This window comes from Durio zibethinus, chromosome 19 (genome assembly GCF_047325235.1).
Source record: "Durio zibethinus cultivar Kanyao isolate XHJ-2024 chromosome 19, ASM4732523v1, whole genome shotgun sequence".
NCBI classification, from domain to species: domain Eukaryota; kingdom Viridiplantae; phylum Streptophyta; class Magnoliopsida; order Malvales; family Malvaceae; genus Durio; species Durio zibethinus.
Window position 1 is genome coordinate 7,879,867 of NC_143180.1, and position 59,278 is coordinate 7,939,144.

At 34.0% G+C, this 59,278-nt stretch overlaps 1 protein-coding gene and 1 pseudogene across 9 annotated transcripts; both read left to right on the forward strand.

Annotated features, from left to right (window-relative positions):
* The first annotated feature begins 1,322 nt into the window (after positions 1 to 1,322).
* LOC111310374 (vacuolar protein sorting-associated protein, putative (DUF1162)) lies at positions 1,323 to 43,182 on the forward strand. Of its 8 annotated transcripts, none has more exons than XR_016330369.1 (46): positions 1,323 to 1,560; positions 2,131 to 2,491; positions 2,580 to 2,673; positions 2,791 to 2,834; positions 3,036 to 3,104; positions 3,856 to 3,917; positions 4,266 to 4,458; positions 7,680 to 7,745; positions 7,850 to 7,929; positions 12,708 to 12,857; positions 14,034 to 14,097; positions 17,048 to 17,149; positions 17,359 to 17,535; positions 17,611 to 17,738; positions 20,516 to 20,660; positions 21,658 to 21,750; positions 21,886 to 21,987; positions 23,164 to 23,222; positions 23,339 to 23,441; positions 23,556 to 23,738; positions 23,820 to 23,936; positions 24,923 to 25,203; positions 25,459 to 27,029; positions 27,150 to 28,354; positions 29,054 to 29,182; positions 29,272 to 29,427; positions 30,276 to 30,854; positions 30,931 to 31,002; positions 31,095 to 31,559; positions 31,668 to 31,851; positions 31,940 to 32,696; positions 32,810 to 32,926; positions 34,611 to 34,884; positions 35,522 to 35,635; positions 35,723 to 35,806; positions 37,307 to 37,357; positions 37,435 to 37,611; positions 37,697 to 38,019; positions 38,173 to 38,449; positions 38,557 to 38,620; positions 39,831 to 39,977; positions 41,395 to 41,499; positions 41,578 to 41,688; positions 41,812 to 41,916; positions 42,172 to 42,241; positions 42,352 to 43,182. XR_016330369.1 is itself a non-coding variant. In XM_022909776.2 (46 exons), the coding sequence occupies exons 2-46, from the start codon at positions 2,204 to 2,206 to the stop codon at positions 43,038 to 43,040; spliced, it is 10,491 nt and encodes a 3,496-aa protein (XP_022765511.2). In that variant the 5' UTR covers positions 1,323 to 1,560; positions 2,131 to 2,203; the 3' UTR covers positions 43,041 to 43,182. The 8 variants fall into 8 exon arrangements, 6 of the variants coding, with proteins under 6 accessions (XP_022765511.2, XP_089604652.1, XP_089604653.1 ...); XR_016330370.1 differs by having other exon boundaries at positions 38,185 to 38,449; XM_022909776.2 differs by having other exon boundaries at positions 38,108 to 38,449.
* Positions 43,183 to 45,994: 2,812 nt separating this feature from the next.
* On the forward strand, positions 45,995 to 47,438 carry LOC111309878 (UDP-glucose 4-epimerase 2 pseudogene; annotated as a pseudogene). Its single transcript, XR_016330371.1, has one exon. The product of XR_016330371.1 is annotated as a UDP-glucose 4-epimerase 2 pseudogene (transcript).
* Positions 47,439 to 59,278: the final 11,840 nt, after the last annotated feature.

Below are 59,278 nucleotides of genomic sequence, written 5' to 3' on the forward strand. Positions count from 1 at the left end.
TAATATATTAAATAAATATTTTTTAAAATCTTAATCAACTTTATTTAATATAATGTTTTGTTATTTTAAAATAAGTATCAATTCAAAGTTAACAATTCAACTAAAAGAAATATAGTTAATATTAAAATCATAATGTTACGTTAACCTTTATAATTTTAAAAAATATTTATTATAATATTTATATAGTGTAATATTATCGCACGTCTAATGAATATTTAATTTTTTATAGTTTTATATTTAAGTTGGATCTTTTAACTTATTGTCAATTGATTTTAAGTGGATGCTTAAAATAAAATCAAAACTATGATTTCTTTTTATATCTAACTCTTTCATCTCATGATGAGGGCTAGTCAGTGTGATGTTTTGGCCTTTTTCAAATTTTTTACGTGGTATGCTTCTTTTATTTCTTCCTACATGTGATGAGAGCTTGTCAGTGTGGTGTCTTAGCCTTTTTCAAATTTGTCATGCCGTAAGCTTCTTTCATCTCCTTCTACATATGATGGGATCTGTTAGTGCAATGTCTTGACCTCTTCATTTACTGCAATATGGTTTTAAGTTGAATACTTAATAATATAATCCCATTTGTTAAAAATAATTTTTATTTTTGCTAAATAAAAATTTAAAAAATAAATTATTTTTTAGAAGAATTTTTTTCTATTTTAGTAAAAAATTTTAAAATATTGTATTCAAACGAAAAAAATAGTTTGTGTTGGCATAATGGTATCGATTATTAACAATAATTTAATTTCATAATCAATTTTCTGCTTTATAACTTAATTTCTGGATTAATAATTTTTTTAAAATTTTTTTACCAATTAAAACTTTATCTATTTAATTTTAAAATAAATTATTTGTGATTATAAATTTCAATAAAATATCTTAGTTAATTCCTCTTACCCTCTTAGTAATTTTGATAAACAACATAAACTATGTTCCACACTACTTCATTGGTATTTTGTAATTATTAATTTCATATATTGATATGTAATAATATAAAATAATTTAAAATTTTTTTAAAGAAATTTATCAATAAGATATTTTGGTGAGAGCTAACTTAAAAAATTATGTTAGAAGTGAGCACTAATCGATTATAACTAATTAAATTAATTGAACCGAATTAATTTAGTGAATTTGATTCCACTAATTAAATTTTGATATTAATCAGTTAGATTTTTTTTTTTGTTTATACTCTTAATTTAATCAAATTTCATTGTCAGAAATATGTGTAACCGTGGAATAAACCAATCCAATGAATAAATATATTTTTAAATTGTTATCTAAATATACAATATAATAAATATCTTTACGGTAATGGCAAATACGAAAATTTCCACTCAAAAACCCTGACCCTAATACGCGAAAAAGGCCGTACCCAAAATTCGTTTTTTCTTACATCTCTGTTTACTGCCCAGTTATTTCTTCTCTTCTTTTCACGACAGCCACCACCCTGAGCTCACCATCAACATCCGGCAGCGTAGCCGTTGCATTGCACTCACCACCTTTCCACCTCTCCGACTGCCTCACCAACCACCGGTGGCGACACTGCCCTTTTATTCTCTTGTCAGTTGCCTCTCATCTATCCTTCTTTTTCACCTCCGTCTCATGATTCCGTGAACTTCTTTTTTACTCTTCCACCAACCACCACTAAGAGATGATTATTTATCTTGAATTTATCTTAGATTTCAAAGTGGATATGTTTATTTATATTGTATTTGTCTTTTTCTTGAAAAATGTTAAGTTTATTGATTGAGTTGGAGTTGTTGAAAAATATTGCTGAAAATTATTGAATGAATTTGAGTTTTATTCGCTGGAAATTATTGAAAATTATTGCTGAAAATTGATCGAAAGAAAGATGAAAAATAGATAAAACTACAGAACCGACCGATTTAAGTCGGTTCGGTTATTTAGTGTGGTTCGGTCGGTTTATGTTATTTTAGGTGAGCGTGGCCTCCTTGTGTGGGAGCAAGGCAACTTTTTCTGAATTTGCCTTGTTCTAAATTTTTGGTTTGATGGTATTGTGTGTTGGGTCATGTAATTGTTTGTAGGTAAAGCAAAACGGACCGAAATTTCCAAGTGTGATTGTCCTAGTATTTTTCTTGCAAATGATGGATAGTAGTTGGGCTTTGGCAGAGTTGGTTCGTAATAGGATTGGAGCAATGGTCGAAAAACTTAAATTTTAATTTGAAAGGAAAAGGGAAGGAAAATGCTGGAAGGAGTGCTTCATCAGGTGTTACTGGGATATCTTGGGCGATACGTGAAGGATTTCTCAAGGGACCAAGTGAAGGTTACTCTTTGGAACATTGAGGTTGAATTGAAGGACATAGACCTCATTCTGGAAGCATTTGATTATCTGCAGTTGCCTTTTGCACTTAAGCAAGGTCGAGTTGGGAGACTCAGCATTAAGGTTCCTTGGAATTTGATTGGAGGTGAACCCATTCTTATTGCTTTGGAGAATGTTTGCTTTTCTGTATCCCCCCGGGATGACCGTGAGGTATTTGTTTATTCATCTTCCTCCAGTCCTTTGAATTAAAAAGGAAAAATAAAACTTTAATGTAATGAATTCATGAATGTTGTGGCAGTGGAGAATGGATGCCGTTGAAACAAGAGAGCTTGCCGGCAAGAAGGCTAAGCTTGCTGCAGCTGAGCTTGCTAAACTATCAAGACGTGTTTGTGGTTAGTTGGTTGTCTGTCTCTATATATTTTGGAATTTTCACTCGGGCAAATATTAATATGTTGTGACGTTTTAATTTTAATGGTTATGAATTAATCTGTTTTTGTAAACTTATGCAGATAATAAAGGAGGGTGGTCATTCATTCCCTTCGTTACTGCAAAAGTAATCTGCTTATTGAATACCTTCTTTCTTCCCTCTTTATTCAATATTTTTGCTTATAAATGTAGTTTTCAAATTGGATGGTTTTTGTGGATTAGTTGTTACCTCTCTTGTCTCTGATTTTGTTTCTGTTATGTTGCAAATGCACTGCTCTGACTTTTGAATGACTTCTACTTGCCTGACAAATCATTTGTTTCCTTCTAGGTTCTTGAGAATATCCAAGTGTCCGTTAGAAATTTCCATGTCTTGTACAGTGATATGCAATCCAATTCAGTAAGCTTACCTCCTCCTGCCTTATACTTCTTCTTCCATACTTACCCTTGTTATTTTCTATATTTTCATTTATTATAGCTAATCTGCTGCTTTGCTTAACTGCTACCGTTTATGTTGCTCACATTTGTTTAACTTGTTTGCATGCATTTTGAGTGCATATACTATTTAAGATTATTTTTATATATTTTGGTATTGTTTTTATATGTTGTTTTCTTTTTTTTCCCCCTTTTATACTTTATTGTCCTTTTTTGGTGATGCTAACACTAGAACTTCACCACTTCTTATAGGAAATAGAAATTCACGAAGATGGAATGTTTAATTGCATGCTAATCATTATCTATTCTTGGGAAACAAGTTCACTTTCGCCTAATAAGCTGGGCGATCATTATAGTTTTTCCTTGTGAACTACTTACCTGATCATTTATATAGTGATGCAAAAAGAACGATTGTCATTATTTTGCATCTTATTGCTATAAATGGCAGTTAAAGATGAAGCTATGTAGGTGGAAATCTTCAATAAACTAAGCATGGGATGTTTATGTGTATATGCATAGGTTAAGTAGAGGCTTAGTAACAAATGGATGCTTTGAGGAATCCCTGTTTTGAATCTTAGAATTATATGTAAATTCTTAAAGAATTGGCATTAAATTGTTTTTAGGTTTTTATTTCAACATTTCTCTTTTCATTAGTTTATTTTGCAACTTATTTGATCTAAAGTTGTAAAAATTTATTTGCTTAAATTTTTTTGCAGGAACAGGTCATGTTTGGTTTAAGATTTTCTAGCTTGACAATGTTAAAGCAAAATCCACTTGGGTAATTTCTTAGGTCTACTCTGATGTTCTCGAGTGTTCATTTTAATTTTCACTCTTTATCTCTCCCACTTGGGCTGTCTTAATGACTTCTAGAAGTCAGTTATTTAAACTTTGTCAACTTAAATGGCAATGATAGTTGTGGCTTGGCTTGTGTATGAAATGTACCTTATTCTGCATTAATTTGTAAGGCACCAGTAACTAATGGCAAATTAAATTTGCATTTTGTTTTCTTCTTTTACTTTTCATCACTTTTGCAATAAATAAGTACAAATATTTATTGTTCTTATCTTCTTCATATGTAATTAGCATTACTTTCAAATGCATTTTGACTTTTTTCCTCCTAATGCAGGCTCAGAACAGGTCAGGTGAGCAAAATCGTGGAGGTTGAAGGTTTAGAAATTTATTGTAGCAAATCCAAGGAAGCTGCCAATATTTTGAGCCTGAACAATGTCGAGGATTCTGAACCCTGGTTCAATTCACACTTTGTTGGTGATAAGTCTGAACATATGTTAGAGCCATTCAATGTATCACTGTCTCTGTTGGTATGCAAATTTTATCATAGCTTTTTAGTTGTTTTGCTCAAGATTTATTTTCTTTCGAATTTAAGATAAGGAAAACTTGACTAAGATACTAAACCCTAATATAAATGTAAAATACCAAATATAACCCTTGATCTATAACATATTATAACTAGGCACATAAACTCAACAAGAGTAACAAAATAAAATCTTAAGTAAGCTCCCTCAAATAGCTTATTTATGTTCTGCATAATACTTAAGACTCTTAATAGAAGACTAATAAACTTGACCTACAAAACCTAATAGGACAAAAAAAACTAAACTAGGATACTAAACCCTAATATAAATGTAAATACCAAATATAACCCTTGATCTGTAAGGTATTATAGTTAGCCACATAAACTCAACAAGAGTAACAAAATAAAATCTTAATTAAGCCCCGTCAAATAGCTTATTTATTTTCTGCATCATTCTACTCTTGTTGGAGAAAACTTGACCTTGAGTTTTAAAGTGTTGTGGAAGAAATCTGCTGTAAAACCCATGAATGGCACTGCCAAGAAAGAATTTATTTTGTAGCACAAACATTTTCAACAAATTACTTTTATCTTAGTCTTGAACGCACTAGAAGTAATGAAGTCAATGGAAAACTTTTCAAAAATAGCCATGACTTAAATTCCAGATTTGGAAGAATAAAATAAATGGGATCTTCAATAGGCAACTCCTCAATAAACTGCTTCTTTGCTTGGATCATAAGATTGTCAGTTTTCAAAATTTCAAGTCCAACTTGTATAATGTGAACTTTTTCAGTTTCAAAATCTGGTTTTAACTTCAGTTCTACAAGTGGATGATTATGTTTCACCTTCTCCTCAACACTTGATTCTACAATGGCATCCTCCTTTTCTTCCTCAAGGTTGTAAACAATTGCTGAAAGCATTTCTTCAGTTCCTTGACCCTCTTGAATTTCCTCTACGATACACTTATAATCGCTGATTTTTATCTTTTTGGTCATCTTCAGTTTGCAACCTGCTTTTATCTTCACAGTCATCTTTAGTTTGCTTCATCTTTGCCAATATAATTCTTCAAGCATCCGACATGTCATACCAATAGAAGTACCCCTCGATAGAGTTGAGCCAGTCAGAAGATATTGTAGAGTCAACTTTTCCTTCAAAATCTGGAACTTCTATCTTGATTTTCTTAGGTATATCTCTAGCGATATCTTGTGCTTTTATCCTTCCCTTCAACCACTTGTTGTCTTAGGACAACTCCATTGTTTTGGCTTTGAGGAAGGGTTTCAGAACTTGGTGCCTCAGCAAGTTGTTTGCCTCGGGTGGATAATTTTTAGAACATATCTTCCACCTTGGACGATAATCTTTGCATCTATCTTTTTTTGTTGGAAAGCCTTGAACTTTGCATTAAGTTTGGTATTTGTCACAATTGTTACCCAGAATCACAACAACTTTAGGATCTTTAAGCTTTGATACCAACTAATGCAGGACAGCTTAGGGGCTAGGTTTTACAATGATGATAATTTGAAATTCTTAAGAAAATAGGGAGAATTGAATAAAGAAAAGAAAAACAGAAAAAAAAAAAGTTAACCTAAGCTTTGCATCTAGGGTTCCTTGATTGCATCACACAGCCAAGAAGAAAGAGTACCTATGCATCATGCCTAGTGTTGATTGCATCACGCCTTGGGTTGATTGCGTCACACAATCTGAATAGCAATAATGCTAAAATTCTCTTAATATTAATCTTTCTTTTAAAAGAAAGAGTACATTGTTACTACCAACTCTAATCCTAAAAGAACTAGAACTTCTATTCTAAATAGGACTTTAAAGAAAATACTTAAGACTCTTAGTAAAGGACTTATAAACTTGACTTAAGAAACCCAATAGGATAAAGAAAACTACACTAAGATACTAAATCGTCATATAAATGTAAAATACAAAATATAACCCTAGATCTCTAAGATATTACAATTAGCCTCATAAATGCAACAAGAGTAAAAAAATAAAATCTTAAGTCAGCTAATCCCACAATTAGTTTGTGTTCTGCATCACCTAACCTTTATCTTTTGACTCTATGCTGCTGCTGCATTTAAAATCCAAAACAATCAATGAACCTGATTCACTGGTTTTGAGAGTTTACTATTGAAACAAATAACTGTAACCACCAAAAATTTCATGCAAAATAAGTGCAAGTATATCAAGTTTAGGCTTGGCTTAACTGTGTCAACTTTTTTCCTAACCTTATTCTTTGATTCTATGCTGCTGCATTCAAATCCAAAACAGGCAATGAAATTACTGCATGAGTTTTGAGAGGATATTGTAAGAAACCAACATCTGTAACCTCCAGAAATTTTATGCAAATTTATTGAAACTGCATGTAAAAACAATCAAAGAGGGGGATATCTTACACAAAAAATCAACAAGGATATTCTTAAAGTTAAAAAAAGTTTCATTGTACAAACTATCATTTTATAGAAAGAGAAATATGATTGTCAGATGTTAGTGGACAGAAGATTGACAAATTAATGTAAATTATTCTGGGTTTTACCATGTTTTCTGGTTTTGATGTTATGAAACATGACTGTGTGTTATTTGATGCGCATCTTTGAATCTTAAAGTTTCATTTTAGGAACGTTATGAAATGTAGATAAAGAACAGATAAAGAGGGATCGTGGACATTTCCTGTTTCTTTCTCAAATTTACATATAAATAATCATTTAGTGTTTATAGGTATATGTGCTAAATTTTACCTAAAGGAAAAAGAAAGTGGATGCCTGTTTGCCAAACATTTATTGTTTTTAGGTATAGATGTGGGGACCTTGCATAGATAACTTTTGATGGTTCAGGGGTGAGGGATCTCACTTAGATATTTCTTCAGAGGAGTTGTATGGCACTGGCTACACTTGTGTAGGGTGATAGGAAAGTCAAGGATTTATGTACTCAAGTTGTTTGTCTGCTTTCCCCACATATTGCTATTCTTAAGCTGGTGATTTTTTATGCCTTCTTAGTAACACTTATTTGTTCGTTAAGGATACATTATCTGATAATAAATATCCTTGTTTCTTTGCCCTTTGCAAGGAAATTTGAGGAAAAGTATTGTTCTTGAACTTGAGGAAATTTGTCCATTATTTTATGTATGTGCGTGTATTTATGTGTCTAGATATACATATTACTTTCAAGTTTTCATTGAATAATATTGTTGATTTTAAAATTTTTCAGTCATACTTTTTTGTTATGCAGGTAAACAGATCAGGAAAACTTGATGATTTGCCACAATATTCTATCAGTGCTAAAATAACCTGTTTGGTTGGTTTTCCTTTTCTACAGTGATAATTAGTACTTTATAATTTCATTGGTTCTTTAGTTTGAATGATATTTGATTTGTAATTTGTGCTCTTAAATTCTTTAAGGTTGTGTCTTTGAATGAGATTCAGTTGCAGCAAATCTTGATCCTTTCAGATTATTTAAGCACAAGCCAGTTAAGAGAGAAGTAAGTTTGATTTTTCATCACCATTATTTCTGTACAAAGTTAATTTATTGAAAGTTCTCTTTTCCCAGTTTCCCTTAATTGCAGTGATTTCACATAGTTTTGACTATTACTTAGGGTTGCTTCTTTTGAAGAAGAATTTTAATTGTTTTAATATTTATAATTTTAGTGATTTCACATAGTTTTAACTATGACTTGGTGCAACCATGGAAAATTTTTTTTATTGCTTTCATATTTATAATTCCACCATTTAGCATTTTACTTAGTAATTTTTGAATTTTACAGGAGCAGAATTGTAATTTTTATTCCCCAGTTGCTGAGTTTTAGATTATTGTAGGAGTTAGTTATATTCGCTTGGAGTTCAAGTTGGTTCTTACTTGCTGACTAGTTAGTTTTCTATTAGCCTATTGCTAGAAGGATTGGTAGTAGTCTAGGAATTGATGTAGATATTGGTATACTTTGATCAATAAAATTATGAGTATATTGGTTTATGCAGACATGGATGCCTATAAATATTGCATCTTCTCTCTCTCTCTTCCCTTCTTGGTCTCCTCCTCCTTTCTTGCTGTAGTGTTCTATAGGGACCATTCAAAAAAAGAAACCTCTTCATTCAAACTGTACTTTGCAACGTAAATCAAATTCCTTTCTTGTCTTGCAGAACGAATTCTTGCCTTATTTTCATTAGTTCCACCAGCTGAACTTTACTGTTCATCCATTAACCCTAATATTCCTGCTGTCCAAAATATTTAGCTGCCTTTTCTAAAGTTTCAGCCCTCATTTGAGATAAAATCTAAATTGATTCAATACTAATTCATTTCTAACTCCTTCCATTACCATAAATGCTAAAGTTCCCAAATTTCCAGCACTAACTATCCACAAATCCTAGGTAGGCAGGCGTCTCAAATATGTCCAACATTGCATTGAATCAATTTCTGTTCAGTTTACATGTTCTGTTTTCATCACTCTCTCTGTTTGTCCTCTCTCTGGACTAATACTTGTCATTACTCCTAGTTTTCTTTTACATACATGTTACTGGACTTCTTTTATGTTTCATTAGACACTTCTCGACAATTTTCAACTTGCTTACATATGCTTGTTGTATCTGTTTGTGTGAATAGCTTTTTGGTGAGATAATAATTATCAAGAGAAAGGAGTCAATACTTGTTTTGGTAATATCCATTTGAGAAATATGTTATATTTTTGAGTTTTGACCATTTGATGTTCATATCAGTATTAAAACATGGGTTTATATTTGATGCACTGCTAGTGTATAGATTTTATATACTGTTAGTGAATCGGATGATGCTACATTATTAATAAGGTGAATCAGATGAGGTCACCTCATTAATGAATGAGTTTTATAAAAAATATTAAATTTTTGTATATTTATTTTAAGGGCTAATATTTACTCATTAATAAGGTGGCATCATCTGATTCACTGATAATTTATGTATTGACAATGCATCAAATATAAACTCTAAAAACATAGACATGAAAACTAACCAAATGTTTCATGATCTACTTTCTTTGTGTAGAATTAAGGGGCTGTTTAGTGCATTCCTTTATCTTGGTTCCAAGGGAATATAATTGCTGGCTAGAGGTGTTCATTCAGTCTTTGGTTAATTTCAAACTGAATTAACTGAATTATGTTATTTTATTTTTGTTAATCGAACCGAATTTTTTAATTTTGAAAATTAACTGATCGAAATTAATTTAGTCAGTTTGATTAATTTTTTCGGTTAATTGAATAATAAAATACATTAAGTTAAATTATATTTTAAATTCTTAATCTTTTATATTTAAAACAAATTAAATAAAACCATCCAACAAAAATATTCAAATTCCACAATATTAAGTTAAAACCTTTAATATAATAACTTGAAATGGAATGGGTAATTTCGTATATTTTTAGTTTTTTATGTAGGTTTTATTATTCGGTTAAAATTTTGGTTAATTCGATTTTCGAACCGAATTAACTGAAACCTAAAATTTCTCTAAAGTTATTTTTGATAACCGACCAAAATTAATTCGGTGACCGACCGATTAACTGAATTAAATCAGTTTGGTCTGTTAATTTGGTTAAAATTGAATTATGAACACCCTTATTGTGTCCGCTAGGTATTAAATTATTGGGAAGATAACATTCCTATGTATCATTGGCATGGAAAAGTTTTGATTAAGATTCTGGGAAAGCCACATTGACATGTTTGGTTGATTTGGTACTTTCCTAGGAAAGTTTTAAGAAATTTCAAAACTACCCATACCAATTAAAATGAGAATAACTACACATCCTAATTTTTAAGCATCCTCTTAGTAAAACATATAAACTTCAAGATCAATTGTTAATGATAATTTCTTTTAGAAAAAAAACTTCACAGTAAGTAAAAATTATTCTTAACAAAATAGACATTAAGAATGTCCTGCACTAAAAAATATTAGTTTCCCTAATTTTCACATAATTTAGCTCTTTTTTAAATTTAAAAAATATAAATTAATTGGACTGAGAAGAATAAAAGAGAAAAAAAGAAAAAATCTTAAAAAAATCATATTTTCACTCTCTTTTTGTTGGGCAAACCTCTCTTTCTTTGTCAATTTTTCTGGGCAAAAACCAGTTTCTAGTCACGACAATTCTGGCCAAACAAGAAGAGGTACCACCACTGCCTATGCTGCCTGGCAATGCTGACCAAGCAAGCGTCCACCATTCTCTAATCCTTGAAGCTACACAAAACCCTATAAAATTCAATGAAAAGCTCTAAAACCTATAGTCCATATGCAAGGCAGGCCGGAATTTCAGGATTTTAGAAAGAGAATTAAGATTTATTTGGCCCTGACACAAGTTTTTGACATAGGTGTGCACTTTTTGATAGAAAAGCAAGTGCAGATGGTGAGTATGGCTATGGTTGCAGGTGAGAATAAAAACATGAAGAAAATAGGTGGTGGCTAGGTTGAAGGGCAGAGGGAGCCCGAATGGCAATTTTATCTTAAGAAACTGGCAAACAGCCTTCACTTTCCCTCAACATGGGAAATTAACTTTACCAACTTTCTCCAAGGGAATCATATTCCATTAGAGTTGGCAATTGGGCGGGTATTGAATCATTTCGGGTTTAATAGAATTTTGGTTGTTTCAGGTTTGTGTCATTTTGGCTTTTATACTCGGGTTATTTGGGTTTGGGTCATTTCATGTCCAAGCTGTTGAGTTTTGAAGGCAAATTAATTTAATTTCAGGTTAGTCTTTCGGGTTGTTCAGGTTTGGTTTAGTTTGGATTCAGGTTAATGTGGGTTTTGGTCGTTTTAGGTTCGGGTTGCTTACATTTTTTGTCAAATCGGGTTGGGTTGTGTTCGGGTTAGGGCTGGTTGGACGGGTTTTTCATGCTCTGATCAACTTTTCCAGCTATGCATTCCATTATTTGATGGGCAGAGATGATCACGTTGAAGTTATTTTCCTAGAATGTTTCATACCAAACATAGCAATCTCCTTACCTCCAGTTTAATTCCCAAGAAAGTGCCCAGCTTTCCACATACCAAGTGCCAGCTAAGATTCTAGAATCTTTGAGGCATTCTTAAGGCTTTTTAATAAACCTTTTATTAGATTTAGGTTTAATAAACATTTAAGTTTGGTGGCCTACAATATGGGCTACTTTTGATCTAAAGTTGAGGATCTTAGTTTTTTGGAATTTTATGGCTGCATTTGGGCTTGTATCTGTTAATAACTCTAAGTTATTGATTCTTTTGCATTTTATTCTCGTATGGAAGGGTTTCTTTCTCTCACTATTTTAACAGTTAATTCAACATTAGTTATTGTTCTAAAAGATCATCTGGAATGAGGTCAATGCACATAATAATTGGGCTTAACTTCTAGTAATTGATTATTTAGACCAGTTTAATCCTTGTGTCAAAATTACAGCTAGCCTTAGTTCCAAACTGTTTGGCTTGCCTTCATGAATGTACTTTTTTTGCTTGACGTGGTTAAATGCTTTATACTCTGAAAGAGCCAAAGCAGCCATACTTTTTATGACTTAAATGAAGTAATTTATGGTTTACCTCAATGAATACTCTATTTAGAAATGGATGCTACTCATACTTTTCTGATTTCTTGATTAGTGAATATGTTGATTAGCTTTTTCTTTTATTCTGATGGGTTGCTTCTGCATTTAATATGTGTTTTCCCATTTTTCATAATTGAATAGTGAAAATGAATATGCGAGTAAGCATGACTTAGCAATGTAGAACAAGAAAATAGAGATCAAAGCAATTTAAGAAGACGAGTGGATGAAATTGTCAGGGTGGAGGGATAGAAGAAACTGGGAAAATCAAGGAAGAGGCAAACTCATGAATTCAATATGACAATTTCATTAACTCTTGAACCATAGCTATAAAAATGAAGTAACCACTACAAGCTAAACCCTACACCCTAATAAATGCAAAGTTCCAGATATACTCTAAATAATATAAAATAGAATAAAATCCATAAAATAAAACCAAGTCATTGAATAAACTCCTAAATAAATTTGAATGCCTCAATCAGCTTCTCAATTGCCTTGCATTACCCCTTTTCACCCTTTTAATCATTTTCTCCTTTTTGTTTTGATGGGGTTATGTGGCACGTGTTATGTTCGTAGACCTGGCTAATCATTAAGATGTCTCTCTTGTGGAAGATTCAATCATGACTTGTTCTCTTATTCATAGCATCCAGAGCTCAAATACTAATCAGTTTGATCTTTTATTTTTATTACTTCTATTATTATAATAGAAAGTTTCATTGTTGTTATTGAATGACATAGGTATGGACGTTACCGTCCCTGGTCTTGTCCTTTGTCGAGAAAAGAAGATGGTTGGCAAAGATTGTGGTGGCACTATGCCCAAGAATCTATTCTATCAGATGTCCGTAAGAAATTGAAGAAGAATTCTTGGAGATACCTTGGACAGCGATTGTAAGTTTGTTTCAGCCAAAATGCAACCTTGTTGCTGACTTCATCCTATATGTGGAAGTAGGAATTAAATAGACATTTCTTATCTTGCCCCTCATTTCCTTGTGTGATTTATATAGTATAGCAGTTATCATGCTCTAACATTGAGTGCAACCATGTGGACACAGTTCATTTTCCTTTAAAATTATGTAACTTCTTGTTCTCAGATCAAATACAATTCTTTAGACATAAATAGTTGGAAAGTTTTCCTTTTTTTCCCTGTTAAAATGTTCAATATTTACATTATGTATAAAACAAAATGTTAAATTGATTGAGCTTGTTCTAAAGTAATTTTCATTTTTCCTTTTCGCTTGTTATGATTCTAACAAAATTAGGAAAAATTACACAAATTACCCTTGAAATTTGGCCACCGTAACTAAAATGTCCATATGATTTTGATTGCAAGACTGAAGTAACCATATTATAAGTATATAACAATCAAGCCCTTGTGTCCTAGTTTTGTTATAGGGAATGTTAAAGTTTTCATGTTACGTGCAATGCCTGTGCCATGTGCTATGTTGCTAGTCTACCGATGGAAGTTGGGGTGGAGCATGAAGTCACTATTCTGGATTGTTGCTTGTTGTTTAACAAAGATTGAAGCAATACAATTGTGTTTTTCGTTATCTTCCTTTTCAAATTACATATTGTTTTCATTTGTTTAATCTGAGGTTGTGTATAAAATGAAGTACTGCAGCAAAGTATAATCTAACATTGTGAAGGTTGGTTGGTGGAAATCATACAAAAAGGTTACTGCTTTTATTTATTTTGAGTTTTGGTTTTTATTTTGCTTTTTTGTGATTTAAACTTTATTCAATTCACACATGGTTGTGACCTGCTGTCCAGGTGGCCGTTACTAATTTAATTCTCGAGAAGAACTAACAGAAGGATTTGGTTGTTATGTGTAATCAAGCTTACTTTATTGTCAAATCTGAGTTATGAAGAGATTGTAGTTATCGTAAATTTCAAGGATGTGTAATTTTCCCAAAATTGTTTATGACATCTACAGACATGGACACCAAATATGAGCAAAACTATAGATTTGTCTAATCTTTTGGTGAAAGGAAAAAGTGTGGCACTTGTTTCTTATTTCTTACTTGTTTTGACATGTTAAATGAATAAGAAAATTTTTCTTGATCACAGGAGTAATCGTCGGAAGTATGTTAATTTATACAAGACTAAATTAGAGTTTCTTCGACAAGACCAGGTAAACTACTCTCTTAATCTCAATTGGCAAATCCCTGCACAAATACATAGGAAGGCCGTAGCCCTCACATGACCTTTTTTTTTAGTTTTGCTTGTTGAATTATTCAATTGTCGATATCAGATTTGGGAAGATGGGTTTTGGCCCTGGTAATAGATTATGCTTTATTATTTCTTGGCCCTTTTTTTCCTTTTTTCAAAAATGTTGTTTGGGTCATATTAGGTTGAATTTGAAGTTTATGTATGTATGTATGTGTGTATGTATGTTGTATGTATGTTACGGTTCATTTGTGTTTAAAGTACTCTAGCTGTCCTTTTACAGATTGTTCAAAATAGTCCTTTTACTAGCACTATGTTTGGATTGAGGGGAGGGAGGGTAAAGGAAAGGAAAGCTGGGGAAAGTGGCAAACCCTTCACAAGTTTGGCTACAATTTCAATTCAAATAAAGGAATGAGAAGGGTACTGAGCACCCCTCAATTTCCCATCAAATGCCTTTTTTCCTAATCCCCAAATTGGGGGAAAAAGAGGGAAAAGGAATTGATTTTGTTTGAAATGACTATCATGCCCTCATTAATTATCTTCTTTAATTATCAAACAAAACCATTTGAAATCTCCAATTTCAAAAGTCTTGAACTCTACATCTACTTTTGATTTTGGCTTTCTTGTAACTTCTCATGAACTCCTAATTTGGCCTCTCCTAAGCATTTCATCACACCAACAGCTTTTTCATTTTGACCTTTCAACAGAAAGCTCATTGTTTGAATCATGGTTAGGATTCAATATAGTGTGCCATCTGTTTCTTTTATTATCCTTTGGGACTGTTAGGAATTTGGGAATGTGCTTTCTTACTTGCTTAGCTGAGCATTTTAGTTGTTTTTAACACTAGGATTGATTTCTTTTAATTGCCCATGTGTTGTTTGGTATTTTAATAAATTGTTACAAAAAAGGAACTTTTTGATACAAAAAGCAGTAGTTTATTTTAGTTTAAGAAAAATGACAAGATTGTTATTAATAGTTAAATTTTAATAATTAATTCCAACACTAGTCAACATGATTCATGGAAAAGTATATTGAAAAGGATCTAAATGGAACGATATGTTATAATGTATCGTTTCCCTTTCTTTCCCTTTCCTTTTCTCATTTTTAACTATCCAAATAAGGGAATGATTTATCCTTCAAAAACCCTCATTTTCCTTTCTTTCCATTCTTACCCTTCCCTTACTAAGTTGAATCCAAGCATATTGTAAGATTGGACGAAACTGAACCTTTATACTTTAATTTTTGGTGTAATCGAGGAAAATTATTAACAACTTTATTTTGAATTGTTAACCATGTTGATGTAGCATTGATGTGGAATCTATGTGGTCATTTCATTGGACAGAACAGTGATATGGCTTATAAAAGTATAATGTGAATAAAAAGAACAATGAACAGAAAATATATATTTTTTGACCTGGGGATGTTGTGTTTAAAAGAAATTGTACTCTTTGCTTATGTGGCATTACCTCATGGAAAATGAAAATTTTAAAGAATAAAAAAAAGATACATGCCTTTAAAACATGAATAAAATTGAATGCAAGTAAAGATCTTTAAAAAGAAATTAAACAACCATTGCTAGCTTGTTCCAAAGAGCCACATAAAGTTTTTTCTCAAAAATGTTATTTAATTCTATGTTATGCAACATCATGAAAAATATATTTTTTTTAGTGCTACATCATTTCCATGTGAGCAAAATTGTTTGAGTGTGATCTTTAAAATTAAATTGTTAAAATAATGATTTGAACATTGTCTCATCAATTGGCCAATAGAAAGGACCACATGATGCCATATTTTATTTTGTTAATTGTTATATTTCATCATATTAGTTGTAATTTTTATATGGATTTAGATATTTAAAATTTGTTGACTTATTTAAAGATTAATTAAGCTATTTTATATTAATTGGTGTTTTACTTATTATTCCGATTATTAAGGCATTGGGGTTAAGGGTTGACCTTGTAAGTACCTGTATTCGTTCAATTCCTAGTAGTTTTAGATAATTTATTGTTGAAGATTTTTGCTCTTCTTCAAGCTCCTGTCTACTTTTTCTCTATTGTTCTCTCTCTCTTTCTCCCCTAATTTCTTCTATTTTTGCCTAATGTTTTCTCTGATATCTATTTCTTGTTTTCCCTCTTTGTTCTGCATGAAAGGAGAGATTGAGAGATTAAACTACTTAAGATTCTAGGTTGTTACCATTTTATATTTTATTGGCTTAATTGTAATTTTGATATATATTCAGGACGTTTTAAATTGTTTAGGCTATTTTATTAACTGACATTTTGCTTTTGTTTTTTTTCCAATCATTAAGGCATTAGGGTTATATTTAGTATTTTGCATTTGTTTGAGGGTTTAGGGTTTGTGTATAAATACCTATGTTATTTCTGGTTATGGTAGCTTTGGATTTTGAATTATAGAGATTTGAGAATATTGATTATTGGGATCCTCCCTCTGCCTCTTAGTTCTATAGGTTTTTCTCCTCTATCATTCTCTCTCAGTTTCTTCTATTTCTCCTTAATTTTTCCTCTGATCTCTATGTTCAGTTTATTTCTCTTCCTTGTTCTATATCAATTACTTTGGGTTCCATAGTGTTATAAACATCAATGCTAATCATCTTGCAAGTTATTTGTGATTTAGGCATCAAAATGGTAGGTACTTAAACATGTCTTCTAGAGCCCAATGGTTATCTCATTGTTTGTTGTGGAAATTGTGACAGAACTATATCCTGTGTGCTTTCTTTCCCATTTAGCTATTTGTGATTCATTTTATTTTTGGTTCATCTTTCAACTCAAAGATTTTAGTGGTTTGTTTTATTTTTTGTTCTGTCACTTGGACTTCCTTTTATCTTCATGCAATGTAAATGTTGCTCACTTGCTTACCTATTCCTGGCATAAATATGTTTTCCAATTTGTTATCAGCCAATTGATGAATCTATAATTCGGGACTTGGAGCAAATGGAGAAAGAATCTGATATTGATGATATTTTAAGTTGTAGGTCTGCTGCAGAGCGTGAGCTGCAGGTATGCATATTTCTGATGCGTGGCTCAAAATTGCATCAGAATACTTGCTATATTATGTTACCAGTTAGATCTCATGGTTATTGGTTTTGGGTTATATTTCTACTCTGTTTAATATGTTGATTATGACTTGACAGGGTTCTATGGTTTGTTTTGGGCCAAGGCACTGACAGTTTTTCCCCAATTTGTCAATATATATATTTGGTGTGCAGGAAGTTTTATCAAAGTCTTCAATAGTCAATATCTCTGTTGAGAAGTCAAGACAAGATGGTCAGTCATCTGGCAAGTCTCGTGGATGGTTGAACTGGTTGTCCCGTGGCATGCTTGGTGCTGGAGGAACAGATGATTCTAGTCAGTTCTCTGGTATTGTTTCTGATGAAGATGTGCAGGTACTTCATCTCCAAGTTGTAGTTTGTTGAAAATGCTTAACATCGGAAAACTTATAGATTTCTCCATTTTAACAGGATATATATGAGGCAACTAAGTTCTATCCTTCTGTTTTGTCTGGAGTGGATGCCGATACAAATGATAAGATCCATACACGGGTAATCGAGTTCAGCATAGATGAAATTTCTGCAACAATATGGAGCATGTATGTTGGCTTACCTTTGAGCCTTTTTTGAGTTAAAAATAATTTTTTGATTTCACTTTAGGATAAAGACTTATTAATATTAATTTGTTGCATATATTAGAGCAAATATTAAAATCATAAGATTTTGATGTTAATTCCTTTTTCCTTATTAGAATTTGTAGATATGGATGGCACTCTAATAAGCTTCATATTATTGTTTAATAATTCATGCTTTTTGAGATCCAGGCTGATGTGTTAGACTGAAGTTCTTGCTTTTTAATATCTCAAGGTAGGATTGGGCAAGGGATGTGTTGCAAGCAAATTCTGAATTCTCTATAATTAATGATATGATTTATAATTTGTCCATTGTAGCCATACTGAAGTTGAATATTGCTAAAATCATTGTTAAAAGTTAAAATATAAAGTTGCTATTTAAGTTGTATTTGCCAAGAATGGCAGTGGTATGTATGATATATAACATAAGGCGCTTTCTTTGAGAGGACATGATATCCTATCCTACACAATCCATTTGATTTGCGGTTTTCTTTTTGTTCATATGGGGCATTTCTCAGTAAATATTGCACTGATTTAAAGACAGAAAGGGTGGTGGTAATGCCCTGCCCTTAATTAGGTTGAAGTATTGTTTGCCTTGGTCACCTGGAGAATACTTGGCTCTTGAGGGAATCAACTAATATAACAATTATCCCTTTTGAGTTGGAGGTTTGGCCTGGCAAATCTGCTGTAGACCATTGTGCTTCCTATTTATACACTTAGAAGATTCAGTAATTGTTCCATGGACTTAAAGAAACATATAACAAGGTTCTATTTGTAAAAGGTAGGTAGAAGAATTTGTGGCCAAAAAAGAAAAAAGTAGGTAGAAGAATTAGATTGTTGTCATAGATTATATTACTTGAGCTACATCTGATAGGAAAGGAGATCCCATGTCATTCTTTTATTACAAAGAAGCATGTTGGCATTAGCCATATTTTTGGTATCAGTTATTTTTGTTCTGTTTGTAACTCGTTTATGCTTTTCATAGATATCATCTTCATTTTCTGGGAATAAATTTAACCTTTGATATTACATTTGATTTATGCAAATTGTATGGTTGTTTGTTTCTTTCTTTCTTTTGTTCTATGTTTATCTTGCAATCCCTCGCTTTTTATGATCTCTTTTCAATTTTCTAGGAATAAAAATACTGTATACAACACAGGTTACTTGCACTGTTGTTTATTTTTTCTTTATTTTATTATTATTTTTTTATTTCGGAAGATCTTGCTTTTGAGAAATAGCATCTTTATTTGCTTGGAATATTTTCAGTGTTGTATGCAGCACAGGTGATTTACTAGATTTTTCCTCATAGAGATTGCAAATTCTTTGGCATAAAAAATTGGAAAGCCTGTTATTTTCCTTATACATTGTCTGATCTTCTTTCATTTTATGGATATCAATCTATTTAAGGGCTTTGGGAATGGAAACAGACGTATAAACAAATTGATTGGCAAATTTCACATAAAACATGTAAAAACCAAGGTAACGCATGGTGAAGTAATTTTAGAAGGGATTTCATTTTGTGGAAGGATTTTAAATTCTAAAAATTCAACTATCTTATATGCCTACAAAGTATAAGAATTTTAAAAATAGTCTAGAAAGTTAACCATGTATTTAGTGACCCCATGTATTTAGTAACCCCATTTGAAACAGTTTCTTGATTTTATGGTACTTTTTGTCTGATATGCTTTTTCCTCTCCCAAAAATGATGGAATAAGGATCACTAGACCATCTTAACCAAAAATAGAGGTCAATCTTCCAGAACTGAGATCATCCCCTCAAAATTCTCAATAGCCCATATCGTTACTGTCATCATCTGTATTTGTCATTTTGTTTTTCTCATTTCTACTTTCTCATCTTTTGGTAAATTTTTACCGTTAATTATTGGGGGAACATTCTACAACTGTTTTACTGATCATTTACTCACTTACTGTAGTGATGAGTAATTTGTATGGCTTGTTATTTGTGATTATGAAATTTCTATCTATAATTAGGGGCATTTTTGTAATTTTATTGGCCAACTGCTAATTTCTCTTGTGAAATCCCATTGTTTTATTCGAACATTGTATTTTCAGAACCAACATTTCAAATTGCATCATTTGTTATTTGATATACTGCTTCTAAAATTGAGTTTAATTTTGAAATTCTTCATCTAAACAAAGCCCATGCCACATAGGGACTGGAAAAGAAAAGAAGCAAATGTTAGTGCGACAATCATAGAGAATAAGCTTGGCAAATGCTATTACAAGCTTATGCCGCAGCATTAACGAACAAGAAACTCATACAAGACCTATGAAACTTAAGAAAACTTATGAAGAAGATTTAATGAATTATGTGGTAGTGAAATTAATATTACAAAGTAAAAGACTGCAATTTCAAATTCTTGAGTGTTGAAAGAAGCAACACTATAAAAAAAAAACTCGCATTGCCTGGGTAGAACCATTAGCATGTATTACCCTTTTCTGCCTACTGTGTTTTGGTGCTTTTTTCCTTAAAAGGAAACATGCTTTAATATCTAAATTACCCACAGGAACACCTCACTAGAATTGTAGGAAACACAGCACTATTTTTGGCCATCAAAGTTCCCATACCCCTGCCATTTTTTGATTTCTCATTAAATGTAGTTTACATCATCCATTAATCACTGAATCATGTAGTGGTTTTCTGCATGTTTGTTATTAATATTATTATTACTTGTTCTGGTCCATGCATAGTTAAATGGTCATTATTTTATTTTGCTTTTGTAGGAATTTCTGTCAAGAAATTGCGAAGTTGAATCTCCATGATGCAGTCATCAAGTGCAACCTACAGGAAGAATTGGTGACTGTGATTGCTTTTGTTAAGTCAGGAGAGATGGTTAATGCAAGCAATGAGCAAGTGATTCGATTAATGGTAGGGTTTTCTATTGTTGCATGCGTTGATGACATAGACCATGCTTGATAGTATGCAATATGGTTGTCATCTAAAGTTTAGGCCCTTTTCTCCGAAGCTGGCCTTGCACACCAGTTCAGCTCCTCTAATAGTATGCTGGATTGAAATGGTGCGTGTATTTAGGTAAAAGGAAGTCCTTAGGTGTCCGGATCTGGGTTAAGGTATCATATAAATGGTAATGCGATTAGTGAATCCGCTAAATGGTTTTTTTTTTTTTATCATAGTAATTGTGCAAATTGTTAGCAAAGCTTCATTAAGTCTGCTGACACATGCTAAGGGTATATGTAGTTTTGAATTGGCTGCTTTCTATGAGATATGATGAACTGATACTAGGATTTTATATGGCAGAATCTGTAATCTAGACATTGGTTGAAGTATGATTATGGTCATTCTATTATCTCAATTCGACAGTTTTAGCCCTTCTATTCCAATTTTAATGAATTTAATCCCAGCACTTTTATTAACACTGGTGAAGGCAAAATGTTAACAATGTTATAAATTGATTTTTAATAAGAGTGCAGGGATTAAACTCATTAAAATTAAGGTAGAGGGACTAAAACAGCCAAGTTGAGATAGTAAAAGGTCCAAATTGGGACTTCCACCTTACACATCTGCATGACATTCTGATCCAAAAACTATCCCTTTTATATCCCCCTCCCCCCTTTCAAAAAAAGAAAAAGAACCAAAACTTTCTGATCTCAAATTTATTCCCTCCATTAAAAATTTTCCATGTCCCAAAAGTACTTGTTAAGAGAAGCATATTTGAAATGATATTTTTACTGAGGTGCATCAGAGCAACCTCATCTAAGTTATAGGATAGCATGAATGGAACACAATTTCTTGGGATTTTGTTTTTCAGATGCTGAAAGGGTAATTCTGTTCAATGATGACAATGTTGTAGAGGTTCTTCTGCGTCTATCTAACATTCATACTTAATTCTTCATTTGTATTTTTTCAGTCCTCTATGGAGAAAAGTGGTGGGGAGGATCTGCCTTTATACAGAGTTCAAGTAGACTTGTCTCCGAAGCAAGATGTTGAATTGTCAGTGAATGTAATTTTACACCCTTTTTTTGGTGCCACATCGAAAGCCTTTTCTACTTGATATTATAAACCTTGTTTAACTAATTTTTCTTAATGCTATTGTTTTATTTACAAGTGTTGTTTTTTTTATGACTTCTATACTCAGGTCATGCTTCAGTCACTTGAAGTTGCCTATGAAACAACATTTTTTCAGGATTTCATAGAATTTTTCACTGTTATCAAATCCTTTGAATTTCAGCATGAAAGGGTAAGAAGTAATTATATTTATCATGCCTCTTCCTATTCTGTCAGTCTCAGTTCTTGTGTTAGCATATTAAGTTTGTATCATTCCTATTCAAATGCTCTTAATTCCTGTATATGTCTAGTGTAATTATTACTGTTTTTGTCATTATGTTTCCAGCTGTATTAGTTTGGTTTAATTAAGGTATGATGCCTTAGGTACTTCTAGGTTTTCTAGACTTCTAATTGCTTAAGCTTTGTTCTCATGTGAAAGGGTGCATTTAAGACTTTGATATTATTGAAGTAATTTAACGTGTCTAATAAAAGTGGTATTGCTGTAAATTATAATGCATTTTAAATTCTCTTGCTTTTGGATTGTATTCCAATTTTTTAGATTTACAATAAGTTGAATATAAATTAAGAAATACTTTTAATTTTATAACAAATCAAAATAATATATCTGCGGGCTTCCTTTATGGCATTTTGGTGTATATTAGCAATTTATTGTGGTTCTAGTCCTTCCATATGTTAGAAGTAGGCTAAATTTTTCTGTATATACGGAGCAATATATCTATCTATTTCGATAGTCTGTAAAAAATTACACTTGTAAGGCAGCTATTACTTGCACTGCTGCCACTACTGCTTGCTAGTGACTGTACAAAAGAATGAGCTTAATTGAGGAATGAAGGATCTGGGAAGATTTTTGTAGGTACCATCTTCGATCTAATAGGAATAGTAGGAAAAAAAGGTAAATTGGTATCTTTCAAAATCTAAAAGAAAACAGTTGGATTTAATAAAGCTTTATGGAGTACTGCGACTCATTACAACAAACCAATGAAGACTAACCCATTGTGCCATAAAATAATTAAATTGTGTATCCTGTCCCCAAGCCAGAACCATGCTCCTGGTAACTACTGTTTAGTTTAATGATCTAATAAAAGGAGATTGAATTTGCACCTAGGAATGTTACTGCATTAGTGATAGATCCTTAAATATTGTTTATCCAGCAAATTTTCAACATTGAGGAGTCTAATGCATGAACTTGCTGTTTAGGTTGTCTTTTGTCAATTTACAGGTGACAACATTCCTTCAGTTGTTCTTCAACTATAGAATGATAAAAATAACGTCTTTCTTTGTCTTTCTATTTGAAAGTTGTGAGGATACGGGTTGATATAAGTAATGCAAAGTATTTAACCTAATGCAGGTTTTGTCATCACTTAATGGGATTGAAGATGTTAAGTCTCGATTGCTAGCAAAAGCTGAGTAAGTCCTTTTGGTACTGGGTATACTGGTTAATGTCAATGAAAATTTTTTATGTATTCAAATATTACATATCGTAGATGCAAACAATTTTACTTGTTTATTTATATTTTTTGCAGATACATCCTATCAAGTCATAAGAAGATGGCATGGGATGTTAGTATCACCAACATTACAATAAATGTTCCCTTGCGAAATGCAGTTTCAGAAGAGTTTAACATGGTAATTGCACTGTTTAATGCGTTTATTTGGACATGCACATTGTTGCTATTGCATTTTGAAGTTCAATTTCTGTTATATTTACTTATATCTCTCTATAACATTTGTATTGGCCAGGTTTTTGACCTGGGATCTCTTCTTTTTGCATCTAAAACTGAGCTAGACTCTCTCCGTTCAAGTATTAATGGACAATCATTTATCCAGAACTCAGTTGATTCTGCATCCTCATCTGATTATTTAACATGTTTCCAACTTCAAGATCTTTATAATCACTTTGAGACCAAACTAGTTGATTTTGAGGTCAGGTATCTTGTTTTTGTTAGATATTTTGTTCTTTATTTTCATTATTCTATTTCTGATAATAGCAACTTATGTGACCAGGTGAAGCTGGTGAAGCCTAATTATCCCTACACAATCTCAATTGTGAAAAAGTTTTGTGCCTGTATTTCTTTTGCATCTTGTATTATTCCTGATGAATCAAGACTGAAACAATTGGAGGTAATTAGATTTTATCTTCTAGATCTATATTTATCTGGTGCTAAAACAATGTACATTATTTTGACTGATTAGAAATACTGAAAGGTATGCTTGTTTTCTAATGTTTCATTTTTTTGTTTTTTCCCTTGCTGCACTTCTGCTTATTCTGAAAGTGAACCTTCTTTGTTTAAAGTCCTTCATGGTGCCTCTTTTTTCCCTATATATTACTCTCATGTGATGGCCTTAAAAGAAAGGAAAATGGAAAGAATATTCCACGCTCCCTTTGGGTTTCAATTTTAAAAACATCATAGGAATACATATAAACTCGCATAGAAAAATTCATAACATTTTTTGTTCTTGGTGTTTGAAGTCCTTGTTTTTCAATGCAGATGAAACTTTTTATTATCATTTGAATTAAGTCCTTGTCTCTTTATAGTTGTATCATGTAGTGAAATCAAAAGAAAAGCGTAGGGAAAAAATGTTCTGTTAGAATTTGTGTTATTATTAAGTTTATTCTGCATAATACTTGAATATATGTGTTTTTGGATAAGGTGCTTCCTTCATCTTAAAGGATGTGTAAAGCAATAAGTGCTCATATGCCATGACGTGCAACCATGTTTCTCATGAAGATCTCTGAAACCCTAACCTCCGTGTATTCCTTAAAAATTTCTATTGTTTTCCCCCAATTGCCGATAACTTATTGAACAGTTCCTTAGTAGCTACATTTGTGGGGACTTCTTTGAATAATTTGTACTGGAGATGCAAAGGACCATGTGACTTGGATATGAACAGATTTTATGGGTTTTATACGTTCTTTTTGGTTTTTTCTCCCTTCTCTCTTTCTTTTTGCAATTGTGCAATTTTCAGTTACTTGAGGATTTAAGCATTGTATAGCAAAAATTCTATTCTTGGAAGCATTTAAGTTTCTGGTTTTGTTAGATGGATTTGCATGTGTAAATAAGATGTACTTATAGGGATTTCCTTCTGAGCAGCTCTTTTAATTGCAGGTTTATGTTGCCGTATCATTGCTTGATGCAAACTTTTCCCTATCAATATATGAGTCAGTTGTTGCACTGATAGTGCTTCTTAATGTACAAAGTTCAAGATCTGAACCTGTCATGCTGGAAAACCCAAATTCAATTCATACTGCATCAAATTACCCAGGGGCTACTCTTTTTGGTTTCACTCTAACTGCAAACATCAAATCAGCCAATTTTCTTGTTGATCTTGGAAATGATGGAGAAAATAGCTCTTCCATCACGCTTGCTCTAAAAAATCTAGATGTGTGGTATGCTGCTGGCTGTTAATTTTCTTCGTAAACATGCAATGTACTTTTCTCTTACCTGCTTGTGGATATAATTAGTAGTCTCTAAAATTAAGCCATAGGTGGTTAGCAAATTGAACACGTGTGTGATATCAAATTCTTTCTACGATGTCTATCAATATATCAATTAGCTATGAATTTTACTTACAAATTTTTTTTACTGAATGCTAGGTAGGTGCATACACTTTTCTCTGGAAATTAAATTTCTTATAATTGCAGGTATTCTCTCATAGAGTATGAGAGGTGCTGGATCTGTTTGAAAGCAATGGAGGTTACTGCACATACATTGAATGGTGAAAAGCATAACCATGTTTTATGCTCGTTTGGGAATCTAAATCCCTCAAGTACTGTAAATCAGGATGGTGTGGCCATTATACATGGTGAAGGAAGTGATAATCTTTGTGACAAGAATAGATCTACTGAGGTTTGTTTTCTTTTACATTATGAAGCTCCTGGAAGTATAGAATTTGCAAATCACAAGTTCACTGTATACTTGAATGATGCTGACCTCCATTGCTACCCATATATAGTTGGATTGTTGGTTGGGTTTTATGATAGAATATGTTCATGTAGCCCATTTATTGCTTCTGAGTACTATTTGAGCCCCACTTTTGAAGCCAAAAGTACAAAAAATATGGCAGGTTTTCAGTTCCAAAGATTTGGTTTCTCAAATTACTCAGAAATAGGAACATCTGATTATGCAAGCATATCTTTGGATTGTTTTCCATTTGTTACGATACATAATTCAGGTTCCCTCAGTAGTCTAGAGAGTTCACTTCGTTTTCCTGTTCCTGGCTGGAGGAAGTTATTCAATTTAAGAGATAACAAGTTTAGAAGCCCAAATTGCAGTTTGAAGAAGGGATCTAACCCTTTCCATTCTTCACCACTAAAATCGAAAATGGGTATGGTTGCATTTCCTGTGTCAGGGAGTTCTGCTGATGCAAATTTATATGCTATTGACATCAATCTCTTGGGAGTTAAACTGCATTTCCATGATTCATCTTGTATCATTGGAACAATCACGTTGCCTACCTCAAAATCTTCCCTTAGCATTTATGGTGATTGTATGGATCTGGTCTCTTCTTCTGAGGGGGTTATTCTTACATCATCATGGGGGACTAATAATTTGCATGACTTTTTGTGGGGTCCTTCGTTACCAAACCTCTCTCCAATCTTAAATATACGTGTGAAGAAAGGGGGACTAATTTCGCAGCTTGAAGTTAGCTTTGGAATTCAGCATACGTGTTGTGTTTTACCATTCCAATACTTAGCCATCATAATTGGTTACTTTTCACTGCATGATTGGAGTTCAAATACAAGTGTGCAGCCTGTAAGCAAAAATATTGAGTCTATGAAAAGTCAAAGTGAGAATGCTATTATTTATAAATTTGAGGTTCTGGAATCCACTTTGATTTTGCCCATCGAAAGTGATGACTATCAGTTTCTGAAGACAGAAATTCAACAGCTATATGGTAGTTTTATCAACGATTGTATTTTGAGTGATGTACTGAAGGACATTCCTCCTGAATATGTGGTTCCAGAAAATAAAGTTGCAAGAACAAATCATTGTCTGAATATTTTTGGACGAGATTTGTCTCTGTCGTTGTTGTTCAAGGATGATTGCTTAAGATTTATTCCAGGTACCACACCGAGAAATTTCTCTTTGATAGCACCAATCAGTGCTGATGTTTGGATCAGAATACCTAGCGAAGTGGAATCCCTTTCTGCAACATCTTCTGTTTCCACATGTGTCATGTCAAGGATTGGCATTTGTCAAGTTTTTATTGATGGTAAGATCATTTAATCTCTCTAGTTAACTTTAAATATAGAATAATACTCATAACTTGTTGTTTTATTATTATTTTACTCTTAGTGTTGTTTGATGCATCTATTCTTGGCCTTTTTGACAGATTTTTACTTCAATGATGGATTGGAAGCATTACTGGAAATCATAGACCAGTTTTCCTTTGTTCATGATGAATCAAAAGGTTACACATCTGATGTTTTACAGTTTCTACGGTCAAAGAGATTGCGAAAGGAAAATAGGGCAGTTTCACTTGTAGATTCTCCCGTGACCTTTACTGAAGTCAGATGTTATGTTGAATCACTCTTGATACAACTGAATCGCATGGGGGAAGACTTACTTGAACCAGTTGCTAAAGCTGAAATGAACTATTTTTGCTCTGCGTCGCTGATAAATGGGACACCCATAAGCTTGGGTTTAAGTTTTTCCTCTTTAGCATTATGTTCGTTGCCAAACTCGGTTACACTAGCACGATGCTCTGATACTTGCTTAACCTCTTCAGTTCTTGATCTTTCTCTCTCAAAATCTGGTCAAGGTCAAAGTGAGTTCTTTATTTGTCTTCCTTCTCTTGATATCTGGCTACATTGTTCTGGCTGGACTGAGGTCCTTGACATGTTTGATTCGTATGGGCAAAATGTTGCCAAAACTGCCAAGTTGGGTTCATTGTCAAGGAGTTCAGCTATGAATACAATTCATCCAGTTCAAAATGTATCAGAACCTGTTCCTCAAATTTCTGATAAAAAGTCAGGTGCCTCAATTTATCATGTGCCACTTAGCATGATGCAGGAAACAGTTATTCTGAGGTCAGAAAATGTTGGCGTCAGAGTTTATTTTCCAATGCATGTCACTGGAGAAGCATTTACTGAATTGGTGTTCACTGAAGAGGCTGCCAAGAATGTTTCATCTACTGGTATTGAAGGGAAGTGTTGTAAACTTTTGACATTTATGGTGCACAGCAAAAGTACTGAACTAATTATTTCTGGTAAAAATGTGAAGTTCAAGTGCATTTTGGAAAATATAAGTGGTGCTCTGGGTTTTCAGGGTGATGAATATGTCAATTCTTGGCCTCTCTTCCAGATATTTCAAGTTAATGTGGAGACTGAGATATGCAAGATTCAGGAAAAGCCAGTACATGCCAATCTGGGGGTTCAATGTGACCGGCTAGACGTATGGCTATCACATCAAATATTCTTTTTCTTGCACAATGTAAGCTTTGATGTTCCTGGATCAAGATCTTCTCAGTATAACCTTGGAAGTATGGAGTTTAAAATTCAGCTAAGGAAGGGTTCTCTTCTGCTATCTGATGGAAGGGTATTTTTACTACTTTATCTGCTCGACTTTTAAAATTTTTAACTAGAACTTGAGAAGAGTGAATTAGTTTATTGCTTATGCTCTCCTTGTTGCATTTTGCTTTTGTAGAAAAAAAGGTTTCTGATGATGCATTAATTCTGTTTCTCGTCCTCTGTACAACTTTGTGTGTGTGTGTGTGCGCGCGCGCGCATGTCTGTGTGCTATTTGTTGTTCACAAAATAGTTAAAGTGTATGATAATTCACTCGCCTAGACCTGTCAATAAATTTGCCTTCTGTATATGGAGTTTGCATGATGTGTTAGATATGAAGATTAGATCTGCTGTGGGAAAAGTAAAGATCACAATGTTCTAGTTTTTAGTTTTATTACTTATTGTCTAAGTCTTTTCCTCCACAATTGGATGCAAGAGAGATAAAGGCATGATATGCTTCTTTCAAATGACATGTTGTGAGAGATAATGTGGTTGTTTGGCTGCTTCTTAATACTTGTAGCTGTTGAGATAAATTATGTATTGCCTCTAGGCAGTTATCGCCAAGTGCTTTATTTGATTTTCTGTTTAATTAAAATTTTTATGTGCTATCTATCAAAAAGAGAAAACCATTTTATGCACTCAAGTTGGCTATATTATACCACTTCATGTATTATCTTCTATTATTCTCTTTGATATATATATATATATACATATGGCTTTTTTTTTTCAGTGGAGTAGTAGTGGACCTCTTCTAGAAATTCTTCTGAGGAACTTCCTCTTACGTGCTAACATGACTCAAAATGGCATGGAAAGTGCAGTTGCATGTGATCTTCAAGTGAATTACAATAACATTCACAAGGTATGTTGGAAAATAATGTGCATTACTTTTGTATTCTTGATCTTTAACATGACTTATATGCCTAATTGTTCTGCTTGCATTTGTCGTAGGTCTTCTGGGAGCCTTTTCTCGAGCCTTGGAAGTTTGAGATGGAGATAATTAGGAAACAAGAGCTAAATGCTCTACTAGACAACTCCATTATTACAGATATCCATCTCGTCTCAACAGGACAGCTTAATTTTAACTTTACAGAACCCCTAATTGAGGTACACGGTGATCTTCTTTCCTTTTTATATTTTTAATAATTGCATGATCACCTTTCAGACAGGCTACTTATGTGCTAGGATGAGATAGGAAATAGGGGATGAAAGGAAGAGAGTGGGAGAAGGGAAAGGTAGAGGGGATATCATAGGGAAAAGGGATAGGAGCAGAGGAATTAGAAGAGGAGGAACGGAGGAAAAATGGAGAGTTTGGATACAAGAGAGTATCTGATCGTGCCTGTAATTTATCATTAATATTGGTTACTGAAACTCAAGTGCATGAGTGATTCAACTTCTTCCTGATCTAAACTCTTAGTAAACTAGAAAGACTTAGTTATGTAGGTTAACTAAAACAGGCTAAGGTTTATGTAAAATACAACTGAGCCCATAAAATATAATGAAATCAGTAAAATTAAATCCAAAAATAATCAAATCCTTCAATTAGCTAATCATTGCTCTGAATCATTTGGATGTCAGTGTTCACATATCACTTGAAGGTGTGAGTTGTCATTCTTAAAATCACATAAAAGGGATTTTCTTGTGAGGCATTGTATATAATTGAATCATTGTCATTCAAAGAGAATGAGTAAATTGATAGTTGTCATAAACATTGTTCATCTTCGTAGTTAAACTGCAGTTCATGGTTCTGCACCACTGTCAAATTTATACGGATCTTTAAAATCTGTTGTATTACCTTGGTTGCGTAAGATTAATAGATACAGTTTTCTCAAGGTGCAGTCTCTTTCTTAAGGTATTGTTACCAGACTAATCTTGTTATTCAATATTTTGTCATGTGTAGATTTTTACTATTAATTTATGATATCGGCTTTCTTACTTCTTTAAATATTTCAAAGACTGTTCTCAGGACAATTGAAATGTTTAAGGATGCCTGGGGATTCGTGGAACAAGATCCTTCTGAAAAGCAAAGATTTCTAAATCCTCAACTCACTGAAAATATATCAGGAGGAAGATATGCTCCCTATATACTTCAAAACCTGACTTCATCATCTCTAGTATATCGTGTTTATCAAGGACTGGTTGATTCTGATAAGTTTCATGTCTCAGACGAGAAAGATGGAAAAATTGTGCAAGCTGGTGCTTCTGTTCCAATTTATCTTAATGACACTCCTGTGGAACAACTTTTTCAGTATAGGCCTAGTCATTCTTCTGACAATCTCAGTGAGAGGCAGTCAAATGGGGTGGCTCATCATTTAATGTCTATTCAGCTTGATGGCGTGTCTGTGCCTTCGGCTCCTGTCTCAATGGATCTCGTTGGACTTACCTATTTTGAGGTTGATTTTTCGAATACTTCACAATACAATGTAAACCTGAAAGAAAATGGTGCAGCTGATGCCAAGAATGGTTTTGTTGTCCCTGTTGTGTTTGATGTTTCAATGCAGCGATATACCAAGCTAATACGATTGTACTCAACAGTAAGCATAAAAGCACATGTGATCATAATTTTTCAATTTTCAGTTGTTAGATTCTTCTAATGCCTGTTAATTTCAGGTGATAATTCTAAATGCTACTTCAATTCCCTTGGAATTACGGTTCGATATTCCATTTGGTATATCACCGAAGGTGTGGACAAATTTATTTGATTCCCGTAAATTTCATTGTTTATGTATTCCTGTCTTTGTCTGTTCATAATGTTTTTGCATTGATTATTCCAGATACTAGACCCAGTATATCCTGGTCAAGAGTTCCCGCTGCCCCTCCATTTGGCTGAAGCCGGTCGCATGAGGTGGCATCCACTTGGGAATTCTTACCTGTGGAGTGAAGCACACAACCTTTCTGATCTTCTCTCCTTGGAAGGCAAGATTGGATCTCTCAGGTCTTTTGTATGTTATCCATCTCATCCAAGCAGTGATCCGTTCCGTTGTTGCTTATCACTTCAGCATATTAGCATGCCTGCAGCTGATAGGCTGAAGAAGGGCTCGGTGAGTCATGTTGATGATACTTTGAATCAGTCAATTCGAAGATATGATAAAATTCGAAATGGTCTGGACAAGTCAAAAAATCGATTTATTCATCAAATGACTTTAAGCACTCCGTTAGTCATTAACAACTATCTTCCTGAGGCAGTATCATTGACAATTGAAAGTGGTGGAATTACTCGTACTTTATCGCTTTCAAAGGTTTGTGTTTCATTGTTCTACCATGATAGATGTAGATTTTTACTCCGTTTTAACTTATTAGGATATGGTGCTATGAACTAATGTTATAACACACACCTATCTTTTCAGGTAGTCACTTTCTTTCATCATATTGATCTTTCACATGACCTGACACTGGAGTTCAGTGTTCATGGATATAGGCCTTCAGTCATTAAGTTTACCCGCACAGAAACATTCAGTACCACGGCTAAGTTCAATGGAACGAAGTTCTGTCAGTCTGAAACCATGGCCTTTGATCCTGATATGCGTAATGGTAATTTATACCTCTTGTTGATTTCCTACATTATCATATATTTTTAACTAATTCTTTTCATTGTGTATCTGTTACTATTTTGTTCTAGGTCCAATGTATGTAACTGTGGAAAAGATGATGGATGCATTCTCTGGTGCTCGAGAACTCTTCATCTATGTTCCTTTTCTGTTATATAACTGCACAGCATTCCCACTTATTATTTCAGAGTTCACCAGTGAGATGGATGGAACTGTCTGTACTTTACCTTCCTGCTACAATCAAGTTGATGATGAGTTGTTTCAAGGCACAAGAGATGGTCTGAGTCTTTTATTTTCTGACCAACACTCATATATTGGAGCTCCGCAAATTGGCAGTTTGGGCTGTTCTTTCTTGAAAGATCACATTGTTTCAACTAGAAAAACATTTGATCCGCAGTCAGGAAGATTTTTTAAAAATCCCTTGATTTCATTGTCTCAGAAGCAAACCAACCAACATGATTTAGTGGATCAGAAAATTTCTTCAAATATTCTGAAGAATCGATTGGATTCAAGCACTCAGTTGTCAGGGAATAATGACTTAGTGGAAAAAGAGTGTGGAATGGTTAAGGCATGCATATATTCTCCTCATCCTAATTCTGCTGGAAGTGAAATTGTGGTTTGCATAGGTAATTGTTTGCATGGAAATGTTTCAGAAAATATGCCTAATTCTCCATGGTCAGGGCCCTTTCCTCTTGTCCCACCAAGTGGATCAACAACTGTTCTTGTTCCAAAGCCATCATCAAATGCAATGTTTATATTATCTGTCACATCTAGTGCTATTGCTGGAGCTTTTGCTGGGCGGACACGAGCCATTACTTTTCAGCCAAGGTAATGATTTTAATAAGAATGCAAAAAGGAGTGCTGTCTCCAGTCAGATACTGTTATTTTTCATTAACACATTCTGTTTCTGTTTCATTGATAGCAAGTGTTTAATTGTGCAGATATGTTATCAGTAATGCATGCAGCAAGGACTTATATTATAAGCAGAAGGGAACTGATATTGTCTATCATTTGGGGGTGGGGCAACATTCACAGCTTCATTGGACAGATACGGCAAGGTATTTTGCCATCTTTATGTTGAGTGGTGTTATTCCACATCAATTAAACTTGAGTTTGTGTGGTTTTATATTCAAGTTGGGATTCTCTATCTATTGCCATTTGGTCTCAAAGCATGCTTGGCCCCCCTTTGTTGGCCACTCTGTGATCTGCTTGTTATGCCTATATGTGATGTCCCGGCCACATGATCTGCCTGTTAAGATATGTCATGCAATAGGTCTATTTTTCCTACGTGTGAGAGGGACTGTTAAAGTGGTGATCAATCCCCCATTGATTAAAGTTGGGGTAGGCACATAATTTAACAAGGGCCTCTCCAATTATTACCAATTGGTTTTATGTTGGATACCTCCTAAAATTGGATTTAGGTTGAATACTTAACATGGTATTAGAGCTTAGGTTTGTTATGTTGTTCTTATTGCTTACTGCCCCAAGAAGTGCTTATCCATGTGAAGGGCCTATTCATTTCAGTTGCTAGTATTGGACCAACACTTGAAGGGGAGTACTGAGTGGTATTAACCGTTAACTCATATCAGTTAAGTCTTCAATTTGTGGTGTCTTTATATTCAAGTTGGGCCTCACTATTTATTGCCAATTGGTTTTAGGTTGAATGTTTATCTTAAAATTTAGCATGTTGTTCATATGATGCTATTCTTTAACATGAACATGGTATATGGAGATTGTGGCATTTTAGTTAATAATTCTTTCGGGGGAATCTCCGATTCCCTCAAGCATAAGATTTATGAGAATTTGATGCTTGGGAATAAGATATCCACATTGGGATTAGTTTTCCTTTATGTGCTTTAAATTGGGATGTTTTATATCCTGTTTGGTTTGCTGGGAATATCTCAAATAATATGATAGAATTTTCCCCGCTTTTTTCAATAAAAAATACCCTTGCTGTCTACCTTTATGAATGATGTGTCACCATAGCAACTTCCAGTCTTTTCAATATGCTATACATGACTTAAAGAAATAACAAGAAGACCATTTAAGATACATAACTGAGTGAAAGTATTCATAACTAAACATTTGAACCAACGGATAAAGCCTTGGGCCAATGTGTTTTACTAGGAGAAAGCCAACCCCTAGCACCTAAAACTGCAAAGCCAAGCCATGAGACAAAGTGATGAAGTAGTTGGTTTATCTGCAGAGTCTCATACTCACATGTGCTCACCGTTCATAGGCTATCTTCAAATACCTCCTCAATGATGTCATATTTGCAATGAACAGTTTGCCAACTTTGCAATGCTGTTAGTTGTTTCCTCATAAAGTTATCGAGCTTTCCTATGCTATTCGAAATTGATAGTCCCTGGATCAGCAAAACTTGCTATATATATTCCCCTAGTTCACTTGGAAGGCCCAAGAGCTGCATTCCTTGGGGGGTTTAGGAGGTAACAATAGCACTTCATTTGTTGGTTTTAACATGATTTAACCATGGAATATGCTGCTGGTACTATGAATCTGGTTGAACCTAGATTGCTATGTGAATCAATATCAAATTTACAAAGCTTTATTTGGCTAAAAGAAAGGAAAGAGAGATGATTATCATTAACTAACTAATTTTAACCAGAATGGGAGGATGATCGTATATAACTTTGTGTAACTTCTTGGTTGTAACGTAAAAAACTATCATACATTATCTTTTATCTATCCCTAGCTTTCTTATTCATTTCCTATCTGTTTCAGGGAGTTGTTAATTTCCTTGCGTTTTGATGAACCTGGCTGGCAGTGGTCTGGCAGCTTCTTGCCAGATCATCTAGGTGACACTCAAGTGAAAATAAGGAATTATGCTTCTGGTGTCATGAATATGATACGGGTGGAGGTCCAGAATGCTGATGTTTCCATCAGGGATGAAAAGATTGTTGGAAGCCTCCAGGGGAATTCTGGGACGAACTTGATTCTCTTATCAGAGGATGATACAGGATATATGCCATACAGAATTGATAATTTCTCCAAGGAGGTTGGTACCTGTTTAATTAATGCATCTATTCTATGCTTAGCTAATTGCTTTATACTTGTTAATTTCTAGTTTTCTATATTTTGTGACCTTTTCATGTATCAGATACTAACCTGTTATTTCTAAGTAGTTCAATTAGTAATGATGGACTGAGTGAACCAAATATTTAATCCATGTGTCTCTGCTGGTGCTATGTACACGCCAGCTATGCTAAGCCATGTTCAATTCGCTGAACTGCATTCTTTGGTTATGTGCTGTTAGACCATTTCTTTGCAAAATTTTTTATTTTATTTTGTATTTTGCTTTTCTTGATTAACTAAATGTATTCTACATTTTTTTATTATTATTTCTTTTTTCTGTTTGTTGGGGGTTATTTATGATATGTTCTACTCTTAAATATAAAACTCTTAAATATAAAATGCACTAAGATCGTAAACCAATAGAAAGCAGAATACCAAATATAACTCTAAAGTCCTAAATTATGTTGAATACCAAATATATATATATATATATATATAATTCTAAAGTCCAAAACTATAAGTAGTTTAATCCCTCAATTACCTCCTTTGTTTCTGCATCACCCATTTAAACTTTAAATATCATTATTTATGAGAGTTCTGTATCATTTGTGTCATTGTAGAGGCTAAGGATTTACCAACAAAGATGTGAATCACTTGACACCATTGTTAACCCATACAGTTCCTGCCCTTATGCATGGGATGAACCCTGCTATCCCCATCGTATAACTATTGAGGTATGCCTGCATTACCTTGTGTTCCTTTTCAAAGTGATGAACTGTAGGGCATTGTCTTTTTAATGAATCTTTGCTTGACATATAAAGGTACCGGGGGAGCGTATGGTGGGTTCTTTTGCTCTAGATGATTCGAAAGAATATATGCCTGTACTCCTACAGTCAACTTCTGAGGTACAGTGTTCTGCTGTTACTTTTATTGCTTGACCAGGACTTGACATAAGGTTTGAGTCTGAGTAGATCTGCAAACTTTATATGTGCTCTGAATTGGTAAAGGAGAAGGATTATTATCATGCAGCTGATACTCTCCAAGGATTGAACCCCTCCTTCAGTAACTTGTCTTTTAGGGTCAATTTGCTCCAGCATAAAAATTTGCAAGTTAATAATATCACAATTATCTAGTTCCATGCTATATTTACTGAATATAGCAGCATTAGAAGTGTAGCTTGAAGATGAACAAAATTTTATGATATATTTGGGAGGATAAAATCCTAAAAGAAGCCCTTCTTCTTTACCCAAACTTCAAGATAAGCCACTATTTTATTGTACCCAATTGAATCCTTATTTGGATGAAAATCGTTAGAGTCCCTTATCACTGCTGTTTCAACATCTACTTACGACTTGCTTGGCTGCTTAGGTCTTGTAGCACCAAAACGGTGAAAAAACTAATAAATTTTCAAACATTAAAAAATGAATACTTACATGAGTTTTATAAATATGTAAACATAATAATTTAAAGATTTTGTTCTTAAAACATTTTTATTAAAATAACTTAAAACCTAATTAAGTTAAAATATTTAAATTTTAGATAGGGAGGAGGAGGAGGAGGAGGGAAGGAGAAAATGAAGAAAGAGAGAAGAAAAGGAGGAGAAACATATTCCCAGTCTTTTCCCTGTTGTCCTTCTGTTCTTCCATTATTTTCGATTTGTCATTTCCATTTGTCAATTATTTTCCAAATATTCTGCACCGCACTACCAATGATCTGCAAGAACAAAAATCTTCAATTGCCGGATTTGGACTAGAATCTCGAAGACTGACCTAACTCCTGTTTCCCTGCCTGGTATGGCAGTAATCACTGTCTTCCTCTTCATCATGGCCTTTGATTCTTTAAGTCTTGATGAAGGAATATGACATCAGCTCCCAAAACCATGCTCACTTGGCCTTTGGTCCTAGGACCTGCCTAATTTCATGACTTTTATACTTCATTGTGCTCTTTTCTGAGTAGGCTTTCCATGGCTAGGTCCTAGGATCAGGTTGCCTATTATCATCAGTTTAATGCTTACCTTTCTTTTGGTCTTCCCCTTTTCCTATAATAAGATAAATTAGGAAAGATCAGAAAGCACATAATCTATTAAATGTACTTCATTTTGCATGGGAACTTCTATAGACACTTTTTAACTATTAAGTTCACAGGCTTTATAGAAATTTATGAAATGTTGTATAGTGAAGAGAATATGAAGTGAAAATTTGCAAACTGCCTAGATGACTAACAATATTACACTGCAAGATGTAATGCACCATGTATATGATTCTGTTGGTTCTTTTATAAATATTTCCTTTGAAGTTGTTTTCTTTTAATATGAAAAAAGAAGCAATTCAAGGTTATTAGTTTCCCTCTACACCTGAATCCTGGTTTACATGAAATAATTTTCTAATGCTAAATTTTGTCTACAGAAGCCAGAAAGGATGTTACTTTTATCTGTATGTGCTGAGGGTGCAACAAAGGTGCTTTCTCATCGTTAGGTGCAGTGGGCTGGATTTTTCACATTTGTGTAGCTTAACAACTGATTTTCCTGTTTCAGGTGCTCAGCATTATTGATTCAACTTATCATGTTCTGAAAGACATGAAGGATCAAAGTAACATTAGGTTCCAAAAAAAACAAAAACAGGAGAAACAGGAGAAAACTGTTGACTATAAGGAGAAGTTTTCACTTACTATTCCATGCATTGGCATTTCTTTTGTTAATTCTTATCCACAGGTTAGCAAATACAAAATTAGTAGATTTTTGTTCAGATCTAAAAAGAAACTTCAAATTCTATCAAGCTTTCCTCTTTATTTTGCAGGAACTGCTTTTTGCCTCTATGAAAAATGTAAAAATTGATCTGCTTCAGAGTGTGGACCAGCAAAAGCTTTCTTGTCATATATCTTCACTGCAAATAGATAATCAACTGCATAACACCCCTCATCCTGTCATCCTTTCCTTTAATAATGAATACAGAAGTAACCAAGTTGGCCAGATAACAAAGGATGATGGCCCAAAATTTAAAGCTGAAAGCGGAGTACCAATTTCTTCTGACTCTTCTTTTGAACCTGTATTCTACCTAGCTGTGGCAAAGTGGAGGAAGAAAGATGTTTCATTGGTTTCATTTGAATATATAAGCTTAAGGTGTTGTTTGCAGAGTCAAATGCATCTTAATAATTTGTTTGATTTGTAATGGTTTTAGTGCTTATTATAAGATATTAATTGCTTGCAGAATGGCAGATTTTTGCCTTGAGCTTGAGCAGGAACTGATATTGAGTTTGCTTTACTTCTTCAAAGCTGTCTCTCCAGGTTTTCGGAGTCAAGTCTTTCCATTTTCTGATCCTATCTTCAATGTGGGTTTTATGCATGGTCAAACATCTGAGCATGTGAAAGCAAGAGAACAGCTACATGGAACTGGTACTCCTGTGCTAAGTAAAAGTGATGAAACTGGTGGATTATTACCTTTAATAGTTCCAATAGGAGCTCCTTGGCAGCAAATTCACCATTTGGCCAGAAGACAGAGGAAGATTTATGTGGAATCATTTGATTTGGCTCCTATAAAGTTTACTCTTAGGTAGAATCAATAACTCTTACCTCTTCTGGAATTGCTTTCTTTCTATTCAGCTCAAGCTCTTATTTTATCACCTATAAACTAACAAATATGAGGTTTGGTTTCAACAGCTTTTCTAGTTCTCCTTGGATGCTTAGAAATGGGGTTCTTACATCAGGAGAATCTCTTATCCATGTGAGTAGCTCTGTCATCTGAAGTGCTAGAATTATCTAAGGTTGTGTATTACAGAAGATGAGTCTCTAAAGAAACATATAAAAATTGGCATGGTTATCAAAATCAGACCACTTCAAGCTTAACCACGGAAGTGGATACCTGATTACTTTGCTGGTGAGGAAATAATCGGGAAACATGGTCAAATTTCATGTGACCGTGGTCAGTTTGGTTAGGTTTTTTTCCTATAACTTAGCCAAACATCGGGAAAGTACTTGTGCTTCATGCCTTATATTTAATAAGGGTTTGACTTAACAACTATATTGTTTCACATTTATTTTACATGCGCAATTACATAGAAGTTGAATATTAGTAGATACTCATTTGGCATGTATTATTTTGGCTCTTTTAATTGTGATTGGACTTGGCACTTGGTCACTCTGCTTTCAGGTGGATGATACCTAATCTTTGTTATTGAATCTAAGTTTTTACTTAGAAGCTTCTTTATGAGTTCAGTTACAAGCTCTTAAATAAGCTCAAAATTAACTCATTTATGAAAAGAAGAAAGCTTGAGCTATTGCTTAATAATTCTTAACGAAACATGCTTGACTTAAAAAGTTTGAGCTTGATAAAAAAGGAAAAAGCAAGCTAAAGCTAGCTGCAGTGATATCTTGTTCTCATCCTTTTTTCCCCTGGGCAGTACTTTAGGATTTAATCCTTATTAGATAAGTAATAAAGTGAAGTTGTGGCAACCACTTAATAGGAGCAAGTGATCTTTCCAACCTGATGAATTTAATTTCAGAATTCTACCAAGTCTCTTTTAGTTTCTATGTTTGCTAGTTTCTCCATTTATTGGTTTGGCGCGTATTCTGGTCATATTGCGTTTCTCTAATTACCCCTCTACAAAAACCATAAACCACAAGGGAAAAAAAAGATGATAATAATAACATAAACAGACATGATGTGGGAGTGAAGAGGTAAAATAATCATGATTCTTATATTTTCTTTAAATTTTAGCCATGATTCTCATCTCGGAGATGTACCTAAGCCAATCATTAAAAGGTCATACCTTGAATAAAAATGTGTTTCAATTGTGTCACTCATGCTGTTTTGACTTACTTCTTTTCTTTGCTTCTTAGCAATGCCATTGCTTTGGTGTTTCTTTTGAAAATCCTCTTGGGATCCCTCTCCTACTGCAAATTACTAATTTTCTTGTTAAAATTATTCATTCCAGAGAGGTCTGATGGCTCTTGCTGATGTAGAGGGAGCACGAATTCATCTAAAAAAGTTGTCAATCATGCATCAAATGGCTAGTTGGGAATCCATTCAGGAGATCCTCATTAGCCACTACACTCGACAACTTCTTCATGAGATGTACAAGGTAAGTATTAGATCCTATTGGCTGAAATCATTGAATTCTGTGGGTTGGTGCTACCACCCATCTAAGGGGTGGGAATTATGGAGGATGGAAAGAAGCTAGTTGAAGGGATAAACTATCTGCAACTCTATTTTCTTTCTTTATTATGTTGTATGGGTTTAATTGTAGCTTTTATACACATAAGATATTACAGAATATATAGGTTGTTTATATTAATTAGTACTTAAATTATTTTCCAAGTACAAGGGCTTATGGGTTATATATGGTATTTTGCATTTCTACTGAGGTTTAGGGTTTAGAAAACCTATGTTATTTTAGTTTCAACTGCGCTTGATTTATTGTTGAGATATTGATATTTTGATTATTTTGGAGATTGGTATTTTAGCTATTTGGATATTTGGTTATTGATATTTGAGAATTTTGGTTGAGAATTCAGATTATTTTTGTGAGCGTTTTAATTATTGTTCTATGTTAATTTGGTATTAGAGTAAAAAAGATCTACAAGTTTTGAGTTGTGAGAGAAGTTTTTTGAGTTAATTTGAGAGAATTTCGGAGAGTTTAGTGAGTGATTTCAAAGCTATGAGAGAATTTTCTATTGATTTCAAAGTTGTTTAAGGCAAAAGAAGTAGGTAAAATAGGAGTTTTCAAGATTGATTGAAAAAAATTCTCTCAAAATCAAAGCTGCAAATCTTGTCTACTTTGATACCAGATTGATGTAGAACATGTATTCTAAAACACTCAATAATAGCTAAATATCTCAATTGCATGAACTCAAATCTCAAGTTTCAAAATTGAAATCTCAATATCAAAATATCAATCATCAGAATTTAAATTCCAAGTTTTAGTGAATCTATATATATGAGCTTCACAAGCCTAGGTTTTAAGCCCATCGAAAGTAAAGCGCCTACACACTGAGTAAGGTCCAATACAATGAACAAACCAACATAATAGATTGAATCCTATTTTCTAAATTTATGCCTAGAATAGACATTCTTCCAAAATTTGAAAGAACCATCAGTGGGCTTACCCATAGGCCTCCCATCAAAATTTCTTGTCCTGCTGCTCCATTGATACTACAACTTGAACCTAGGTTCTCTAACCGAATACCATACTTACCACTTGAGTAAGCCCAGTTGGCTATGATTAATGTCTTTTAATTTGGGAAATATATCACCTTATATCTTATGTTTGTCCTTTTATGCTTTAGAACTTCATTCTTCCTTTCCAAAGTTATGCTTTGGTCTCTAATTCTCTTAGAATCCATTTCAAACTAATTAGTTCTCCACAGTTTACCATGTTTGAATTTCATTACTGCTATGTGTAGTATGTTCAAGATGCTGCTGACCGTGTTGCATTAGTTGTGATTCATCTTGTCGAGACTAATCAGTCTTTCTTGGGTTCCTACTTGTGTAATCTGCAGGTGTTTGGCTCTGCTGGCGTTATAGGTAATCCCATGGGATTTGCCAGGAGTCTAGGTGTTGGAATTAGAGATTTCTTAGCAGTTCCTGCGAAGAGTATTTTGAAGGTAATGAAATTCTTTATTCTTTGTTAACTTTAACTATGCCTCATTAGCGGAGGACTAAAATACGGTGATTTCTTTTAGAGTCCTACTGGACTTATCACCGGCATGGCTCAAGGTACTACTAGTCTTCTGAGCAATACGGTCTATGCACTAAGTGATGCTGCCACTCAGTTCAGTAAAGCTGCACACAAGGTATCACTAGATCCAACATGTTCTGAATAATTAATGTTTTTTCTTAATTTTATTATTTATGAGGAACATGAATTATTCAGTTAAATATCATTGATTGAAAATGGAATGCTATATTGCTTGTAGGGTATTGTTGCATTTACATTTGATGACCAAGCTGTTGCAAGAATGGAAAAGCAATTGAAGGGGGAAGCTTCACACAGTAAAGGCATAATAAATGAATTCTTTGAGGTATATTATCCTTATGTTGTCTGTAAATCTTTTTAGTTCTTTTCATTTGTGTTCGTCCTATATGGATGATAAATACTGCACTGCAAGCACCAAACCCTGTTACCTTGTTAAGGCTGCAAAGAAATCAAGCTGTTCGTTAAAAGATACATCTTTTTATGGGGAGCCTGTCAGGATAGAGATGCAAAATTGCTAGTCTGGCTACAGTGCTACTGCATACCTCTTCAAGGTTGAGTCTTATTTTACTGTTGATTTCAGGGACTTACTGGCCTCCTTCAATCACCGGTTAAAGAAGCAGAGAAACACGGCCTACCAGGCATCCTCTCTGGTAAACCACTGGCACATAGTTGACTGCATGTCTTTATGTACCACATTGCTATCATGATCAACACGACATGCATCATCACCTGGAATACTTTATTTCTTTCTTTTGTACAGGAATAGCCTTGGGAGTAACAGGATTAGTGGGAAGACCGGCCGCTAGTATACTCGAGGTTACTGGAAAAACTGCACAGAGTATAAGAAACAGAAGCCAACTATACCATATGGGATCACAGCATTATAGAGTTCGTTTACCAAGGCCTCTAAGCAGAGAACTTCCTTTGAGGCCTTACTCTTGGGAAGAAGCTGTTGGAATATCGGTGCTTAAAGAAGCTGATGATGGCAAGCTCAAGGATGAGGTGTATGTCATGTCCAAAGTACTAAAAAATCCTGGTAATTTTGTCATTGTGACGCTGAGACTTGTGCTGGTAGTTAATTGCCCAAGTCTGGTGGACTTTGGGAAACCTGAATTTCGAGGTGTTGCAGTAAATCCCGAGTGGGTGATAGAAACAGAAATTAGCCTGCATAGTGTAATCCACACTGATGCTGATGATGCGGTGGTACATATTGTTGGAAGCAGTTCAGATGCCTTACTGAGACAGAAGCAGCAGCTGTCGAGGAAGGGTGGCGGGACAAGGAAGCGGTGGAACAATCCATCAGCTCCTCTTCCACTCTTTCAGACCAACTTGGAACTGGCATCAGAAGAAGATGCAAAAATTTTTTTACAGGTTTTGCTTTCTACAATTGAACAGGGAAAAGAGCAGGGGGGAAGTGAATATCTGTTGCACCGAAGTAACATCAAGTAGAATTCCTTTATTAGGAAATACCTAGAAGAAGTTGAATTGGAAAGCATATTCTTTTCACTTGCAATTATTGATGCATCCTTTTCATGTATAGTTTGTACAAAATTATAATGTACAGTAATATATTTGTGTCAAATTTTTTTCATTATTATCATTATTTTTTTCAGTACAAGTTATCTCCACTAAATTTCAAAACTTCAGTTCCGAAAAGGTCTATTACTTTGTTCTGTACTCCTTAATGTAATTCTTGGCCCGGTGAGAGTGCAGATTTTTGGAGGTTGAGTTGGAGAATAAATCAGGTCTTTTTGTGACAGGAGATGTCAGAGGTAGTACTCAGGGAATGTTTCAACGCTTAAATCAGTCATATTTATGAGGTAGGGAGTAAAGAAGAAAGAAACAGAGCAGAGAATAGGGAGAGTGTAGATGTTACGAATTTAAAGGAGAGTTTTGAATCTCACATCAAACATAATAGAAAGGTTACTGGGATATAAAAAGATTTATATTATCTTTTTCTTGTGAGTTATTTTTTGTAGGATAAAATCATGAGGTCAGGGGGGTTAGAGCGAATAATATCTCATAAGGGTGTGAACAGTGACAGAAAGGTTGATCTGGGATGTCGGAAGGATGAATACTCGGGTCTCGGAGCCGCGCGGGTTCGGAGCTTAAGTCTCGACTCGTGACAAGTGGTATCAGAGTTAACCTTAAACCGTTTGATTCACGTCAAGTACCTTAAGGGAGGCAGGCAGGGTGGTCAGTTTTCGTGATGAAGGCGTCACGAGATTGGGTGCGGGAGAATGTCACGGACCTAAGGGAGAGTCTTGAATCCCACATCGAATATAATAGGAGGGTCATTGGGGTATAAAAAGGTTCACACCATCACTTCTTTGTGAGACGTCTTTTGTAAGACAAAATCGTGAGGTCAGGAGGTCAGAGCGGACAATACCTCACAAAGATGTGAACCGTGGCAGGAAGGTTGATCTGGGACGTCGGAAGGGTGAATGCTTGGGTCCCGAAGCCACGCGGGTTCGGAGCTTAAGTCTCGATCCGTGACAAGTGGTATCAGAGCTAGCCCTAAACCGTTCGATCCACGCCAAACACCTCAAGGGAGGCAGACAGGGTGGTCAGCCTCCGTGACGAAGGCGTCACGAGGTTGGGTGCGGGAGAATGTCTCACGAGGTTGGGTGCGGGAGAATGTCACAGACCTAAGGAAGAGTCCTGAATCTCACATCGAACATAATAGGAGGGTCTTTGGGATATAAAAGGGTTCACACCACCTCCGTCTTGTGAGGCGTCTTTTGTAGGACAAAATCGTGAAGCCAGGGGGGGCCAGAGCGGACAATACCTCACAAGGGTGTGAACCGTGGCAGGTAGGCTGATCTGAGACGTTGAAAAGATGAATGTTCGGGTCTCGGAGCCGCGCGAGTTCGAAGCTTAAGTCTCGACCCGTGACAAGTGGTATCAGAGCCAGTCTTAAACCGTTCGATCCACGTCAAGCACCTCAAGGGAGGCAGGCAGGGTGGCCAGTCTCCGTGACGAGGGCGTCACGAAGTTGGGTGCGGGAGAATGTCACGGACCTAAGGGAGAGTCTTGAATCCCTCATCGAACATAATAGGAAGGTCACTGGGGTATAAAAAGGTTCACACCATCTCTTCCTTGTGAGGCGCCTTTTGTAGGATAAAACCGTGAGGCCAGGGGGGTCAGAGCGGATAATTCCTCACAAGGGTGTGAACTGTGGTAGGAAGGTTGATCTGAGACGTCGGAAGGGTGAATGCCTAGGTCCCGGAGCCGCGCGGGTTCGGAGCTTAAGTCTCAACCTGTGACAAGTGGTATTAGAGCTAACCCTAAACCGTTCGATCCACGCTAAACACCTCAAGGGAGGCAGGCATGGTGGTCTGTCTCTGTGACGAAAGCGTCACGAGGTTGGGTTTCGTCACAAGGTTGGGTGCGGGAGAATATTACAGACCTAAGGATGTGAACTGTGACAGGAAGACTGATCTGAAACGTCGGAAGGGTGAATGCCCGGGTCCTAGAGCCGTGTGGGTTCGGAGCTTAAGTCTCGACCCGTAACATAGAAACACTCCTGATTTGATTCTCCTTTGTATATGGGGTTGGCTAGACAGGTGATATGACAACCAAGGTGGTATTGAAATGGCCACTAAGCATGACAATCCTTATGTGAATGCCCTGCATCTTTCTAACAATTCCTTGTCTCCAATTTCTTGTGCTATAAAGTGAATAAGCACTTTTTGTGCAATAAAATGTATACATTATGAACTTTTTTTGGTATGTTTAGCTTTAAAGTACATGGAACACTTCAATAATCTATGTAATTTCTGGGTAACTAAGCTGTCTTTAGTGAAATTATATTATGAGTTGAAGCATTGTAAGATGGGAAATCAGACTCCAGCCAGATTTTTTCGAGAATTCAACAATCAGCTCCTTGCTGGTAATTCTGCATTTGGAAACAGTTAAGTTTTTTAGATGCTAAAGACAGTGTGTTCATCTTTTTATTGCTTGGATTCCAATTTGGGAGACTGAAAGAAAATTATTTCCAATTTTTCAATTTGCCAGACTCGATATAAATAAGCCTATTAGGATTGGCTCAGGGAAAGATGCATTGAACAAATCCCATGAACTTTGTACCGCTAAAAAGAACTTGTATTTCCATCTCATAATTTTCTCCGTAAGCAAAGAATTTTATTCCAAAATCAACATTCATCTGTAATTCAATAAATAGAAAATTATGACAGTCCTTTTCATCCTAGTTCAACATCCACCACGATAGTCAACAGAAAGTCAAGTACAAAGATAATCTTTCAGAACAAAATGTTGTCTATGTTACATGTATTTAGAAAATTAGATTAGAAAGATAGATTTCAGATTAATGAACCTAACCCGAATCCTCCGAACCCGAATAAAGTCAACAACCAAGGAGACTTGCTCAGAACGAAAACCAATTAAATTCAAAAGCTGCCCTTTCAAGGCATGATACATGGATGCTGCTTGGAAATTTGTCAATGGAGGGACAGAGTAGAAACCACTAAGAAACCACTATGCATCAGTTGCCAAACAACTTGAGAGATACGTTCTAGTCTAGAGGAGAGCAATAATAATAAATTTAGCTTACAGTTGGACGATCCGCCATGGCAAAGACCGTTCTGGTAACTGGTGGAGCTGGTTTTATTGGAAGCCACACGGTGCTGCAGCTGCTATTTGGAGGTTACAATGCAGTGGTGGTGGACAATCTCAACAATTCCTCTGATATTGCCATCAGAAGAGTCAAAGAACTCGCCGGCGAATTTGGCAACAATCTTTACTTTCAGCAGATGGACCTTCGAGATAAACCAGCGCTGCAAAAACTTTTTGCAGAAAGAAAGATTGATGCCGTGATACACTTTGCTGGATTGAAAGCCGTAGGTGAAAGCATGAAGAAGCCATTGCTGTATTATAACAACAATCTCATTGGAGCAATCACCTTGTTGGAAGTAATGGCCACCCATGGATGCAAAAATCTTGTCTTTTCATCATCAGCTACTGTTTACGGATGGCCAAAGGAGGTTCCATGTACAGAAGAGTTTCCAGTGGCTGCAATCAATCCTTATGGAAGAACCAAGCCTTTCATTGAACAGATTTGTCGAGACCTGCAACATTCAGACCAAGAATGGAAGATCATATTGCTAAGATATTTTAACCCTGTTGGTGCACATCCTAGTGGCTATATCGGAGAAGATCCCCGTGGAACTCCAAACAATCTCATGCCTTACATGCAGCAAGTTGCTGTTGGTAGGCGACCAGCCTTGACTGTTTTTGGAAATGATTATTCCACCAAGGATGGCACTGGTGTACGTGATTATATCCATGTTGTTGATTTAGCAGAAGGTCACATTGCTGCTCTACAAAAACTATCTGATCCGAAAATAGGCTGTGAGGTCTACAATTTAGGAACAGGGAAAGGAACATCAGTTTTGGAGATTATTGCAGCATTTGAAAAGGCATCTGGGAAGAAAATTCCTCTTGTAATGGCTGGAAGGCGACCCGGTGATGGTGAAATAGTTTATGCTTCAACTGAAAAGGCAGAGCGTGAGCTGAATTGGAAAGCTAAATACAGCATTGAAGATATGTGCAGGGACCAATGGAACTGGGCCAACAAGAACCCCAATGGTTACCAATCTCCTGAGAATTAAGCTAAGAATTTTTCGTGCTTTTGTCACCAGGTCTTCTGGTTTCTCGAGCATATTCAGATTAAGGTTCTTAACTTCTGTTTTCTTTTTGGCACGAAGAAGCATGGTTTAAAATAAGATAAGAGATTGCAAGTTTTGAAATTTCGATTCAAAACTTATTAAATGTTATCTATTAAGAATAAATATATAAATCAACTAAGTTTCAGGTTCTTGTTAGCAATTTTTAATCTTTACTACTAAAAATATACAAACAATATTGCAAATTTGGCCTAATAATTGTTATTATCCTCATGACGATCCTAGTCAGATATTCAAATCGTTACTCCCTTTACCTCCCCTATGCATCAAAGACAAAACAAATACAGCAGTAAAGATTATCTGAACCATAAGATTTGCTATGAACATATCCTAATAGTTGATAACTTCTATTCATGACTTAAATGAAGCATTCATGGTGTCACAAGCCATTATGGTCCATAATATGATTTGACGAATTTGAATCCTAATCGCTCATAGCTAGCAAGAAGCATGATGCTGCAAGCCAATATAGACCATAAGATATACCATAGTTGAAATACTCATCATCACTCATAGCTAGGGTTCACTATAAAATCTGTTTGGTCATAAAGCATCCAAAGTGGACAGCATGTGAGTGCTAAGCATTAACATTTACAGGTATCTAACAAGAATCCAAGATATGTACTCATACACCATTATCTATAAATTAATGTTACCATAAGTTGAAATGTTTTCACCTTAAATATTGTAACTGATTGAATGCGGTAAATTTTCAATGTATTATTAGGATAGAATTTTTTTTTTGAAATCTTGTACCAAGCGATCTGTTTAAGTGTATTCTTTAAATTTAAGTATTTTTAAGTTTTTCTTATCAAATTATGAATATGTTGACATGTCGTTCATGATTAAGTATCATGTAGTCTTAAGTGTTAGGAAAATGGGGTCCAGTCCCATGTAAGTGATTTTGGACCAAGTAAAGGCCATGGGCCTTGATCTTTTATTTTACACAGAGCCCTAGCTACTTAATAAAAGATAGGTGGGGTTGTTTTATGTGTGTGTCGACAACCAAGCAGAAAAAGAAGAAAAGCCAAGAAAAGCAGAGAGAGAAAAAGGAGAAGGGAGAGTTGGTTAAACGGAAGTCGATCCGTGGTCCGATTGAGTTGGAACCTTGTCAGGAGGTTTATGATTCAGAGTTATACATTCTGAACGGTGAAGATCGGGTTTGAAGCTCTCTAGGAACAAATCCAGGGTGTATTTGTTGAGTCACTTATTTGGTGAGATTTCTCCAATTGTTTCTCTAGTTGTTGATTAGCTCTAGTTTTAGCTAGAGAAGAACTTTGTATAACTATTATTTGATAGTGAAGATTTTTCTGGTGGCCCGTGGTTTTTCCCTCTACACTGGAGGGTTTTCCACGTAAATCTTGGTGTGCTTTATTTTTCCTGCGCATTTGATTATTGATTGTTGTCTATTGCTTCTGTATTGTTGTGATTATTGCTTCAGGCGCAACAAGTGGTATCAGAGCGAGGGTTATTTTGAGACATCGATACAGAAGCAACCCAGGATAGAAGTAAATTCTGTTTGAGATCATGGAGGGTGATACAGGTTCCATGATAAAATTGACAGCATCAAATTATTCAATTTGGAAGCCTATGATGGAGGATCATCTATACTGCAAAGATTTGTATGAGCCAGTATTGGGTGATTCGGCTAAACCAGCAGATATGAAAGATAAAAGCTGGAAGAAGCTAGGTAGAAAGACGCTGGCTACTCAAAAAATGGGTTGATATCAGCGTGTTCCATCATGTAGCGCAGGAGTCAGATGCTCACATTGTTTGGGAAAAATTGGTAGCATTGTATGAGAGAAAAACAGGTATGAATAAAGTTATGCTTGTTAAAAAAATTGTAACTTTACAGTACAGGGATGGACGATCTATTACAGAGCACTTGAGTGATTTTCAAGATATATTTAATCGGATGACTACTATGGAACTTAAGATGGATGATGAAATGAAGGCATTATTTCTTTTGGGTTCATTGCCAGACAGCTGGAATACTCTAGTTGTGACTGTTCTTAATTCAGCTCCTGATTATAAGGTGACATTAGAGATGGTAAAGGACAGTATGCTTAATGAAGAAGCGAGGCGAAAAGATGTAGACCCTGAGAATCAAGCTCTGGTCACAGAGAACAGGGGTAGAAACATCGACAGAGGTCAGGACTCAAAAGGTCGTGGTAAGTCTAAACATAGATCCAAGTCTAGAGGTAAAGTGAAGTGTTTCCATTGTGGTAAGGCGGGTCATATAAAACGAAACTGTAGAATCTTAAAGCAGGAGCGAAAAGATGAGAAAGGCAAGAGTTCAGATGATGGCAATGTTGCAGCAGTGAATTCAGATAGTGATTCAGTTACTTTGATTTGTACACATGGTGATTGTAATCATGTTAGTGATCCCGGCATTGAGTGGATAGTTGACACAGGAGCGGCATATCATTGTGTTCCTAAGAGAGAGTTGTTTACAACTTACAAAGCAGGAGACTTTGGTTGTACCAAGATGGGAAACAAGAGTGTGTCGTAGATTGTTGGGATTGGTGATATTGGTGTACAAACTAGTACAGGCTGCATGTTGACTTTGAGGGATGTCAGACACATTCCAGATATGAGAATGAACTTGCTTGCTATTAATGTCCTTGATAAGGAGGGATATGAAAGCCGACAAAAGAATGGACAGTGGAAGCTTCTCAAAGGATCTATGGTAGTTGCAAGGGGAAAACTATGCTGCACAATGTATAAGACATGGATGCAATTGAACGGTAACCAGGTAAATACCGTTGAAAATGATGCTTCAGCAAACTTGTGGCACAGGAGGCTGGCACACATGAGTGAAAAAGGGTTACAGGTTTTGGCAAGGCACTCTCTCATTCCCTTGACCAAAGGTATGTATCTCGATTCATGTGATTATTGTTTGTTTGGTAAGCATCATAGAGTTTCTTTTCGTAAAAGTTCTCAGAGAAAAAAAAATAGATTGGAATTAATTTATTCTGACGTATGTGGTCCCATTGAGGTTGAGTCATTTGGTGGTAGCAGATATTTTGTTACTTTTATTGATGATGCTTCACGTAAGACTTAGGTGTATATGTAGAAATATAAAAGTCAGGTACTGCAGTATTTTCAAAAATTTCATGCCATGGTTGAAAGGATGACAGGGTTACCCTTGAAGTGTATTCGAACTGATAATGGTGGGGAATACACATCTAAAAGCTTTGAAGAGTATTGCTCAAAGCATGGGATCAGGCATGAGAAGACAGAACCTGGAACACCGCAGCATAATGGTATAGCTGAAAGAATGAATCGCACCATTGTGGAAAAAGTCAGATGTATGTTGAGGATGGCAAAATTACCAAAGCCATTCTGGGGTGAAGCAGTCAACACAGCTTGTTATTTACTTAACAGGTCACCATCAGTTCTTTTGGGCTTTGACATTCCAGAAAGAGTGTGGACAGGAAAAGATGCTTCATACTCTCACTTGAAAATTTTTGGGTGTAAAGCATTCATGCATGTGCCGAAAGAGCAGAGATCAAAGCTTGACAGTAAAGCTACACAGTGTGTGTTTGTAGGATATGGTGATGAGGAATTTGGCTACAGGGTATGGGATCTAGTAAAGAGAAAGACAGTCAGAAGCAGAGATGTGGTCTTTCATGAAAAAGAAACCATAGCAGACCTTGAGAAAAATGAGAAGACTACACGAGTTACTGTTGAGTGTGATGTTTCAACACCGACAGGAATTTCACAGGAAAGAGCCACAGATGGTGAAAATGAGCCAGAAACAGAACTTGGGGATATGGATGAGCCAGCTACAGTTGGTGATGAGCCAGATGCTATTAGTTTTGAGCAGGGGGAGCAATCCTCTCTACCTGAGAGTGTTGAGCAGGGGGAGCTACCTTCGGCATCAAGTGATGTAGAGTCTCAGCCTAGGAGATCTACTAGAGAGCGCAGGCCATCTACCAGGTATCCAAGTTCAAATTTTATTTTAGTTACCAGTGAAAGGGAGCCAGAAAGCTTTCAAGATGTGCAGGCTACTCCGGATAGAGAGCACTGATTAAAAGCAATGAAAGAAGAGATGGAGTCATTGCGAAAGAATGGTACTTATGATCTTGTTAAACTTCCAACAGGGAAGAGGCCATTAAAGAATAAATGAGTGTTCAAGTTGAAAAATGATGGTGACAAACTAGTGAGGTACAAAGCTCGATTGGTAGTAAAAGATTTTTCTCAGAAATCAGGCATCGATTTTGATGAGATTTTTACTCCAGTTGTAAAAATGAGTTCTATTCGAGTGGTACTGGGATTGGCAGCTAGTTTGAATCTTGAGCTTGAGCAACTTGATGTTAAAACTGCATTTTTGCATGGTGATTTGCAGGAGGACATTTATATGAATCAGCCTGAGGGTTTTGAAGTGAAAGGGAAAGAGCAGTTAGTTTGCAAATTGAAGAAAAGCTTGTATGGCTTGAAACAAGCTCCGCGACAGTGGTACAAGAAGTTTGATTCTTTTATGGTGAGTTATAGCTATAAAAGAACAGCAGCGGATTCTTGTGTGTATATTAAACAATTCCCTAATGGTAACTTCATTATCCTATTATTATATGTTGATGATATGTTGATTGTAAGACAAGATGCTAGTATGGTTTGCAGGTTGAAAGAACAATTGTCTAAGTCCTTTGATATGAAGGATTTAGGTCCAACAAAGCAGATTCTTGATATGGACATTATCCGAGATAGGAGAGTTAGAAAGCTGTGGTTGTCACAAGAAAAGTATGTTGAACAAGTGCTTGGTAGATTCAACATGCAACATGCTAAATCAGTTAGTAGTTCACTTGCCAATCATTTTCACCTAAGTAAGAAATCTTGTCCAGTGTCTAAGGAAGAGCAACTAGCTATGTCTAGTATTCCTTATTCTTCTGCAGTCGGTTCTTTAATGTATCTTATGGTTTGTACAAGGCCTGACATTGCTCATGCAGTTGGTGTAGTGAGCAGATTTCTTTCTAATCCAGGAAAGGTTCACTGGGAAGCAGTGAAATGGATTTTTAGATATTTGAGGGGTACCTCAAAAATGTGCTTGACTTATGGAGTTTCACAACCAGTTCTAGAAGGGTTTACTGATGCTGACATGGCAAGCGATCTTGATGGTAGGAAATCTACTTCAGGGTATTTGTTCACTTTTGCAGGAGGAGCTGTATCTTGGCAGTCTAAGTTACAGAAGTGTGTTGCTTTGTCAACTACAGAGGCTGAGTATATTGCAGTAACTGAAGCATGTAAAGAAATGCTTTGGATGAAACGTTTTCTTCTTGAATTAGGGTTGAATCAGAAAGAGTATGTGGTATTTTGTGATAGCCAGAGTGCTTTAGATTTGAGTAAGAATACCATGTACCATGCTAGAACAAAGCACATTGATGTTAGATATCATTGGTTACGTTCAGTGATTGAAGAACAGCAGATGCTATTGAAGAAAGTCCATACTGATAAAAATGTGGCAGATATGTTGACTAAGATACTTCCCAGGGAAAAGCTTGAGCTCTGCAGTAACTTAGCCGGAATGAGTTCCCTGGCCAAGGTAAGTTCCAAATGAAACTGCTATGGTGATGAATCTCCTCCTAATGGAGTTGGAGGGGGAGATTGTTAGGAAAATGGGGTCCAGTCCCATGTAAGTGGTTTTGGACCAAGTAAAGGCCATGGGCCTTGATCTTTTATTTTACACAGAGCCCTAGCTACTTAATAAAAGATAGGTGGGGTTGTTTTATGTGTGTGTCGACAACCAAGCAGAAAAAGAAGAAAAGCCAGGAAAAGCAGAAAGAAAAAAAGGAGAAGGGAGAGTTGGTTAAACGGAAGTCGATCCGTGGTCCGATTGAGTTGGAACCTTGTCAGGAGGTTTATGATTCAGAGTTATACATTCTGAACGGTGAAGATCGGGTTTGAAGCTCTCTAGGAACAAATCCAGGGTGTATTTGTTGAGTCACTTATTTGGTGAGATTTCTCCAATTGTTTCTCTAGTTGTTGATTAGCTCTAGTTTTAGCTAGAGAAGAACTTTGTATAACTATTATTTGATAATGAAGATTTTTCTGGTGGCCCGTGGTTTTTCCCTCTACACTGGAGGGTTTTCCACGTAAATCTTGGTGTGCTTTATTTTTCCTGCGCATTTGATTATTAATTGTTGTCTATTGCTTCTGTATTGTTGTGATTATTGCTTCAGGCGCAACATTAAGAATCTATGATATATATCATATAGTCAATTTTAGGGTTTATCATATTATTTAAGACGATTGATGTTTTTTATGTAAATTCACGTCTAGTATGTCATACATTATCTTATCATTTAGATTATATAAAATAATGGATTGTATTAAATATGCCCTCGAGGCATTTTTAATATACAAAAATTTTCATTATAATATTTCATCTAGATTAAGTTTCATTTCATATTACTTTGTATTTGTATAAATTGAGTGGCAAAGGAGTGCTATGCATCATTAATAGTTGATAAATCATCTAAAACTGTCAACCCACATGTATCTAAAAATCTTTCTAGACGTATGTCTGATAGCACACATATAAATTATTCATATATCATTGCTTGTTATCAAGAACAAAATTAAGAAGTATGTTCTTTAATCTGTAAATGAATGTGTATTAATCTGAAATTGATAAATCGATGATGAATTTATCGTATACATATCTTGTTTAATATCTCTTAACCCAGTTCTTTAATAAAGATGGGACAATAACTTTGAAACAAACATCAATTCCAAGAATATAAATAAACCAATTGACGATTGTTAATCAAACTTTGAATTTCAATGACTCCAGAGGTAATAAAACACACACCGCTCACAATAGCAGCTGTAGCCGATGAACAGGCCCTTTAGAATCCAAGAAGAGTGGTATTGGCTGAGTTGTTGAATCAATTATGTTTTGGGTCCTAGTTTTGAACTTCGGCGAGCCCATTCTTTAAGTGCCAATCGACCCCATGTCTAGTATGGACTCGGGAAGGAAGGAATTTCAATCTGGCCTGAGAATTATCCTAAACGGCTTAAGGACCTTTTGGGGACAGATTAATGATGATAGAATGTGTTATAACATAATTTTTTTATTAAATATTTTTTTAATTATTTCAAAATTTGAAGTAAAATGATAAATTTAATTTAAAATTAAAAGTGTAGCAATAAAATTGAACCAAATAAAAGATTAATTATAAATTTAAATCATTCATATAAGTAGAATGATAAATTTATACTTTTATTAAAAAAAAAAATAGTCCAAGTTTGTCATATGCTAATGAAATAGACTTACCTACACGTTAAAACTCCATTTACAAGTTCGATTTTTTAAGAAAAAAATTTGTAGAAACTAATTTAAATTAAAATATTATTTTATATATGAACAATGTAGTTAAATAATGCCCTATTATTATAGAGGAATCTGGATGCATAAATAGTTGTAGAAATGATACTACTCAACACCCTGTCCTCTTTTTTTTCTTTAATTTTCTAGAAAAAATATTTTTATTTTTAATAATTAATTGTACCCTACCAAAGAGATTAGATGGGTGTTGAAGTAAAACATTTATTAGATACAAGTTGTTTTCACTTTCCATTGTGTTGACCAATTGACGAAAAGCAAATGGAAACGTGATTGTCATCATCAATAAAATAGTCATTTCAACGTTTTCGTGACATAACATAGAAGACTTTTGTTGCAAGTGTCGGGCCTACTAATTTCCTTCGGAAAAACCCAAAAAGAAATCTACCTTCGGAAAAAAACTTCTTCAAATTTCTTCCAAGTCTCATGTCAATAATTTCCTTCTAGAACATCGTGTAGACTGGGGGCTACTAGTGAAGTCTTAATCATATATAACACTAAGTCATAAATATAATAGTTGTGGTGAAGAAAGTAGTGAGGGATGAAAATAAACTAAATGGTCCAACGACTTCATTATTGATGCCTTGCCTTGTGTTTTGGGATAATAAGTTTGTCTGAAAGGAGATGTGGGATACAATTTCTTTGCCATTTTGTAGGTGTATGAGATTATTTTTATTGAATATTAAGTTTAATATTGAAATTTCTATTTAGTATAGGAAAATAATTTATGTGATTGATTGAAAAGAGAAAAAAGAACTCATAATTTTTAAGAAATTAAAAGATCACATGCAATCACGCTTAATTAAATATATTTATAGAGCATTAAGTTAATAATAATGAGGATTAAAGTTAAAATAACTTGTAAGTTTATTATATTAATTTACAAATTCCAAAAGAGGGGCCATAGGAATAAACTTTGGTTGTTAATTATATAATTATATATTGATTTGTTGGTTGTTAGTTTTAATTTGTTTATTAATTCATATTAAAAATTATTTAATCATAATTATAACTTTTATTAATATTTAATTTATATATATAAAAAAAAAAGAAACAAGGATTTTCAAAAGCTATGGTGGAGGGATCAACAGAGTATAATCTTGATAATTACCACTAATATTATAATAAAAAAAAAGAAAAAGAATAGGGCCAACCTACACTTGAAAAAGAAAAAAAAAATTAATAAAGCAAGATAAACATGGCCAAAAGTGGGTCAAATAAAGCATTGCAATTTGTAATCTGTACCTAAAAAAAGGTTATATGTATAACCTTTTTCTTGTTCTTGGCCTTCCATGTTTCTTTTTTTCTTTTATTTTGACCAAATGGATGAATTATTGGTCTTCCACTCTTCCTTGTAATCATTATCACAACCACAAGTTTTCTTTTGGTTCATTTACATTTATTTAGATTTGTAAACCCAAGCAAATAAATTATTTTATTATTATTGAGATTCATTAAACAATGAAAAATTTCCTTGAAATAAAATTATAATTCATAAAGTATAAAAATACTTATTTTCAAGCTTTTAATTTAGTGATTAAAGATATTTGAGAGGACATCAAGAATCTGATTCCGAGTTAAACCTTCATTTTCTCCCTTATTTGTACTACTCTCTTGATGTAACAAAAAAAAAATTTTACTCAAATTTAAGTATTTGTTGATAAATATTACACAAAAATTAATGTGTAATTAATTAATTAATTTATACCCATCAATTAAGAAGAATCAATTAAACTAAGAAGTTCAAAATCAAATTGGATTTAACTTGTTTAATTTTTTTTTTTTTTTTTGCTTTGAATATTGGACGTCATGTACTTCCCAAACATTGATACGTAACCTATAGTTAATAGTAACGCTAAAACGTCAATGATGCGAAATAGATATTCAAGTTCAAAATTTTGCCAACACAAACCTAAATGAAACTCTAGATTTTGAGGGACTTACAATAGTTAAGCTATTGAAATAATAAGGCAACAACAGCCTATAGGCAAAGTGTTGAGATTGGATTAGGTCAATGGTTTTTTTCTCCATTTCTATAGTAATGAATGAGGTATTGATGGTAGCAAATTTTTATACGTTTATACATCCTAGAAAAATCAATCTGTTAATAAAAAATCCTAAGCAAGATTTCCCATAATATTATATTTTATCGATAGATCGTAACTTAAAAATAAAAAAATTATGAATATTAAGTTTAAATTTTAAATTTATTAAATAACACATCTTAAAAATAATTATATAAATTAATTCAATTAAATTACGATTCATAATATTATTTGAACCTATGCATTCATGTCAAGAATATCTGATGTAAGTCTCATATTCTTAAATTATATGCTAAAATATATCTCCTCGGTGATGCCTTGGAATCAAGGCAATTTGAAGTCAAAAGTTATGATTTCCTTCCTTTTTTTTTTTACACAGTCGAGGGTATTCTCAAATATTATCTGAATTTATTTATTTATTTTTTTTGAAGTAACTCCTCAAAAAGTGACAATGTCTTTGGCATAAAATGAAATGTCACTATTACAAAAAAGAAAACAAAAAGAAGAAAATGAAGGCTTTGGGAACTTTCCTTTTGTGCTACATATCAAGTTATTGTAGACTTGTGGTCACTTGCACAATCATAAAGTGAAACCATCCATAATTCAGGTAGTTTCTTTGAACTTTCAATCAGCTGCCTACGATTTGGAAAAAATTGTCTTCATTCTTATTTTAGTGACTTCAATTTAAAGCCATTGCAATGAAAGGTTTCATTTTCATGCACTACTTTTGTTTTTATGTTATTTTAAATATATTTTTAATCATCATTCGTGTAATTTACAATCCATGTTCATATCTATAAACAGTAACGACGGATATTCGAGAAAGGAGGAAAAAATTTAGATAAAATTTGTGAAATATTTTGCTAAAATTTATTAAACAAAAAAATAAAATTAAAACTCTAAATTAATAAATTAAAAAATCTTATTACATAAATCAAATGTGTAAAAGCCTTAACAAATTTGGTTACATGGGTACTTTTCCATATATCTTTTTCACTTGCTTGGACTATTATCTCTCATTAGTCATTACATCGTATATAAATGAATTAATGTATAGTTTGGTTTTTGAATTATATTGTTAATAAAGCTAACGTGTAGAAAAAAATGTTTGATAAAAACAAAAAAATCAATATCTAATAGTAAAATTTTTCTATAAGTATCAAATCATAAAAAACGATATAATTTAGGGACTAAATCATACCTAACTCAATATAAATCAATTGGAAGTGAACTTTTCAAATTTTAAAATAACTATATCAACAATGATATTTAATTTTTATTTTATTATTTTTTAATTTTAATATAATTTATATCATAATTATCTTTTTTGTCTCTAATTATACTTGTTTTATTCCTTTCGTTTTTTTTTTAATATAGCAAAAATAAACCTAAACGATGATTAAATAAAAATTGTACAAATGAAAAGATTATTTTTTTGGGGTAGTGATTCATTTCACTATAATCATTAATGATATGAGATGTATCGAAAAGTAATAAATAAAAGAATTAAAAAATATATGAGATGGCTTTCTAGATCCATTTACATAAATTAAATAAAAGAAACAAGAGTTTTTTTCGTGATCCCCATTAAATGAAGTTAGGTTGCAAGCAAACTCAACATGGACCTCAAAAACTATTAATGGCTACATCAGAGGTTGACTTGTTCATGACTTGTACAAGTGAAACACAGTTGTAAGATATCAAAGGGATGAAAACATGTGGCTGTGAAATTTTCAAAGAATATTTTGGCACCCAAAATTATTCAAGAAAATTTAGAAAATCTGTCCATTAGAAAAGGTACAAAAACATGTAATTGTACCTAAGAAAAAGGACAAGAAAGATATAATGTAACACATTTGATCCTTAAATTTTGCTTGTGACTTTTGTTACTTCAAAGAAATTTCCTCATACAATTTTTTCCCAAGCTAGGGCTAGAATCTTTTGGACCACCAAAATATATATTTTTTTCCTTTTTTTAGGTCTAAGTTTCCTTAATAAAGCCAACTATTTTTTGATTTATTAGAGTTGATATTTAAAAATTACATATTTAAAAAAATTTAGTTGTATATTATCTTTTTTAATCAGGTATAAAATAAAATAAAAAATTTAAAAATAGATTAAAAACTTAAAAAAAATTTTCTAAATAAATATACAAAATTATTTTGCATCTACATTCTAAATATTAAATGCACATGTATTCGAATTATTATTTTTATTAAGAAAATTGTTAATTAGTGTGTAGTGAGGTGATATTTATAAAAAAAATTATAATTAATAAGTTGTCTTCTCTTGATTTTGATAAAATAATGTACCGAATATAAATTTTTTAAAAAATAATATTTTAACTATTCTTAATCAGTGAGTATCAACGCCTGTTAATAAAAAAAGAAAATGTTAATTAGTGCCTAATAACGGTAGTTAAAATGATATTTTAAAAAGAAAAAAAAATATGATTAATGCATTATTTTTCCTTGAATTTAAATATTTAATAAAAATAATGTCTTAAATGTAAAAAAAAAATTAAATCGTAGCTAACTAATCCCGTTAAAAAAATAGACATATCACTACAACGAAACCATAACGTAATTGACA

Excerpts from the sequence above, each read along its gene's own strand:
- LOC111310374 (XM_022909776.2), top strand. The coding sequence starts at position 2,204 with ATGCTGGAAGGAGTGCTTCATCAGGTGTTACTGGGATATCTTGGGCGA. Across the intron at positions 2,492-2,579 it reads CCCCCCGGGATGACCGTGAG|TGGAGAATGGATGCCGTTGA; the intron begins GTATTTGTTTAT and ends ATGTTGTGGCAG. Across the intron at positions 28,355-29,053 it reads TTCTGCTATCTGATGGAAGG|TGGAGTAGTAGTGGACCTCT; the intron begins GTATTTTTACTA and ends TTTTTTTTTCAG.